General features: G+C 38.3%; 1 protein-coding gene across 3 annotated transcripts; it reads left to right on the top strand.

The window, feature by feature from the left end:
- The first annotated feature begins 13,436 nt into the window (after nt 1–13,436).
- Nucleotides 13,437–55,053, top strand: TCP11X2 (t-complex 11 family, X-linked 2). Of its 3 annotated transcripts, none has more exons than XM_004781768.2 (10): nt 13,437–13,509; nt 13,972–14,109; nt 38,450–38,582; nt 41,443–41,563; nt 42,527–42,747; nt 43,690–43,826; nt 51,465–51,682; nt 51,779–51,960; nt 52,767–52,930; nt 54,626–55,053. In XM_004781768.2, exons 2-10 carry the CDS (start codon nt 13,983–13,985, stop codon nt 54,856–54,858), a joined length of 1,536 nt encoding a protein of 511 aa, XP_004781825.1. In that variant the 5' UTR covers nt 13,437–13,509; nt 13,972–13,982; the 3' UTR covers nt 54,859–55,053. The 3 variants fall into 3 exon arrangements, with proteins under 3 accessions (XP_004781825.1, XP_012906074.1, XP_044941279.1); XM_013050620.2 differs by having other exon boundaries at nt 51,761–51,960; XM_045085344.1 differs by lacking the exon at nt 13,972–14,109 and having other exon boundaries at nt 51,761–51,960.
- The last annotated feature ends 17,036 nt before the right edge of the window (nt 55,054–72,089 follow it).

Raw genomic sequence — 72,089 nt, 5'->3', positions numbered from 1 at the left:
TGGTGATCACGGCTTTGTGGTAAAGCTTCAAGTCAGGTAACGTGATGCCCCCAGTTTTATTTTTGTTTTTCAACATTTCCTTAGTGATTCGGGGTCTTCTCTGATTCCATAAAAATTTTTGGATTATTTGCTCCAGCTCTTTGAAAAATACTGGTGGAATTTTGATCGGAATGGCATTAAAAGTATAGATTGCTCTAGGCAGTATACATATTTTAACAATGTTTATTCTTCTGATCCAAGAGCATAGAATAGTCTTGCATCTTTTTGTGTCTTCTTCAGTTTCTTTCATGAGTGTTCTGTAGTTCCTCAAGTACAGTTCCTTTACCTCTTTGGTTAGATTTATTCCCAGGTATCTTATGGATCTTGGTGCTATAGTAAATAGAATCGATTCTCTAATTTCCCTTTCTGCATTTTCATTGTTAGTGTATAAGAAAGCCACAGATTTCTGTACATTGACTTTGTATCCTGCCACGTTGCTGAATTGCTGTATGAGCTCTAGTAGTTTGGGGCTGGAGTCTTTTGGGTTTTCCCATTTAAAGAATCATGTCATCTGTGAAGAGAGAGAGTTTGACTTCTTCATTGCCAATTTGGATACCATTTATTTCTCTTTGTTGTCTGATTGCTGTTGCTAGGACTTCTAATACTATGTTGAACAAGAGTGGTGAGAGTGGGCATCCTTGTAGTGTTCCTGATCTCAACGGCAAGGGTGAAAGCTTTTTCCCATTGAGGATGATATTTGTTGTGGGTCTTTCATAGATAGATTTGATGAAGTTCAGGAATGTTCCCTCTATCCCTATACTTTGAAGCATTTTAATCAGGAACGGATGCTGGATTTTGTCATATGCTTTTTTCTGCATCAATTGAGAGGACCATGTGGCTCTTCTCTCTTCTCTTATTAATCTGTTCTATCACATTGACAGATTTGTGATTGTTGAACTATCCTTGTAGCCCAGGGACGAATCTCACCGGGTCCTGGTGGATAATCTTTTTTAATGTGCTGGTGGGTCCGTTTGCTAGGATCCTGTTGAGAATCTTAGCATCCAAATTCATCAGTGATATTGGTCTGAAATTCTCCTTTTTGGTAGGGTCTTTGCCTGGTTTGGAGATCAGGGTAATGCTGGCTTCATAGAAATAGTCTGGAAGTTTTCCTTCTGCTTCAATTTTTTGAAACAGCTTCAGGAGAATAGGTGTTATTTCTTCTTTGAAAGTTTGGTAGAATTCCCCAGGGAACCTGTCAGGTCCTGGGCTCTTGTATTTTTGGAGGTTTTTGATCACTGCTTCAATCTCGTTACCAGATATTGGTCTATTCAGGTTGTTAATTTCTTCATGGTTCAATTTTGGGCGTTCATAGTTTTCCAGGAATGCATCCATTGCATCAAGGTTGCTAAGCTTACTAGCATATAACTGTTGATAATAACTTCTGATGATTGTTTCTACTTCCTTGGTGTTAGTTGTGATCTCTCCCTTTTCATTCATAATTTTATGAATTTGGGATTTCTCTCTTTTCTTTTGAATTAGTGTGGCCAATGGCTTATCGATCTTATTGATTCTTTTACAAAACCAATTTCTAGTTTCATTGATACATTCTACTGTATCTCTGGTTTCTACCTAATCGATCTCAGCTCTAATCTTGATGATTTCCCTTCTTATGTGTGGAGTTGGTTTGATTTGTTGTTGATTCTCCAGTTCTTTAAGGTGTAGAGACAGCTGGTGTGTTCTGGATTTTTCAATTTTTTTGAGGTAGGTTGGATGGCTATGTATTTCCCCCTTAGGACAGCCTTTGCTGTATCCCATAGGTTTTGGACCGAAGTGTCTTCATTCTCATTTGTTTCCATGAATTGTTTCAGTTCTTCTTTGACCTCCTGGTTGATCCAAGCATTTTTAAGCAAGGTGACCTTTAGCTTCCAGGTGTTTGAGTTCCTTCTGAACTTTTCCTTGTGATTAAGCTCCAGTTTTGAAGCACTGTGATCTGAGAATATGCAGGGAATGATCTCAGTATTTTGGTATCAGTTGAGTCCTGATTTGTGACCCAGTATGTGGTCTATTCTTGAGAAGGTTCCATGTGCACTTGAGAAGAATAAGTATTCTGTGGTTTTAGGGTGGAATGTTCTGTATCTATCTATGAGGTCCATCTGGTCCAATGTGTCATTCAATGCTCTTGTTTCTTTATTGATTTTCTGCTTCGATGATCTGTCTTTTTCTGAGAGGCATGTTAAGATCTCCTATTATTAATGTATTCATATCAATATGACTCTTTATCTTGATTCATAGTTTTCTTATATAATTGGCTGCTCCCATATTAGGGGCATAGATATTTACAATTGTTAGATCATCTTGGTGGATTGTCCCTTTATGAATTATGTAGTGACCTTCTATATCTCTGACTACAGTCTTTAGTTTAAAATCTAATTTATATGATATGAGAATCACTATCCTGGCCTCCTTTTGAGGCCCATTGGCATGAAAGATGCTTCTCCATCCCTTCACTTTAAGTCTGGGTGTATCTTTAGGTTCAAAATGGGTCTCTTGTAGACAACATATGGATGGGTCCTGTCACAGTCAGTGGTGACTCTTATTAGTTTAGCAATGCCTGGTTTGAACAACATCATTTAAATTGGAGTGTAATCTATAAGGGTGTTAAGGAAAGAGAGTGCAGTAAACTGCCAAGGTCGTGGTAGGTTAAGTCCTGGTTTGTTATATCTTCTGTTTAATAGGTGCCATATGGACTACCAATTTTTAAGAAATTGTCCTTTTGAATAATAATAAAAATAATAATAATAATTAAGTCTTCACCTTTACTATTTCACTGAATATTTTGTTCTTGCCAGTAATATGAAATGGTGAGGAAACATCTCTAAATAGCCAGGAAAGAGTAGTGACATAACTATGTGGTAACTAATTGGAGGCAAAAATAATGATTGATGAGGTCACCAATTCCTCTGGTGTATAACTATGTATTCTTCATATGGAAACAACATTCAGGTTTCTGCAGCAATGTTTAAATGTAGAGAACTGTATGTGGGTCATCAAATAATAGCTGTTTTATTCCAACATGAAATCTTTTCCCACTCTCTGCTTTCCACCTTCCCCCCACAGTATATTGGATGCAGTTATGAAACATGGAATGGATTTGTATATGTTTTATACAGCTATTTCAATATAGAATTGCACACAGGAAGTGTTGAACTTGTTAGCTACTGCTTGAACAAACTTTTTCAGTGATTGCACAAGAAAACACCTTTGTGGGAAGATTGGCTTGAGTTTTTTGCTTTTATACCTCTGAGATAATCATAAAGCCTTTGAAGAAAAGATCAGGCTATGGAAAGGCTTGTTGTAAATGTGGGATCACCTCAGACTGTCTGGGTAGCCATGCATTGAAGACAACATCACCACACAGAGAATATGACAGAGGCAGTGTTCAAGTGCTTGGGTTTTGGACTCAGACCAACTAGGATTTGAATCCATGATTTTCCATGTATTAGCGGTTTTTTTAATAAATGCAAATGTATTTTTTATTATAATTTTTTATTTTTTATAAACATATATTTTTATCCCCAGGGGTACAGGTCTGTGAATCACCAGGTTTACACACTTCACATCAATCACCAAAGAACATACCCTCCCCAATGTCCATAATCCCACCCCCTTCTCCCAAACCCCCTCCCCCCAGCAACCCTCAGTTTGTTTTGTGAGATCAAGAGTCACTTATGGTTTGTCTCCCTCCCAATCCCATCTTGTTTCATTTATTCTTCTCCTACCCACTTAAGCCCCCATGTTGCATCACCACTTCCTCATATCAGGGAGATCATATGATAGTTGTCTTTCTCTGCTTGACTTATTTCGCTAAGCATGATACGCTCTAGTTCCATCCATGTTGTCGCAAATGGCAAGATTTCATTTCTTTTGATGGCTGCATATTATTCCATTGTGTATATACCACATCTTCTGGATCCATTCATCTGTTGATGGACATCTAGGTTCTTTCCATACTTTGGCTATTGTGGACATTGCTGCTATAAACATTCAGGTGCACGTGCCCCTTTGGATCACTACGTTTGTATCTTTAGGGTAAATACCCAAAAGTGCAATTGCTGGATCATAGGGCAGTTCTATTTTCAACATTTTGAGGAACCTCCATGCTGTTTTCCAGAGTGGCTGCACCAGCTTTCATTCCCATCAACAGTGTAGGAGGGTTCCCCTTTCTCCGCATCCTCGCCAGCATCTGTCATTTCCTGACTTGTTTATTTTAGCCATTCTGACTGGTGTGAGGTGATATCGCATTGTGGTTTTGATTTGTATTTCCCTGATGCCGAGTGATATGGAGCACTTTTTCATGTGTCTGTTGGCCATCTGGATGTCTTCTTTGCAGAAATGTCTGTTCATGTCCTCTGCCCATTTCTTGATTGGATTATTTGTTCTTTGGGTGTTGAGTTTGCTAAGTTCTTTATAGATTCTGGACACTAGCCCTTTATCTGATATGTCGTTTGCAAATATCTTCTCCCATTCTGTCAGTTGTCTTTTGATTTTGTTAACTGTTTCCTTTGCTGTGCAAAAGCTTTTGATCTTGATGAAATCCCAATAGTTCATTTTTGCCCTTAGTTCCCTTGCCTTTGGCATTGTTCCTAGGAAGATGTTGCTGCGGCTGAGGTCGAAGAGGTTGCTGCCTGTGTTCTCCTCAAGGATTTTGATGGATTCCTTTCGCACATTGAAGTCCTTCATCCATTTTGAGTCTATTTTTGTGTGTGGTGTAAGGAAATGGTCCAATTTCATTTTTCTGCATGTGGCTGTCCAATTTTCCCAGCACCATTTATTGAAGAGGCTGTCTTTTTTCCATTGGACATTCTTTCCTGCTTTGTCGGAGATTAGTTGACCATAGAGTTGAGGGTCTATTTCTGGGCTCTCTATTCTGTTCCATTGATCTATGTGTCTGTTTTTGTGCCAGTACCATGCTGTCTTGATGATGACAGCTTTGTAATAGAGCTTGAAGTCCGGAATTGTGGTGCCACCAACTTTGGCTTTCTTTTTCAATATCCCTTTGGCTATTCGAGGTCTTTTCTGGTTCCATATAAATTTTAGAATTATTTGTTCCATTTCTTTGAAAAAGTTGGATGGTACTTTGATAGGAATTGCATTAAATGTGTAGATTGCTTTAGGTAGCATGGACATTTTCACAATATTTATTCTTCCAATTCAGGAGCATGGAACATTTTTCCATTTCTTTGTGTCTTCCTCAATTTCTTTCATGAGTACTTTATAGTTTTCTGAGTATAGATTCTGTGTCTCTTTGGTGAGGTTTATTCCTAGGTATCTTATGGTTTTGGGTGCAATTGTAAATGGGATTGACTCCTTAATTTCTCTTTCTTCTGTCTTGCTGTTGGTGTAGAGAAATGCAACTGATTTCTGTGCATTGATTTTATATCCTGACACTTTACTGATTTCCTGTATAAGTTCTAGCAGTTTTCGAGTGGAGTCTTTTGGGTTTTCCACATATAGTATCATATCATCTGAGAAGAGTGATAATTTGACTTCTTCATGCTGATTTGGATGCCTTTAATTTCCTTTTGTTGTCTGATTGCTGAGGCTAGGACCTCTAGTACTATGTTGAATAGCAGTGGTGATAATGGACATCCCTGCCGTGTTCCTGACCTTAGCGGAAAAGCTTTCAGTTTTTCTCCATTGAGAATGATATTTGCGGTGGGTTTTTCATAGATGGCTTTGATGATTTTGAGGTATGTGCCCTCTATCTCTACACTGTGAAAAGTTTTGATCAGGAAGGGATGCTGTACTTTGTCAAATGCTTTTACACATCCTAACCTACACGTAAAGGATCTGGAGAAGGAACAAGAAAGAAACCCTAAGCCCAGCAGGAGAAGAGAAATCATAAAGATCAGAGCAGAAATCAATGAAATAGAAACCAAAAAAACAATAGAACAAATCAGCGAAACTAGGAGCTGGTTCTTTGAAAGAATTAATAAAATTGATAAACCCCTGGCCCGACTTATCAAAAAGAAAAGAGAAAGGACTCAAATAAATAAAATCATGAATGAAAGAAGAGAGATCACAACTAACACCAAAGAAATACAAACTATTATAAGAACATACTATGAGCAACTCTACGGCAATAAATTTGACAATCTGGAAGAAATGGATGCATTCCTAGAAACATATAAACTACCACAACTGAACCAGGAAGAAATAGAAAGCCTGAACAGACCCATAACCAGTAAGGAGATTGAAACAGTCATTAAAAATCTCCAAACAAACAAAAGCCCAGGGCCAGACGGCTTCCTGGGGGAATTCTACCAAACATTTAAAGAAGAACTAATTCCTATTCTCCTAAAACTGTTCCAAAAATTAGAAATGGAAGGAAAACTTCCAAACTCATTTTATGAGGCTAGCATCACCTTGATCCCAAAACCAGATAAGGATCCCATCAAAAAAGAGAGCTATAGACCAATATCCTTGATGAACACAGATGCGAAAATACTCTACAAAATACTAGCCAATAGGATTCAACAGTACATTAAAAAGATTATTCACCACGACCAAGTGGGATTTATTCCAGGGCTGCAAGGTTGGTTCAACATCCACAAATCAGTCAATGTGATACAACACATCAATAAAAGAAAGAACAAGAACCATATGATACTCTCAATAGATGCTGAAAAAGCATGTATTAGCAGTTTTATCTTTGGACAGGTTACTTAGTTTCTCTTTGTCTTCTACCTCATTTAAAATGAGGCTAAAAAGAGTCTATTCCACAAAGGCTTATTGGGATAATTAAGTTGAGTTACGTGGACAATTGAGGAAACACATGTTCCCATTCTCATGGGCTTAACATAGGGACAGGCAGCTTTGTAGAGAGATAGGAAAGAAAAGTGCATTCCAAAGGAAAAGGCTTTATAATACAGGTCTGGGAGAAGATTCTTGTAGAGCAGTAATGCAGTGAAGCCCAGAAACCATATGTAGAGTTAGTTATATCTCTACATTATCTTGGTACTGTAGATAGCAGTCTGTTCAAAGTTCCTTTAATGAAAACCACAGGAAGCTTCTAGCAATCTGGTTATTCCTTGTCTTCTATGCCAGATAAGAAGACTATCCAATCACATTTAATGTGGTGTGGTTTATTGGCAGGCTTTGTTGCACTGCATCTTATCTAGTTAGATGTTGAGTTTACTCGATACATCACTTGAATACAAGGCCTATAAGTAGATCCTACCCTGTCGCCAGCCACTGTTCCACTTTTCCAAGGTACTGAAAACGTTTTTCCACAATACCTGAACTTCCTGTTAAAATTTCTATGCATAACAATAGGGGATCTAATGAAAATGCCTCTAAAACCCTGGAGTAGAAGAAAAATATATGCTATTGAGACAGATATATCCTAAGATCACTATTTTATAAAAGGCCAGATATATAATGAACTTTTTCCTTAATGGTATTTTTTGGTGTATCCCAGAAAAGGCTCCTCAGTTGGCTCATTACAAAAGCTTTTGATTGTTGTCTTCAAGGGGGCCAATAGCTGTCCAGGGTCCAAAGAGCTGAAGTACAGGGAACTGGCCAACTACATTGTGTCTGAGTGCAGATAGTCCACCACCAAGAACAGTAGCTGCACATAAGCTGTACTCAGAAGGATCTGAGCATCAGAAACTAAAGCTATTTTTAGTCACCTAAAGTTTTCATAATAAGAACTGTAGCCCAGTATCATTTTTTTAAAGAGGTTTTATTTATGTATTTGGCAGAGAGAGGGAGAGCACAAGCAGGGGGAGTGGAAGGCAGAGGAAAAGGGAGAAGCAGACTCTCTGCTGAGCAGAGATCCTGATTTGGGCTCTATCCCAGGATCTGGGATCATGACCTGAATGGAAGGCAGACGATTAACCAACTGAGCCACCCAGGTGCCCCCCAGTAAAGTTTTATCTATTTCATTTTTTGAACTTGTGATGGTCTGTTGATTTTTAAAAATATCTTTTTTTACATGAACTAAGTATTATCAAATTTAATGTATCTGTAGTACAATTTGCTCAAAAGGAAATAATGAGTTTGTCCCATAATTGATTTGTGAAATAATAAGTTAATAATTGAACAGTTCTGAGACCTCTCTAGTTTAGCTTTTTGAAGGATCTGAAAGGTGTAAACTATTTACATAATAAATGTACTTACCTTTTTAAATCTCATTCTCCACAAGGTGGGAAATTTCATAGATATATTACATATAATATGGCTAGGGATTTAGTGCAAAGAAGACATAGGAATTTCTATTAGGACAGATATGTAAAAATTTTCAAGTACATAAAAATTGTGCATTTCCTCATATTTTTCATGTAAATTTTTAATTTATGTTTATATGATGTAATTGGTATTTTATGGTGATTTTTAAAAGAATTAACAAAACACTGGAAAATCAGAGGGAGAGATAAAGCATGAGAGGCTGTGGACTCTGAGAAACATACTGAGGGTTTTGGAAGGGAGATGGTGGGTGGTTGGGTGAGCCTGGTGGTGGGTATTAAGGAGGGCATGGCACGTATTGCATAGAGCACTGGGTGTGGTGCATAAACAATCAATCTTGGAGCACTGAAAAAACAAAATTAACTAAAAAAGAGAAGAATTGACAAAAACATTTTTTAAATCTAGCTTTAATAATTAATAAAATAAATATTGGCAGATATAACCCATATAAAGGCTGTTTTTTATTCTCTTTACTTTTTTTAAAGAATCCAGAGAAAAGCCAAGCTTTCCTCCAACCAGGTTTATTGAACATAACAAAATTCTGTGTACAAAGTGACCTGGATCTTCTGCTTCAAAACATGATCCTTTCTTACTAATAAATAATCCCTTATTTTACACCTCAAGGAACTAGAAAAAGGAAAAACTGAACCCAAAGTTAGTAGAGGGAAGGAAAATAACAGATAAGAGCATAAATAAATGAAATAGACAATAGAAAAACAATAGAGAGGCGCCTAGGTGCCTTAGTCATTTAAACATCCGATTCGATGTTTTGGTTCAGGTCAAAATCTCATGGTTGTGAGATTTAGCTCTGTATCACACTTGCAGCCTGCTTAAGATTCTCTTTCTCTGCTCCTCTGCCACTCACTCTCTGTCTAAAAATGTAAATAAAATAGAGTAGTATATAAAAAGAAAAACAATAGAAAAGATCACTAAAACTAAGAGCTGAATTTTTGAAAAGATAAATAAAATTGACAAATATTTAGCTAGACTTAGAAAAAAGAAGACTCATATAAAATCAGCAACAAAAGATGAGACTATAAAATTAGTATTGCAGAAATCCAAAGGATTTTATGAATAATTATATGTCAACAAATTGTATAATCTAGAAATTGAAAAATTCCTAGAAACCTAAAACCTACCAAGACTGAATCATAAAGAAAAAGAAAATCTGAAAAGGTCAATAATGAATAAAGTGATTGAATCAGTAATCAAAATTCTATCCCTGAAACTAATAATGAAGTATATATTAACTAAGTTTAATTTAAATAAATAATTTTTTAAAGATTTTATTTATTTATTTGACAGACAGAGACTACAAGTAGGCAGAGAGGCAGGCAGAGAGAGAGGAGGAAGCAGGCTTTCCGAGGAGCAGAGAGCCCAATGCGGGGCTCAATCCCAGTATGCTGAGATCATGAACTGAGCCGAAGGCAGAGGCTTTAACCCACTAAGCCACCCAGGCGCCCCTTAAATAAAGAATTTTAAAAAATCTCCCAACCAAATTGAGCCTGGGTGGCTCAGTCATTAAGCATCTGCCTTTGGCTCGGGTCATGGTCCCAGGGTCCTGGGATCGAGCCCCACACTGGGTCTCCCTGCTCAGAGGGAAGCCTGCTTCTCTCCCTCTCCCACTCCCCCTGCTTGTGTTTCCTCTCTCGCTGTGTCTCTCTGTCAAATAAATAAATAAAATATTTTAAAAAAATCTCCCAACCAAGAAAAACCCAGAACCAGCTTGCTTTACAGATAACTCTACAAAACAATTAGAGAAAAATTAATGCCAATCTTTCTCAAATTCTTCCAAAAAATTGAAGAAATATAGAATTATTTTACAAGGTCAACATTACCCTGATATTGAAGATATGGAAGGACACGACAGTAAAAGAAAATTACAGCCCAATATTTGTGATAAGTCTAGATGCAAAAATCCTCAACAAAATAGTCGCAAATCAAATTCAACAGCACTTTAAAAGTATAATACAACATGATAAAGTAGGATTTATCTCCCCATGTCCTCCATGCTATTTGTTATGTTCCACAAATAAGTGAAACCATATGATAATTGACTCTCTCTGCTTGACTTATTTCACTCAGATAGAGATAGAGAGAAGGGAGTTGGGGGAAATTGGAAGGGGAGGTGAACCATGAGAGACTATGGACTCTGAAAAACAATCTGAGGGTTTTGAAGTGGCGGGGGGTGGGAGGTCGGGGTACCAGGTTGTGGGTATTATAGAGGGCACGGATTGCATGGAGCACTGGGTGTGGTGCAAAAATAATGAGTACTGTTATGCTGAAAATAAAAAAATAAATTTAAAAATAAATAAAGTAGGATTTATCCCTGTAATGCAAGCATGGGTCAAAATATACAAAAATCAATATGTGATATACTGTATTAACAAAATGAAGGAATAAAAACCACAATCATCTCAGTAAATGCAGAAAAAGACAAAATTAAAATATTTTCAAGATAAAAATTCTCAGCAAATTAGGTATAGAAGGATTGAACCTCAACATAATAAAGCCACATCTGACACATCCCCAGCTAATATCATACTCAACAGTGAAAAGCTAAGTATTTTTCATCTAGGACAAAGAACAAGACAAGGTTACCCACTCTTATTATTGTACTGGAGCCTCCAGCTAATGCACCAGGAGAAGGAAATAGAGTATATAAATTGGGAATGAAGACATAAAACTGTCTTTGTTTGCAGTTAACATGATATTCTATGTAGGAAATCTGAAAGAGTCAATAAATTCCTGCAATTTATAAGTGATTATAGCAAGGCTATAGGATAACGTTAATATACAAAAGTGAATTCCTTTCTTATATACCAGAAATAAAGAAGTGAAATTTGAAATTAAAAATTAAAAAAATTAAAATAGCAGAGCCATTTGGGATGACAATTTGGCAGTTTCTTGCCATATGATCCAGGAGTCACCCTCCATGGTATTTACCCAAAATTAATGCTACACAAAAAGCTGCACAAAAATATTTCTAGAAACTTTATTCATAAAGCCAAGACTTGAAAGCAACCATGATGTCCTTCAGTAGATGAATGGATAAATAAACTGTAATGTACCTGGACAAGGGAATATTATTCAGAGCTAAAAAGTAATGAGCTATCCAGGTATGAAAAGAAATAGAGAAAACTTAAATGCCTATTATTAAGTGAATGAAAGCACTCTGAGAAGATAACTTACTGGGTAATTCCAACTATATGATCTTCTGGAAAAGGCAAAACTATTAAAAGATCAATGGCTGTCTGGGGCTAGGCAGAAGGGGAAAATACATGGGCAGAGCACAAAAAATTTTTAGGGTTGTAAAACTATTCTGTATGATATTATACTGGCAGATACATGTTGTACATTTGTCCAGAAACAGTGTACAACACTAAGACTAAACCCTAATGTAAACTGTGGACTCTGGGTGATAATGTACCAGTGTAGGTTTATCAGTTGTAACAAATCTAGCACTCTTTTGGGGAATGTTGATAATGTGGGAAGCTATGCATATGTGGGGCCCAGGCCATATGGAAAATTACTGTACTTTCTGCTTAGTTTTGCTGTGAACCTGGAACTTCTCTATAAAATATAGCCTATTTAGAAAAGAAAGTTCAACTTATATGATTTTAATACTAATAGAATTTCAGGCATCATTAGGGGGAGTCTTTTAAAACAATGCATTTTTGTGAGGAAGTGAATTGGTGTCATTATAGGTCTTCTTTTTCTTAGAAACAAACCAAGTAGAAATCTGAATTTTAAGAAGAGAAATCAAGTTGATTTCTGATTTTTTTGGCCAAGATCCCTCATATCCTTTTGGACCTGGAGAGTGGAGTGGAGTTTCCCTCAGCCAGAAAGCGCCCTTCTACAACTTCCTTTCTCAAAATCCACATGCTGTGCAAGATATCCCCACTTCACTATAGGCACTAACAAGCCAAGGATTTGGATGAGAATTTGGCCCAATTATAGTCTTGTTTTATGGAAAAAAGGTTAATGGATTAAAAATTAAGTCAGAGGCACCTGGATGGCTCAGTGGGTTAAAGCCTCTGCCTTCGGCTCAGGTCATGATCCCAGGGTCCTGGGATCGAGGCCCACATCGGGCTCTCTGCTCAGCGGGGAGCCTGCTTCCCTTCCTCTCTCTCTGCCTGCCTCTCTGCCTACTTGTGATCTCTGTCAAATAAATAAATAAATTAATTAATTAAAAATTAAGTCAGGATTAAAGAGTGGGATGGAATACTGTAATGTATACATATCTTTTAAAAGATATATGTATTTTTCCAAAATTTAGAAAGGGGTCAATTCAGGTGTCTGCATATCACTTTGGCAACTGGCCAGTAGAATGAAAGAATAAACTATGAGTAAAGAGTGAGCAACATGAGTGCTCTTAGAATTATCTGTTCCAGCATCTTCAGGTCCTAGGCTGATCTCCAAGGCTTATAATTTAATTGTAATGGAAAACTGTCAGAAATTCAGTTAGAAACACAAAACCAAAACCTAGGCTCTGTCTTAAACATATGGTTTTGACCCTTTACCACAGAGCTTTTATGATTAGCCCTTTAAAACAATTCTTTGTTTCCATATTTGTAAAATAAGAGTTTAACAGCTTATACATGTCTACTTCATATTGTATAGACTTAAAGAAAAAAAAATCAGAATGAAATTCTGGAATTCTGCAACCCTGTTGATTCTTCATTTCTAAGGCCACGTGAACAGCATGAGGTAAAACAAACAAAAACTGACGATCCTTTTCCTATCTAAAAGGTTGTTTAATGTTTTATTTCCTGGGGGAATGAGGTTAATAGTTTGGGACAGTACCTTACCTATGGGGAAGGAACAGGACTTAAGAGAATTAATTTCAAGCCCTTCTGGGACTTCAAGCCTAGGAAGAAGGATATGAGTCTGAAGCCTCCACATGAGGAATCTCTGGTTCTTATCTCCATCATTGATGGTGCTTCCCTGTTTGCCTTTCCTGCTGTCTTGGTTCCCATGGTACCCTGGGCAAAAAACCCACATTGCTAAGGGAGACTGGCCACCCTTTGTTTTTAGGTTTTGGACTCTTTCACTTGGCGTCATTGGCAGGGGTGTGCTTCAGGTAGGTCTCATCATTTTCATGGTTCCACCCAGTCCCTTCCTGCTTGATCTCCCCTCCTGCCCTGTCCGTCATGGTATGCTCCAGGACTATATTGAAGGGGCGAAAGGGCTTCAATAGCAGATGCAGCTTCAGGGCAGCGGGTCAAGGACTGGCAGGAGGTGAAGGACCAGGGTCTGGGTCCAAGAGGGGTCTCTTGCTGCGTGAGTCTGGATTCCACTCTCTTCATAGTCAAAGCGGGTCTGGGTGAAGTTAAGGAGGAAGGGGGAAATTCCTGGATTAATTAAAGACAGCCAGAGTTGAAGAAGTTTCCTCTCTTAACTACACCATTACTGGGCAGTGTTCTCTCACAAGTCATTGTCCATCTCTGGGCCTTAATTTCCTCTTCTGCTTGCCCTACCCCTAACTTCTTTAATTTAAGGAAAAGCAGTCACACTATTTTCAAGTTTGCCTTCTCCCAGGGTTGTTTGAGAACATTAGCTATTGCAGTAAGAGGCTCTTGAGGCCCTCGAGGCCCTTGTTCCTGACCTCCTTAACTGGGAGCAGTAGGTTCTGTCATCAAGGCACACAATGGCAGCTGAAGTCCTCTCCTCCCGCTCATCCCTGGGTCAGAGCCAGATATTATACTATAAAAAGCTTACCTTTTATTGTCTCCCTAATTCCAGATAACATCAAGATGCCCAAAATTGAGGAAAACATGTTCCAAAATGATCCCAGTAAGGCAGAGAGTAGGGCTCATAAGCCTAAAACACCAGGGCAGAGCCAGGAAAACAAGAGCTTCTGTTTAGATGACCACTCTGCTGGTAGGTCTAGAATTCTATCAACACATCCTGGGGTAGTGCTTAATAATAGTTACATTGAAGGAATAGACTGCCTGTGGCTTAAGGGTCTTTAAGGAGCATGAAAATCTCCTGCAACCTTGCATTTTTTCCTTTCTCATTCTTCGACTACTCCTCTTTTGGATTATTATTTGTGTTGTCTTTTTTTCCCCTTTCAATATTTACATAGAGGACCAAGGACCCTTACTGGCAAGTAAAATTAAAAGACATTTTGGCTATAAAGCAGCCAACAAAGCATCATAACTTGTGCTTGCCAAGACTTGGAGTGTTTGAGTGAGTTCAAACATTGGAAATAGATTGCATATTTATTTATTTATAAAATCAAGAATAATTAACATGCAGTGTTATATTAATTTATATTAGGTGAACATATTAGTTTATATTATATTAGGTGTATATGTTAATTATATTAGATGTAGAACACAGTGATTCAAAAATTTTATTACTCCGTGCATGATCATTGCACTCTTATTCCCCTTCACCTATTTCACTCATCCCCCATACATGCCCACTCTCTGACAACCACCAGTTTTTTCTGTATATTTAAGAGATTTTTTAAAAATTTAAGTCCAGTATGGTTAACATCTAGTGTTATATTAGTTCCAGATGTACAATGTACTGATCCACCAATTCTATACATTAGTCAGTGCTCATTATTGTAAGCATACTGTTAGTCTTTCTCACCTATTTCACCCATCCCCCCATCCATCTCCTTTCTGGTAAACATCAGTTTGTTCTCTATAGTTAAGAGTTTGTTTCAAAGAAAAAGAGTCTGTTTCATGGTTTCTCTCTTTTTTACTTTGTTCTTGTTTGGTTCCTTAAATTTATATATAAGTGAAATCATATGATATTTGTCTTTCCCTAACTAATTTCACTTAGCATTATACCCTCTAGATCCATTCATGTTGTTGCAAATGGAAAGATTTCATTTTTTTATGACTAATATTCCATTGTGAATATATACCACATCTTTGTCCATTCCTTTATGTATGGACACTTGCATTGCTTCCATAATTTGACTATTGTAAATAAGGCTGCAATAAACTTAGGGATGCATATATCTTTTTCAATTAATGCTTTAATATTCTTTGGGTGAATATAACGTAGTGGAACTACTGGGTAATATGGAAATTCTATTTTTAATTTTTTTGATTATTTATTTATTTTTTCAATTGTGGTAAAATTCACATAACATAATATTTATCATTGCAACCATTTTCTCCAGATTTTTTAAGGTATAATGAGCACATAAAATTACATATATTTAAAGTGTACAATTTGATGATTTAATATACATATGCATTATAAAATGATGACTGCAATAAAATTAATGAACACATCACCTCACAACCACCTGAATTTTTTTGGTAATATTTTATTTATTTATTTGAGAGAGAGACAGTGAGAGAGATCAAGAGCGAGAAGAAGTTCAGAGGGAGAAGCTGACTCCTGTGGATCTGGGATCCCGATGTGAGACTTAATCCCTGGACCCCAGGATCATGACCTGAGCTGAAGGCAGTCGTCCAACCAACTCAGCCACCCAGGCACCCATCTGAATTTTTTTTGATAAGCAAGCTTAAGATCTGTTCCCTTAGCAAGTTTCAAATAGAGCTATTCTATGACCCAACAATTGCACTACTGGGTATTTACTCTAAAGGTAAAAATGTAGTGATCCGAAGGGTCATGTGCACCCGAATGTTTATAGCAGCAATGTCCACAATAGCGAAACTATGGAATGAACCTAGATGTCCATCAACAGATGAATGAATACAGAAGAGGTGGCATATATAAATACTATGTGGCCATCAGAAGAAATTAAATCTTGCCATTTGCAACGACATGGATGGAACTAGAGGGTATTATGCTGAGCGAAATAAGTCAATTAGAGAAAGACAATTATCATATGATCTCCCTCATATGAGGAATTTGAGAGGCAACATGGGGGTTTGTGGCATAGAGAAGGAAAAAATGAAAGAAGATGGGTTCAGAGGGAGACAAACTATAAGAGACTCAATCTCACAAAACAAACTGAGGGTTGCCGGGGGTAGAGGGGTAGGGAGAGGGTGGTTGGGTTACAGACATTGGGGAGGGTTATGTGCTATGGCGAGTGCTGTGAAGTGTGTAAACTCCTGGGGCTAAAAATATATTATATCTTAATAAAAAATTAAAAATTAAAAAAATTTAAATGGAAACAGGGCCTAAATAGATATTTTTCCAAATGATCATGGAAATGCAAATCAAATCCACAATGAAAAGTTATTATGTCATAGTTAGAGTTGCTAATATAAAAAATAAAAAAAGACTATATAAACAAGCATTGTCAAGGTTGTGGAGAAAATGGAACCCTTGTACAATGGTAGAAACATAAATTGATACAGCCTCTTTTTTTTTTTTTTTTAAAGAATGAAAGTAAAACTACCATGTGATGCAGCAATCCCACTTTGGGGCATATATCCAAAGGGAATGAAAACAGGATCTCAGAGATATCTGCACCCCATGTTCATTACAGTAGCCAAGACAATGAAACAACTTAAGTGTTGCATGGGTGAAGAAAATGTGGGTCATGGACATGAAAAGTCCAGCATAAAGAATATACTCAATGATATTGTAATAACAGGGTATAGTGACAGATGGTGATTACACTAGTTGAGTAATACTGAGTAGTGTGTATAATTGTCAAATTAATGTGTTGTACACATGAAACTAATATAATATTGTATATCCATTATACTTTAATGATAAAGCAAATGTGAATATTATTTGGTCATGAAAAAGAAGGAGATTCTGCTATTTGTGTCAACATGGATGAAACTGGAGGACATTATATTAAGTGAAAAAAGCCAGAAGGAGAAAGACAAATACTGTGTGCTATCATCTACACATGGACTTTTAAAAAATGAAGAAGTGAATTCACAGAAACAAATAGTGGATGATGGTTACCAGTGGCTGGGAGGTGAGGCAAATGGGGAGATAGTGGTCAAAGGGTAAGAACCTTCAGTTACAAGATGAATAGGTTATGAGGATCTAATGTACAGCATGGCGACTGTAGTTATAATACTGTATAGTGCCCTTGAAACTTGCTAAGGGAACAGATCTATTTTTAATTTTTTGAGGAAGCTCCATATTGTCTTTCATAGTTGCTGCTCCACTGTGCACAGTTTGCATTCCCACCAACAGTACACAAGTGTTCTTTTTTGTCTACATCCTTGCCAACACTTGCTATTTCTTGTGTTTTTTATTTTAGTCATTCTCATAGGTGTGAAGTGATACTCATTGTAGTTTTGATCTGCATTTCCCTGATAATAAGTGATGTTGAGTATTTTTTCATGTGTTTGTTGGCCATCTGGATGTCTTCTTTAGAGAAATGTCTATTCATATCATCTTCCCATTATTTAATTGGATTATTCCTTTTGGGGGGTGTTGAGTTGTAAAAGTTCTTTATATATCTTGGATACTAATCCTTATTAGGTATATCATTTGCAAATATTTTCTCCAATTAGATGAGTTATTTTTTTATTGATGATTTCCTTCACTGTACTAAAGCTTTTTATTTTGGTACAGTCCCAAGAGTTTAAATTTGTGTTTGTTTGCCTAGCCAAAGGAGACATATCAAAAAAAAGTTTCTATACCGGATGTCAAAGAGATTACTACCTATGATTTCGTTAGGAACTTTAGGACTCACTTTTAGATCTTCTATTTATTTTGAGTTTATTTTTGTGTGTGATGTAAGAAAGTGGTCCAGTATAATTCTTTTGCATGTGGCTGTCCAGTTTTCACAGCAACATTTGTTGAAAAGATGGTCTTTTCCCATTGCATATTCTTGCATTCATGTCATAGATTAATTGACCATAAAAGTATAGATTTATTTCTGGGCTTTCTATTCTGTCCCATTGATTTGTGTGTTTATATTTGTTCCAGGACCATACTGCTTGGAGGACTATAGTTTTTTAGTATATCTTGAAACATGGGATTGTGGTACCTCCACATTTGTTCTTGTTTTATAAGACTGCTTTAGCAATTGGGGGTATTTTATGGTTCCATACACATTTTAGGATTATTTGATCTAGTACTATGAAAAAATTTAATGGTATTTTGATAGACGTTGAACGTTTGTGTAGCTTGCTTTGGAAATACAAACATGTTAAAAGTATTTTTTCTTCCAACCCATGAACATGATGTGACTTTCCATGTGTTTCTGTCATCTTCAATTTCTTTCTTCAATGTTGTATAGTTTTCAAAGTAGAGGTCTTTAAGTTCCTCTTTTAAGTTTATTCTTACCATTTTATTCTTTTGGTGCAATTATAAATGGGATAGTTTTCTAATTTATTTCTGCTACTCCATTAGTAGGGTATGGAAATGCAACAGATTTCTGTATATTGATTTTGTATCCTGAAATGTTACTAAGGTTCTAGTAATTTTTTGATGGAGTCTTTAGAGTTTTATAAAATGTAGTACCAATACCATGTTGATTAAAGTAGTGAGAGTGGACATCCATGTCTTGTCCCTGATCTTAGGGGGAAAGTTCTGAGTTTTTCACAATTGAGTATGATGTGGTCCTTTATTGTGTTAAGATACGTTCTCACCGAAACTACTTTTTTGAGAGTTTAATCATGTGTGGATGTCATGTATTCTCAAATGCTTTTTCTGCATCCATTAGAAGGTGACATGATGTTTTAAATTTAAAATTAGTTAAGGGAAGCAAGATGTAAGAAGAATAGGACACCTCGTTTCATCTGCTTCCCTGAATTTAGCTAGATAACCATCAAGTCATTCTGAACACCTATGAAGTCAAGCTGAGATGCAAGAAAAGAGTTTCTGAAATTCCACAAATAGAAAAGCGGCCACTTTTTGCAAGGTGGGAGGTGTGTAGAAGGGACTCTAAGAGGCAGTATATCAGAAGATAAACAGCAGGGGGAGGAGCCTCCATAAGACAGCTACCCAAAAGTGATATCGCCCAAGAGCACAAAGTCAGAACTTTTAGAAGTCTGCTCCAGTAAGAGACAGCCCTGCCTAAAAGGTGCTCAGGTGGTGAACCAGGGCACAATCCTAGGCGGGACAGTGTGGCCTTAGGATCCCTGGGGTCATAGAAAGAAGGGGGGTGGTGCCTGAGCTGAAAGAGTTCCCAAGCACTGGAGTGGGGAAACTGGCTGTGGTCAGCAAGCCCAGGAGTGGGCTCTCAGCTCAGTTTGCCATAAACCTCAAACCTCGGACTATGGGGTGACCGCTCTTCATGCAAGGACCCTGCAAAGGGCAAAAATGTGGCAACCCTTCACATTGCCCCAGGAGGAGCAGTGGGGGTGCACACATGATCTGGCAACTGCTCTCCATGCAGAAGCCCTGCAAGAAGCAGGCCTACAGTGACCCTCCCCGCTCCGCAGAGAGGGTTGGCACCAGTGCACACACTCTAAGAGTCTGCAGAGTTTTTGCACATGAAAGTGAAGGCTGCTTTTCCCTGAGGGTTTACTGAAAAGAGGGGGCCATGATCTCTCAGTTCCAGGGCTGGAGATTGGGGCGTGGGCAATTTTATTTTCATCCTCTGAAGTGGCAGGGAACAAAAGCCACATAGAACAACCTGAAGCAGCTTACATTGAGCCTGGCCTCCTGGCAAGGTGTGATGCAATTCCACCCAGCAAAAGACACCTGAAGATCAACACAGCAGGCCCATCCCCCAGAAGACCAGCTGGAATGTCAGGGGAATACCAAGTTTACCAAGCACATGGAACTGCAAAATTCCAGTGCTAGGGGAAAATAGTATATAGAATTCAAGTATTTTTTTCACTATGATTTGTTTATCTTTCAGTTTTAAATGTCCTTTTCTTTTTTTTCCTTTTCAACTAGTTTCTTGTTTTATTAACTCTTTGTTCTCAAGTCTATTTTTAATTCCATTTTTACATTTACTTTATAGATATAGTCTTCATTTTGGCTTCCTTTCACTGTATTCAATTTTATTTTTGTATATATAAGTTTTGCTTTCTTTATACTTGTGGGATTTATTGTCTTCTAACAAACAAGCAAAAATACACCCAGGACCAAGTGGATCACCCTGTTTTGTCCACCTGGGAGACTGTATTCTCTCCTCCCTGCTTTTTCTTCTTCTTCTTCTTCTCTTTTTTGGTTTCTGACCTTTTCAGATTCTTCTAGTGTGTATTTTGCTTAGGTCGTGGTTGATATTTTTTATTTTATTCCCTCATTCATCCATTCTTCTCTGGGAAAAATCACTAGAAGGAGGAATTCACAACAAAGGGGAAAAAAAAACATATGCAATACCCTCTACCACAGATCTAATCGATATGGACATAAGTAAAAGGTCAGAGTTGGAATTCAGGATGATGACTATAAAACTACTAGCTAGGCTGAACAAAAGGATAAAAGACACTATAGAATGTCCTAGCAAAGAAAGAAAAACTAATCAGGCTGAAATTAGGAATGCTTTAACTGAGATAGTCTAACACGGATGCCCTAACAGCTAGGGTAAATGAGGCAGAAGAGTCAGTGACATGGAGGACAATATGATGGAACGAAAGAAAGCTGAAGAAGAGAAAGCAAAACAACTAATGGGCCATGAGGGGAGGCTTCGAGAAATCACTGATACCATAAAGCAAAACAATATTAGAATTATTGGGGTCCTAGAGGAAGAAGAAAGAGAGAGCGGGACAGAAGGTATATTTGAGCAAATCACAGCTGAGAACTTCCCTAATCTGGGAAAGGAAATAGGCCCTCAAGTCCTGGAGGGTAGAGAGAACCCCCCCACCAAAAAATCAGTAAAAAAATAGATCAACACCTCAATAGTGAAGCTTGCAAATTTCAGAGATAACAAGAAGCTTGCAAATTTCAGAGATAACAAGAAAATACTGAAAGCAGCTCAAGACAAGAACTCCTTAATGTACAATGGTAGAAACATGAGACTGGCAGCGGACTTATCCACAGACCTGGCAGGCCAGAAAGGGCTGGTGTGTGATATATTCAGGGTAACAAATGAGAAAAACATGCAGCCAAGAATACATGATCCAGCAAGGATGTCAATCAAAATGGAAGGAAAGATAAAGAGCTTCCAGGACAAACAGAAACTAAAGGATCTTGTGACCACTAAATAAGCCCTGGAAGAGATAGTAAAGGTAACTCTTTGAGTGGAAGGAAAGAACAAAAGTAAACATGAGTCCAGGGCTGGATGGCTTCTGAGAGGAATTCTACCATTTAAAGAACTAATACCCATTCTTCTGAAGCTGTTTCAAAAAAAATAGAAGTGGAAAGAAAAGTTCCAAACTCTTTCTATGAGGCCATCATTACCATGATCTCAAAACCAGGCAAAGACCCAATCAAAAAGGAGAATTACAGACCAATATCCCTGGTGAACATGGGTGCCAAAATTCTCACCAAGATACTAGCCCATAAGATCCAAGAGAACATTAAAAGGATTGTTCACCATGATCAAGTGGGATTTATTCCTGGGCTGCAAGGGTTGTTCAACATTCCCAAATAAATCAATGTGATAGATCACGTTAATACAATAAATAACAAGACCCATGTGATCCTCTCACCTGATGCAGAAAAAAAACATTTGATAACATATGGCATCCTTTCTTGATTAAAACTCTGCACAGTGTAAGGATAGAGGGAACATAGTTCAATATCGTGAAAGCCATCTGAGAAAAGTCCACAGTGAATATCATTCTCAATGGAGAAAAACTGAGAGCTTCTCCACTGAGGTCAGGAACATGACAGGGATACCCACTGTCACCACTGTTCTTCAACATATACTGGAAGCCTTAGCTCAGCAATCAGACAACAACAAGAAATAAAAGGCACCCAAATTGGTACAGAAGAAATCAAACTCTCACTCTTTGCAGATGACATGATACCCTATGCAGAAAACCCAAAAACCTCCACCCCAAAATTGCTAGAACTCATACAGCAATTCAGCAACATGTTGGGATACAAAATCAGTGCACAGAAATCAGTTGCATTTCCATACGTCAACAATGAGACAGAAGAAAGAGAAATTAAAGAATCAATCCCATTTACAATTGTACCAAAACCCGTAAGATACTTAGGAATAAACCTAAGCAAATAGGTATAGGGCCTGTACCCTAAAAACTACAGAAACGTTTGAAGGAAATTGAGGAAGACACAAAGAAATGGAAAAATGTTCCATGACCATGAATTGGAAGAATAAATACTGTTAAAAGTTCTATGCTACCTAGAGCAATCTACACATTCAGTGAAATCCTTATCAAAATTCCATCAACATTCTTCACAGACCTGGAACAAATAATCCTAAAACTCGTTATGGAACCAGAGAATACTCCAAATGGCCAGAGGAATGTTGAAAAACGAATCCAAAAATGGTGGAATCACCATTTTGGACTTCAAGCCATATTACATATCTGTTATCTTCATGGCAGTATGGTAATGGCTCAAAAGCAGTCACATAGGTTGATGGAACAGAGTAAAGAACTCAGAAATGGACACTCAACTTGATGGTCACTAATCTTTGACAAAGCAAGAAAGAGTAGCTATGGAAAAATGATAGTCTCTTCAATAAATGTTGCTGGGAAATTGGATAGCTATATGTAGAAGAATGAAACTGGACCATTTTTTTGACACCATATACAAAGACAAGCTCAAAAACAATTAAAGTACTATATGTGAGACAGGAATCCATTAAAATTCTGAAGGAGATCACAGGCAACAACCTCTTCAAATACAACTGCATCAACTTCTTGCTAGACACATATCCAAAGGTAAAGGAAGCAAAAGCATAAATGAATTTTTGGGACTTCATCAAGATATGTTCTGCAGAGCAGAGGAAACAGTCAATAAAACTAATAGGCAAATTTTAGAATGGGAGAAGATATTTGCAAATGACATATCAGAAAGAGGGCTAGCATACAAGAACTACAAGGAATTTATCAAACTCAATATCTAGAAAATAAAAACTAATCCAGTTAAGAAATGAGCAGAAAGGGGGGGAGGAGTCAAGATGGCGGAGAAGTAGCAGGCTGAGACTACTTCCGCTAGCAGGAGATCAGCTAGATAGCTTATCTAAAGATTGCAAACACCTGCAAATCCATTGGCAGATCGAAGAGAAGAAGAACAGCAATTCTAGAAACAGAAAAACAACCACTTTCTGAAAGGTAGGACTGGCGGAGACGTGAATCCAAAGCGATGGGAAGATACACCCTGGGGGGAGGGGCCGGCTCCTCGGCAAGCAGCGGAGCAACGGAGCACAAAATCAGGACATTTAAAAGTCTGTTCTGCTGAGGGGCATCGCTCTAGAGGCTAAACCGGGGCGAAGCCAACATGGAGTCAGCGTGGCCTCAGGTCCCGCAGGGTGACAGAAGGATCGGGGGTGTTTGAGTGTCGCAGAGTTTGCAGGTACTGGAACAGGAAAGCTGGCTCAGAGACAGAGCCGACAGTAAGCTCACAGCTGGGGGTTACCTTGAACCAGTCACAGGCTCGGTGAGCTCGGAGCACGGCCGGAGGTCAGGCAGACAGGAGTTACTGGGTGCTGTTCTCTGAGGGCAGACTGAGGAGTGGGGCCCCGGGCTCTCCACTCCTCCGGGCTGGAGACCAGGAGGCCGCCATTTGTATTCCCGTCTTCCGGATCTCTACGGAAAGCGCTCAGGGAACAAAAGCTCCTGAAAGCAAAGCCGAGAGGATTACTCAGCCCGGCCCCCGGTAAGGGCGGTGCACATCCGCCTGGGGCAAAGACACTTGAGAATAACTACACCAGGCCCCTCCACCAGAAGAACAACAAGAAATCCAGCCAAGACCAAGTTCACCTACCAAGGAGTGCGTTTTCAATACCAAGGAGAACAGCAGAATTCCAGAGGAGGAGAAAGCAAAGCATGGAACTCATGGCTTTGTCCCTGTGATTTTTTAGTATTGCAGTTAATTTAATTTTTTTCGTTTTCATTTATTTTCTCTGCTTCTGCTAATTTTTTTTTAACTTTTACCCTTTTCTTTTTTAACGTTTTAAAACTAGTTTAATATATATATATTTTCTTTTTTATACTTTTCTTTATTCGTTTTCTTTTTAAAATTCTTTTCATTTTTTAAAATTTTTTTTCTTTCTTTCATTTTGATAACCTCTTTTTATCCCCTGTATCCCCCCTCACGATTTGGGATCTCTTCTGATTTGGTTAAAGCATATTTTCCTGGGGTTGTTGCCACCCTTTTAGTATTTTACTTGCTCCTTCATATACTCTTATCTGGACAAAATGACAAGGCAGAAAAATTCACCACAAAAAAAAGAACAAGAGGAAGTACCAAAGGCTAGGGACCTAATCAATACAGACATTGGTAATATGTCAGATCTAGAGTTCAGAATGACAATTCTCAAGGTTCTAGACAGGCTTGAAAAAGGCATGGAAGATATTAGAGAAACTCTCTCAGGAGATATAAAAGCCCTTTCTGGAGAAATAAAAGAAATAAAATCTAACCAAGTTGAAATAAAAAAAGCTATTAATGAGGTGCAATAAAAAATGGAGGCTCTCACTGCTAGGATAAATGAGGCAAAAGAAATAATTAGCGATATAGAAGACCAAATGACAGAGAATAAAGAAGCTGAGCAAAAGAGGGACAAAGAGCTACTAGACCACGAGGGGAGAATTCGAGAGATAAGTGACACCATAAGATGAAACAACATTAGAATAATGGGGATTCCAGAAGAAGAAGAAAGAGAGAGGGGAGCAGAAGGTATACTGGAGAGAATTATTGGGGAGAATTTCCCCAATATGGCAAAGGGAACGAGCATCAAAATTCAGGAGGTTCAGAGAACGCCCCTCAAAATCAATAAGAATAGGCCCGCACCCCTTCACCTAATAATAAAATTTACAAATCTTAGTGACAAAGAGAAAATCCTGAAAGCAGCCCGGGAAAAGAAGTCTGTAACATACAATGGTAAAAATATTAGATTGGCAGCTGACTTATCCACAGAGACCTGGCAGGCCAGAAAGAGCTGGCATGATATTTTCAGAGCACTCAACGAGAAAAACATGCAGCCAAGAATACTATATCCAGCTAGGCTATCATTGAAAATAGAAGGAGAGAATAAAAGCTTCCAGGACAAACAGAAACTGAAAGAATTTGCAAACACCAAACCAGCTCTACAGGAAATATTGAAAGGGGTCCTGTAAGCAAAGAGAGAGCTTACAAGTGGTAGATCAGAAAGGAACAGAGACCAAATACAGTAATAGTCACCTTACAGGCAATACAATGGCACTAGATTCATATCTCTCAATAGTTACCCTGAATGTTAATGGGCTAAATGCCCCAATCAAAAGATACAGGGTATCAGAATGGATAAAAAAAAAAACATCTATATGTTGCCTCCAAGAAACTCATTTTAAGCCCGAAGACACCTCCAGATTTAAAGTGAGGGGGTGGAAAAGAATTTACCATGCTAATGGACATCAGAAAAATCAGGAGTGGCAATCCTTATATCAGATCAATTAGATTTGAAGCCAAAGACTATAATAAGAGATGAGGAAGGACACTATATCATACTCAAAGGGTCTGTCCAACAAGAAGATCTAACAATTTTAAATATCTATGCCCCCAACGTGGGAGCAGCCAACTATATAAACCAATTAATAACAAAATGAAAGAAACACATCAATAATAATACCATAATAGTAGGGGACTTTAACATTCCCCTCACTGAAATGGACAGATCATCCAAGCAAAAGATCAACAAGGAAATAAAGGCCTTAAAGGACACACTGGACCAGATGGACATCACATTTTTATTCAGAACATTTCATCCCAAAGCAACAGAATACACATTCTTCTCTAGTGCTCATGGAACATTCTCCAGAATAGATCATATCCTCGGTCTTAAATCAGTACTCAACCAGTATCAAAAGATTGGACTCTATCACTGCATATTTTCAGACCACAATTCTCTGAAACTAGAACTCAACCACAAGAGGAAGTTTGGAAAGAACCCAAATACATGGAGACTAAACAGCATCCTTCTAAAGAATGAATGGGTCAACCGGGAAATTAAAGAAGAATTGAAGAAAAATCATGGAAACAAATGATAATGAAAACACAATGGTTCCAAATCTGTGGGACACAACAAAGGCAGTCCTGAGAGGAAAATATATAGTGGTACAAGCCTTTCTCAAGAAACAAGAAAGGTCTTAGGTACACAACCTAACCCTACACCTAAAGGAGCTGGAGAAAGAACAATAAAGAAACCCTAAGCCCAGCAGGAGCAGAGAAATAAAGATCAGAGCAGAAATCAATGAAATTGAAACAAACAAACAAACCAACAAAAAAAAAACCCCAATAGAACAAACCAACGAAACTAGGAGCTGGTTCTTTGAAAGAATTAATAAAATTGATTAACACTTGGCCAGACTTATCATAAAGAAAAGAGAAAGGACCCAAATAAATGAAATAATGAATGAAAGAGGAGAGATCACAACTAACACCAAAGAAATACAAACTAATATAAGAACATACCATGAGCAAGTCTACGCCAACAAATTTGACAATCTGGAAGAAATGGATACATTCCTAGAAACATATAAACTACCACAACTGAACCAGGAAGAAATAGAAAGCCTGAACAGACTCATAACCAGTAAGGAGATTGAAACAGTCATTAAAAATCTCCAAACAAACAAAAGCCCAGGGCCAGACAGCTTTCCGGAGGAATTCTACCAAACATTTAAAGAAGAACTAATTCCTATTCTCCTGAAACTGTTCCAAAAAACAGAAATGGAAGGAAAACGCATTTTATGAGGCCAGCATCACCTTGATCCCAAAACCAGACAAGGATACCATCAAAAAAGACAGCTATAGACCAATATCCTTGATGAACACAGATATGAAAATTCTCACCAAAATACTAGCCAATAGGATTCAACAGTACATTAATTTGATTATTCACCACGACCACGCAGGATGTATTCAAGGGCTGCAAGGTTGGTTCAACATCCGCAAATCAATTAATGTGATAGAACACATCAATAAAAGAAAGAACAAGAACCATATGATATCTCAATAGATGCTGAAAAAGCATTTGACAAAGTACAGCATCCCTTCCTGATCAAAACTCTTCAAAGTGTAGGGATAGAGGGCACATACCTCAATATCATTAAAGCCATCTATGAAAAACCCACCGCAAATATCATTCTCAAGGGAGGAAAACTGAAAGCTTTTCTGCTAAGTTCAGGAACATGGCAGGGATGTCCATTATCACCACTGCTATTCAACATAGTACTGGAGGTCCTAGCCTCAGCAATCAGACAACAAAAGGAAATTAAGGGCATCCAAATCGGCAAAGAAGAAGTCAAATTATCACTCTTCACAGATGATATGATACTATATGTGGAAAACCCAAAAAACTCCACTCCAAAACTGCTAGAACTTGTACAGGAATTCAGTAAAGTGTCAGGGTATAAAATCAATGCACAGAAATCAGTTGCATTTCTCTACACCAACAATTAGACAGAAGAAAGAGAAATTAAGGAGTCAATCCCATTTACAATTGCACCCAAAACCATAAGATACCTAGGAATAAACCTAACCAAAGAGGCTAAGAATCTATACTCAGAAAACTATAAAGTACTCATGAAAGAAATTGAGGAAGACTCAAAGAAATGGAAAAATGTTCCATGCTCCTGGATTGGAAGAATAAATATTGTGAAAATGTCCATGCTACCTAAAGCAATATACACATTTAATGCAATTCCTATCAAAGTACCATCCATTTTCTTCAAAGAAATGGAACAAATAATTCTAAAATTGATATGGAACCAGAAAAGACTTCGAATAGCAGAAGGGATATTGAAAAAGAAAGCAAAAGTTGGTAGCATCACAATTCTGGACTTCAAGCTCTATTACAAAGCTGTCATCATCAAGACAGCATGGTACTGGCACAAAAACAGACACATAGATCAATGGAACAGAATAGAGAGCCCAGAAATAGACCCTCAACTCTATGGTCAACTAATCTTCGACAAAGCAGGAAAGAATGTCCAATGGAAAAAAGACAGCCTCTTCAATAAATGGTGCTGGGAAAACTGGACAGCCACATGCAGAAAAATGAATTTGGATCATTTCTTTACACCACACACAAAAATAGACTCAAAATGGATGAAGGACCTCAATGTGTGAAAGGAATCCATCAAAATCCTCGAGGAGAACACAGGCAGCAACCTCTTCGACCTCAGCTGCAGCAACATCTTCCTAGGAACATCGCCAAAGGCAAGGGAACTAAGGGCAAAAATGAAGTATTGGGATTTCATCAAGATCAAAAGCTTTTGCACAGCAAGGAAACAGTTAACAAAATCAAAAGACGACTGACAGAATGGAAGAAGATATTTGCAAACAACACATCAGATAAAGGGCTAGTGTCCAAAATCTATAAAGAATTTAGCAAACTCAACACCCAAAGAACAAATAATCCAATCAAGAAATGGGCAGAGGACATGAACAGACATTTCTGCAAAGAAGACTTCCAGATGGCCAACAGACACATAAAAACGTGTTCGATATCACTCAGCATCAGGGAAATACAAATCAAAACCACAATGAGATATCACCTCACACCAGTCAGAATGGCTGAAATCAACAAGTCAGGAAATGACAGATGCTGGCGAGGATGCGGAGAAAGGGGAACTCTCCTACACTGTTGGTGGGAATGCAAGCTGGTGTAACCACTCTGGAAAATAGCATGGAGGTTCCTCAAATTTTCGAAAATAGAACTACCCTATGACCCAGCAATTGCACTACTGGGTATTTACCCTAAGGATACAAACGTGGTGATTCAAAGGGGCATGTGCACCCGAATGTTTATAGCAGCAATGTTCACTATAGCCAAACTATGGAAAGAACCTAGATGTCCACCAACAGATGAATGGAAGAATAAGATGTGGTATGTATACACAATGGAATACTATGCAGCCATCAAAAGAAATGAAATCTTGCCATTTGCAACAACATGGATGGAACTAGAGCGTATCATGCTTGGTGAAATAAGTCCAGCGAAGAAAGACAACTATCATATGATCTCCCTGATATGAGGAAGTGGTGATGCAACATGGGGGCTTAAGTGGGTAGAAGAATAAATGAAACAAGATGGGATTGGGAGGGAGACAAACCATAAGTGACTCTTAATCTCACAAAACAAACTGAGGGTTGCTGAGGGAGGGAGGTTGGGAGAAGGGGGGGTGGGGTTATGGACATTGGGGAGGGTATGTGCTTTGGTGAGTGCTGTGAAGTGTGTAAACCTGCGATTCACAGACCTGTACCCCTGGGGTATATGTTTATATGTTTATAAAAAATAAAAAATTTAAAAAAAAGAAATGAGCAGAAACAAGAACACACATTTTCCTAAGAAAACAAAGAAATGACCAAGAGACACATGAAAGAATGCTCCACATCGCTTGACATCAGGGAAATACAAATGAAAACCGTTATGAGATACCACCTCACAGCAGTCAGCATGACTATAATTGACAAGGAAACAACAAATCTTGTTGAGAATGTGGAGAAAGGGTGGGAATGTGTTGGTGGGAATAAAAGCTGATATAGCCACTCTGGAAAACAGTATGGCGGTTTCTTGGGATGTTAAAAATAGAGGTACCCTATAACTGAGCAGTATTGACCTCAAATATACAAATGTAGTGATCTTAAGGGGCACATGCACCCCAATGTTCATAGCATCCATGTCCACAAGAGCCAAACTATGGAAAGAGCCAAGATGTCCATCAATAGAATAGATAAATAAGATGTGGTGTGTATATATATATACAATAATATTATTCAATCATCTGAAAGGATGAACTCTTATCATTTACATCAATATGGTAGAAACTGGAGGGTAATACACTGAACAAAACACTTCAGTCAGATAAAAACAATTATATGGTTTCACTTATATGTGGAATGTAAGAAACGTGCAGAGGATCATAGAGGAATGCAGGGAAAACTGAATGGGAAGTCATCAGAGACTGAGACAAACCATAAGGGACTTTCGAGTCGACTCTAAGAAACAAATTGAGGGTTGCTGGAGGGGAGGTGCATAGGGGGATGGGGTTTTGGGTGATGGGCATTAAGAAGGCACATGATGTGATGAGCATTGGTTGTTACACACAGCTGATGAGTTATTGAACACTACATCTGAAACCAAGTATGTTTGCTATTTGAATTTAAATAACAAAGCAATTCATTTATAAAAATAAGCAGTAAATGGCATAAGTAGACCATCTCTTTGTCATGAGTTTTACAATTCTTTTTTTTTTTCTTTGAGAGAGAGAAAGAGATTGAGTAGGGGGAACAAAGGGAGAGGGAGAGAGAAAATCTTAAGCAAACCCTATGCTCAGTGTGGAGCCATATGCAGGACTCTATCTCACGACACTGATACAATGATCTGAGCTGAAATCAGGAATCATACACTTAACAACTGAGCCAACGAGATGCCCCAGGTTTGCAGTTTTTTTTTTAATATAGATTCCTTTTCTTCTTTTTAAATTTATTTTTTATTTAATTTCAGCATAACAGTATTCATTATTTTTTCACCACACCCAGTGCTCCATGCCTCTGCGCCCTCTATGATACCCACAACCTGGTACCCCAACCTCCCACCCACCTGCCAATTCAAACCCCTCAGATTGTTTTTCAGAGTCCATAGTCTCTCATAGATTTTTAAAAATTTTTTATTTCTTTTCACTGTAACAGTATTCATTGTTTTTGCACCACCCCCAGTGTTCCATGCAATCTGTGCCCTCCCTATAACTCACCACCTGGTTCCCCCAACCTCCCACCCCCCACCACTTCAAAACTCTCAGGTTGTTTTTCAGAGGCCATAGTCTCTCATGGTTCACCTTCCCTTCCAATTTCCCTCAACTCCATTCTCCTCTCCATCTCCCCACGTCCTCCATTTTATTTGTAATGTTCCACAAAATAAGTAAAATCATATGATAATTGACTCTCTCTGCTTGACTTATTTCACTCAGCATAATCTCTTTGAGTCCTGTCCATGTAGCTACAAAAGTTGGGTATTCATCCTTTCTGATGGAGGCATAATACTCCATAGTATATATGGACCACATCTTCCTTATCCATTCATCCGTTGAAGGGCATCTTGGTTCTCTCCACAGTTTGGCAACCATGGCCATTGCTGCTATAAACATTGGGGTACAGATGGCCCTTCTTTTCACTACATCTGTATCTTTGGGGTAAATATACAGGAGTGCCATTGCAGGGTCAGAGCGAAGCTCTATTTTTAATTTCTTGAAAAATCTCCACACTGTTCTCCAAAGTGGCTGCACCAACTTGCATTCCCACCAACAGTGTAAGAGGGATCCCCTTTCTCCACATCCTCTCCAACACATGTTGTTTCCTGTCTTGCTAATTTTGGCCATTCTAACTGGTGTAAGGTGATATCTCAATATGGTTTTAATTTGAATCTCCCTGATGGCTAGTGATGATGAACATTTTTTCATGTGTCTGATAGCCATTTGTGTGACTTCATTGGAGAAGTGCCTGTTCCTATCTTCTGCCCATTTGTTGATATGATTATCTATTTTTTGTGTGTTGAGTTTGAGGAGTTCATTATAGATCCTGGTATCAACCTTTTGTCTGTACTGTCATTTGCAAATATATTCTCCCATTCCGTGGGTTGCCTCTGTTTTTTTTTTTTTTTAACTGTTTCCTTTGCTGTACAGAATCTTTTGATCTTGAGGAAGTCACAAAAGTTCATTTTCACTTTTGTTTCCTTTGCATTTGGAGACATATCTTGAAAGAAGTTGATGTGGCTGATATCAAGGAGGTTATTGCCTATGTTCTCCTCTAGGATTCTGATGGATTCCTGTCTCACGTTGAGGTCTTTTATCCATTTTGAGTTTATCAGTGTGTATGGCGTAAGAGTATGGTCGAGTTTCATTCTTCTACATATAGCTGCCCAGTTTTCCTAGCACCATTTATTGAAGAGACTGTCTTTTTAAAATTTTTCCTGTTTTGTAAAAGATTATTTGCCCATAGAGTTGAGGGTCCATATCTGGGCTCTCTACTCTGTTCCACTGGTCTGTGTGTCTGTTTTTATTCCAGTACCATGCTGTATTGGTGATCACGGCTTTGTAGTAAAGCTTGAAATCAGGTAACATGATGCCCCCAGTTTTATTTTTGTTTTTCAACATTTCCTTAGCGATTCAGGGTCTCCTCTGGTTCCATACAAATTTTAGGAGTATTTGCTCCAGCTCTTTGAAAAATACTGGTGGAATTTTGATAGGAATGGCATTAAAATTATAGATTGCTCTAGGCAGTATAGACATTTTAACAATGTTTATTCTTCTGATCCAAGAGCATAGAATGGTCTTGCATCTTTTGGTGTCTTCTTCAGTTTCTTTCATGCGTGTTCTGTAGTTCCTCGAGTACAGTTCTTTTACCTCTTTGGTTAGGTTTATTCCCAGGTATCTTATTGTTCTTGGTGCTATAGTAAATGGAATCGATTCTCTAATCTCCCTTTCTGTATTTTCGTTGTTAGTGTATAAGAAAGCCACTGATTTCTGTACGTTGTCTTTGTATCCTGCCACATTACTGAATTGCTGTATGAGTTCTAGTAGTTTGGGGGTGGAGTCTTTTGGATTTTTCATATAAAGAATCATGTTATCTGCGAAGAGAGAGTTTGACTTCTTCATTGCCAATTTGGATACCATTTATTTCTCTTTGTTGTCTTATTGCTGTTGCTAGGACTTCTAATACTATGTTGAACAAGAGTGGTGAGAGTGAGCATCCTTGTCGTGTTCCTGATCTCAACGGCAAGGCTGCAAGCTTTTTCCCATTGAGGATGATATTTGCTGTGGGTCTTTCATAGATAGATTTGATGAAGTTCAGGAATGTTCCCTCTATCCCTATACTTTGAAGCATTTTAATCAGGAACGGATGCTGGATTTTGTCAAATGCTTTCTCTGCATCAATTGACAGGACCATGTGGTTCGTCTACCTTCTCTTATTAATCTGTTCTATCACATTGACAGATTTGCGCATGTTGAACCATCCTTGTAGCCCAGGGATGAATCTCACCGGGTCCTGGTGGATAATCTTTTTAATGTGCTGGTGGGTCCTGTTTGCTAGGATCTTGTTGAGAATCTTAGCATCCATATTCATCAGTGATATTGATCTGAAATTCTCCTTTCTGGTAGTGTTTTTGGGGATTAGGGTAATGCTGGCTTCATAGAAAGAGTGTGGAAGTTTTCCTTCTGCTTCAATTTTTTGAAATAGCCTCAGGAGAATAAGTGTTATTTCTTCTTTGACAGTTTGGTAGAATTCCCCAGGGAATCCCTCAGGTCCTGGGCTCTTGTTTTTTGGGAGGTTTTTGATCACTGCTTTAATCTCGTTACTAGATATCAGTCCATTCAGTTTGTCAATTTCTTCCTGGTTCAATTTTGGGAGTTTATAATAGTTTGTAGGAATGCATCCATTTCATCTAGGTTGCTTAGCTTATTGGCATATAACTGTTGATAATAACTTCTAATGATTGTTTCTACTTCCTTGGTGTTAGCTGTGATCTCTCCCTTTTCATTCATAATTTTATTAATTTGGGCTTTCTCTCTTTACTTTTGGATTAATGTGGCCAATGGTTTATCTATCTTATTGATTCTTTCAGAAAATCATCTTCTAGTTTCATTGACACGTTCTACTGTATCTCTGGTTTCTACCTCATTGATCTCAGCTCTAATCTTGATGATTTCCCTTCTAACGTGTAGAATTGGTTTGATTTGTTGTCGATTCTCCAGTTCTTTAAGGTGTAGAGACAGCTGGTGTGTTCTGGATTTTTCAATTTTTTTGAGGGAGCCTTGGATGGCTATGTATTTCCCCCTTGGGATTCGCTTTGCTGTATCCCATAGGTTTTGGAATGAAGTGTCTTCATTCTCATTGGTTTCCATGAATTATTTCAGTTCTTCTTTGATCTCCTGGTTGATCCAGGCATTCTTAAGCAAGGTGACCTTTAGCTTCCAGGTGTTTGAGTTCCTTCTGAACTTTTCCTTGTGATTAAGCTCCAGTTTCAAAGCATTGTGATCTGGTAATATGCAGGGAATAATCTCAGTGTTTTGGTATAGGTTGAGTCCTGATTTGTGACCCAGTATGTGGTCTATTCTGGAGAAGGTTCCATGTGCGCTTGAGAATGAGTATTCTGTGGTTTTAGGGTGGAATGTTCTGTATCTATCTATGAGTTCCATCTGGTCCAATGTGTCATTCAATGCTCTTGTTTCTTTATTGATTTTCTGCTTCGATGATCTGTCTATTTCTGAGAGGGTCATGTTAAGATCTCCTACTATTAATGTATTCATATCAATATGACTCTTTATCTTGATTAACAGTTTTCTTATGTAATTGGCTGCTCCCATAGTGGGGGCATAGATATTTACAATTGCTAGATCATCTTGGTGGATAGTCCCTTTAAGAATTATGTAGTGTCCTTCTATATCTCTGACTACAGTCTTTAGTTTAAAATCTAATTTATCTGATTTGAGAATTGCTACCCCAGTCTTCTTTTGAGGCCCATTGGCATGAAAGATGCTTTTCCATCCCTTCAGTTTCAGTCTGGGTGTATCTGTAGGTTCAAAACGGGTCTCCAAAACAACATATGGATGGGTCTTGTCATTTTATGGAATCTGCAACCTTGTGTCATTTGATGGGTGCATTTAGGCCATTCACTCTGAGAGTCATTATTGATAGATACATTTTTATTGACATCGTGTTCCCTTTGAAGTCTTTCTTTCTGTAGATTTTCTCTATATTTCTGTTCAATGCTATTCTTAGGATTTTTCCTCTTTTATAGAACCCCCCCTTAATATTTCCTGCAGTGTCGGCTTTGTGATTCCATAGTCTTTTAAGCCTTGCCATTCTAGGAAACTCTTGATTTCCCCATCCATTTTGAATGTCAGTCTTGCAGGATAAAGTATTCTAGGCTGCATGTTCTTTCCGTTAGTGCCCTGAATATATCTTTCCAGCCCTTCCTGGCTTGCCAGGTCTCTGTAGACATGTCTGAGGTTATTCTGATGGGCTTTCCTCTGTACATAAGGACCTTCTTTGTCCTACCTTCTTTCAAGAGTGTCTGCCTACAATTATAATTCTTCATTCTTACTATTATGTGTCTCAGGGACTTTCGAGAATCTATAATCTTGGGGGGAAACCATTCTGCCTCTAGTACATGAATGCTGGTTCCATTCGTGAGATTGGGAAAATTTTCATGGACAACTTGTTCCACTATGTCTTCTAGACTTCTTTCTTCCTCCTCCCCTTCAGGGATTCCAATAATTCTGACGTTGGAACGTTTCATGGCATCATTTATCTCCTTGATTCTGTTTTCATGGCTTCTAAGCTGTTTGTTCCAGGATTCCTCCTGATCCTTTCTCTCTATCTGTTTGGCCTCCAGATCACTAATTTGATCTTCTGTCTCAGTTACACTAGCTTTTAGAGAATTTAGATTAGATTGGAACTCACTGAGAGCTTTTTGAACATCATTCCTGCTGGCTTTCAGTTCTGCCCTAACTTTGTGAACATCATACCTGTTGGATTTCAGTTCAGCCTTAATCAATTCCATTTGGTCATCCATGGCTTTCTCCAACCTAGCTATTGCCTAGATAATTGTTAGCCTGAATTCCTTTTCCAACATATTGTCTATGTCGACATCCATTAGCTTTGTTGCAGAAGGCCCATCCTCTGTATTTTTCTTCTGTTGGGCATTCTTCCTCCTTGTCATTTTTGTGAGAGATGACTGAACGGATGTAGCTGGATATATTGACCGTGGTGCAGTCAAACTGCACCCTGGAACACTTCTGAGCTATCACGATTCCCCACCCAAACGAGAGAAAAAAAAAAGAAAAAGAAAGAAAGAGAGAGAGAGAGAGGGACAGGAAAGAAAGGGAAGATAAAAGAGAAGGTTCAGCCCAAATGGGCCCCAAGGTAAGATTTAGGAAGTATACAAACAAAGACAAACAAAAAGACTGATAAAAGTATATGACAAGAGAGAAAAATTATATATATATATATATATGCAAATAAAGGAAGAACCTCGTCAAAAAGAACCCCAAGTATAACATTTTTATACTATCAGGACAAACACAAAAACACAGAAACACTGGCAGAAGAAAAAGGTGGGAGAGTGGTAATAAATTCTTAGTGTGGGTGAGGGGGGTTATTTTGATTCTTCCTGGATGTATCTTGATATCTTTTTGAAGGCCTCAACTTTCCTAAGATAAAGGGGGGTTAAAAATTGGTTTACCTATAGGGGTAGCATTGATTGAGGAAAGGGAGTTACCTTGAAGTTTACGTCCATATGAATATTAGAAAATAAAAATAAAAAGGAATAAACTAGACTAAACTAAACTAAAATTTAAAAAAAAATTTAAAAATAGAGAAGGAAAAGAAGAACACAGGTGTATGTATAAAAAAATTCAGGTTAGAAGGTTATTATGGAATTTGATGTACTGGACATCTCACTGTGATGGTTAATAGGTTAAAAAATTATCTATATAAAAAAATGAACCAGAATATTGGGAATGAGTTAAAAATAAAAGTTGTATCTATGAAGTAGTGGTGCTTGTTCTCTTTTCATCTTTTATTTATTTTTCTTTCCTGTTTGATTTTCTGGGGGAGGGGCCTGCCACGTGGGTTTTCAGTCAATGATATTTCTGGAGTTAAGTCCTCTCACCCCCGAGGGGGTGGGCTCTGAGGAAACCAGTTTTTTCAGGCCTTTGCTGTCTGGAGGTTTTTATGTTTGTTCATTTGTTTTCTCTCACCTTGACAGCTTTTGATAGTTTTTCGAGGTTTAGAGGAAAGCAAACTGCACCCTAACTTCCCTCTCAGAGAGAAGCCTCATTCTGCTCCCCTGTGGGTGCTGCAGAGCCCATATAAATTCCCCCTTGGCTGCTGACAGAACAGGTTCTGAGTCGCAGTCCCTGGGGACACAGGATCTCCTGCTTTTACCCAAAATCCCCGCAGTGGCGGCTGTCTGGGCAGCTCCAGACCACCAGAGAGGTTCCAAACAGCAATCACACACTGAGATTTTTCCCCTGGCCCAGGCTGGGAGTGCCTGGTCTTTTGGGGTCTAAGACCCCCAGGCTTAGGCGCACCTCTCTTAAGGTAGGTTGTGGGGCATGCATGTCTCAGGCTCTGATAGTATGGCGCGGGTTTAAGAGCACCGGGCTGGGCTTCACACACCTCTCTCAGGGAAGAGTGTGGGGTGTGTGCATCTCAGGCTCTGATAGTACGGTGCTGCGTTCTGCAGGCTGGCAAGGGTCCCAGCCCTTCATGGGAGCCAGACCCCACTTGTTCTTGGGTGCGCTGGTGGCTCAGGGACCAAGACTTTGCTTCTCTGCTGCACTCTCTGGCTCAGTGCCAGGGGAGGGGAGGCTGTCCTGGGTCCGGGGACTTAAGCCCCTGTCGCTAGCTGCCCCAATTCGCACAATTTTCCCCCACAATCCTTTGCTCTTTTTGAGTACTTTCAGCCAGTTTCCAAGTTAATGCTGGTTCCCAGAAGCAGGGCACTCTCGGATTGGGGTATTACTTTCCAATCGGTCGCCTCTGGTGGCTCCTTCCCCCTTTTGTTTATCTTCGGATATCAGTCCAACATTCCCACTCCGCTTTACCTGCCCACTTGCATCTTCTGCCCCTGTAGAGATCCAGATATGTATAATTCTGATCTCAGCCTGATTTCATGGGTGATCGGAGTTCTTTGGTAGGTAATCAGCTCACTTTAGGGTACAGGTTGAGATGGCGCCTCCTCCTACTTCCCAGCCATCTTGTCTCCCCACTTTATTTATTTATTTATTTATTTTTTTGAAAATTTCTTTTAGTGCAGCTTTTAGAAAATTGTGTATTTATTTATTTTATCTAGGTTCCATGCCCAGTATGGGGCCCAATATAGGGCTTGAACTCACACCCCTGAGATCAAGACCTAAGCTGAGATCAAGAGTCAGATGCTTAACTGACTAAACCACCCTGGTGCCCCTAGACAATTACTTATTTTATAAACCATAATTTACCAGTGTTTCTTTGCTGTTTTTTACTTACTATTTTAACATTTCAAGCAAAGGGTTCTGAAATCAGTTTCTCTTTTTGCTTTTCATAAACTTGTTCATGCTTGACTTCTCTGAGAATTCCAATGTTATTGAAAGGCAAAAGTTCAGAAAACCTCAAATACTAGAATGATTGAGTGAATCTATGTAAGATCTGCTCTATGGATCTAAACTTAGGGGCCTTACTTCACTGAGAGAATCTATAAAAAATAGAAATTTTACTTGTAATGGATCTCTGTTAATGACTGCTGTACTCTTTCCAGAGAGCAGACCTGAAGTACTTTCTGTCACAGATCTGATAGAGACAGTTAATGAAGTTTCTAAACTTAGCATTGCTCATGAAATAATGGTAAACCAAGATTTCTGTATGGAAGAGAGTATTTTACCTCCCAACAGGTATGGACTCTTCTATTTTTTTTTTTTTATTTTACTCCTCCTGTGATAAGTATATAACACAAATGACTCTTGATCAGGATTGAAGCGTTTTTATTAATACAGTTAATTTTGACTATGTCTTAAATGGTACCAACAAATAAAACAGAGGAGTGTAATTACCAGTGTAATTATTAGTTTCATGTCAAAGCAGAAAAAAATATATTTAAACAGGAATTAAACCAAAGATGATGTTGTCAGAATGTTTATTTTGGTATCCCAGTTAATAATGAAATATAGAGTTAATTTTGATCTTTTTAGACAGCCTTGGAAGAAATAGCTCACGAAAGTTATTCTTTTGTCTGCAGATCAAAGAGGTACTGGTGAAAAGAGTACCTTTCTAATAGTGGTATTGCCAACTCTTCATGAGAAAAAATTTCAGAGAACATTTCTGCCTTATAAGTAGCTTAATAAAAATTCTGGGAATTAAGATCAGAACTACATTGATAAAGAATGCCTGTCTAAAATCAGGCTTTATTCTGGTTCTTATTAATTACATTCATGTTGCAAGACATAAATAAAATTTTATGAATTAAATACTTCTTTTTAAAAATATTTTATTTATTTGACAGACAGAGCTCACAAGTAGACAGAGAGGTAGGCATAGAGAGAGGGGGTGGGGAAGCAGGCTACCCGCTGAGCAGAGAGCCCAATGTGGGGCCAATCCCAGGACACTGAGATCATGACCAAGCTGAAGGCAGAAGCCCTAACCCACTGAGCCACCCAGGCACCCCTGAATTAAATACTTCTAATAGCTTGTTAATAGTTAAATGGGTAAATTAATTTGTTGTGCCCTAATTGTATAGCATTTCTAATTTCCCACTTTAGGGGTTCTATTTCTAAAACACTTTGCTCTGTGTTTCTTTTGATCTTCACATTTCTTAGTTTTCCCTTACCTGTTGTTAATAGGTACTCATGCTGGGCACAGCTTTTCCAAAAGAGGTTTCCATCAAAAGACCAATATCCTAGCATATTCCTCACCTTTACCATCTCTGAAACTCGAGTTAATTTTTTTCCTTCTGGTTAGGGTGCAGAGAAAGTGAAACTAGGAGAGTGAAGATCTGTTAAAGTGGCTGGGGGTTGTGGTGGTGATAAGGGGTGGGTAGATGAAGCAGAAGGAATAATACTATTCAGAGCTTGATTTTTAATTGTTCTGTTATTAACAGCCTTATTCTAGTGTAACAATGCAAAAAGTATAACAAAAACAAAGTTGAAATAGAATATGGGTTTATCTATTTCATATATAGATATTGACTATTGGTTTTACCTTTGGTCTTATAAAATAACACTAATTATAGTTATAGATTCTAAGGAAAATTTTATTGTCAGATATTTGTACAACAAACTGAGTACCAACTAGGTGAAAAGAACAATCCTTAATGCTGGGAACATACAGGTGACTAGGATGCTAGCTTTACCACAAGAGACTTCTGTATCAGAGATAGTCAAACAGTAGATAGCTACTGTGCAATAAGTTCTCTGGCATCTAGTATATGGAATTCTGTGTGTTCAGCTGCCCAAGAAGTGCCAAGAAAGACTTTCCTCATAAGGTAACACTTTAGTTTTGGAGTATGTATGGGTGATTTTCAGGTGGTCTGGGGTGTGTGTGGGGGGATAGGTGAGGAAGGATTCTCCCAGAACTGGAACTGTCATGTCACAGGCATAGAATAGTGAAAGACATTATATATTCATTTTAAGTAGGTTGTTATTGTTGGAGCAGTGTGTTAGAAGAAGGAAGGCAATAAGGTAGAAGTGACAGAAGAAGATCCTAAAGGGTCTTAGAGACCATGCATCCTGCTGGTGATAGGGAGCCCAGAGAGGACGTCAAATGAGCATGCCAACATAACCAGATGTATATCTTAGAAAAATAATTGATTTTAGCAAGAATATGTGGCATTGCATAAGACTTTGTTGGGGAAGGAAGACCATTTAACAGGCTACTGCAATAGTTCAGGTAGGAAATGACAATAGATAGAGGTATTTTGGAAGCAAAATCTCTGGAATTTGGTGACCAAGTAGATAAAATGTTTCAGGAGAAAGCAGTTAGAAGGACTCCAGTACACAGCAATTATGTATGTATTATCTCACAAATGGGATTGGTGTGTTGGGAGATGAACTTTGACTTTTTTTGACATTTATCTTTGTAATTGTTTGTAAAAGTTTTAACAGGATCATGTACATTTTTGTATTTTTTGAGGGAAAAGGATTAAGCTTTCTGGTTCCAAACAAGGAACAGGTTTGAATGGAGATGATAAGGGGTAATCAAGGAGGAATTTTTTTTCTTAGATTTCAAAATGGAAAGAAAAAGAACAACTAGTTGAACCTATAAGTCTATGGATATAGAAACTAAGGCACACAGCACTTTACCAATGAAAGTTAACCATTCTCTCCAAAGGTAACCAGTATTCTGATTATTAACACCACAGATTATTTTGCTTGTTTTGAGGTTTTGTATATGGGAGTGTATAATATAAATTCTTTTTTTGTCTGGGAAAAAAGAAACTAAGGCACACACTTATGTTCGATGCAAAAGCAGGGCTAGAACTCAAGGGCTTAACTCCCTACCTAGTTCATGGTTCTTCCTACTGCAGGATGAGAGCTTCTCTGGAACCTTGAGATACCCTCCTGAGAGGATTTGGCTAACATCTTTGCATTTGACACTAAATTTAGTTTATTCATTCAAGAGCTAACTATAGTTCTTGGCTTGGCAATTCAGTGATCTTTCATGATACTAAATGCTATTTGGGATTTAAGAAATTATTATCCTGATTATGATCAGTTCTCTGGGTAAAGAGCAATTTGCTCATTTAAACGTTTTTTACAGTTTGGAAGGCAGGTTCATGGAGACAATGTACAATGCTTTTTGGGACCATCTGAAGGAGCAACTATTGAGTACTCCCCCTGACTTCACCTGTGCTCTTGAACTTTTAAAAGAAGTTAAGGAGGTGAGTAACAACCCTCTCATTTGTGGATGTTAAGTTCCTGAACATACCAAATCTTTGGATTGTTGATGATTACCAATATCTTAAGTTGTGTAATGCCTCCCTGAACATGGTCCATTACTTAGACCATCTAGAGAAGCTTTTTTTCTTTGCATGATATGAAGCTCAAAAGGTGGTATGTTGCTATAATGGCACAGTATGTCATTCAGTTAAAAAGATTTTCACTAATCACTAACTATGTTTTGTTTTTAAGAAGCACATAAGTGAGTAAAGGATCCCTTGCCCACAAGGGCTTTTGAGCCAAAAGGCTTATACTTTTGAGTCAAAAGGCTATTTCCAGTGACCTTTAATGGTTCCTTTACTTATTTTAATCTTTGATCTTTGAAGTAAAAATAACCTAAAAATGTCTTTATTCCTTATTAAGAGTGCTTCAATCACCTTGTGGTGGTGTGTATTTTATATATTTTATATCCTGCACTTATTTTTATCACACTTATTTTTATTCATATTTTAATATCCTTATGATCAGAATATTATATAGCACTGTTGTTATTACTGATACCAGTGAAGCCTTGAACTATAATTGGCCCCCAAACAGAAAGAGATAGTAGTCTTTTTTAAAAAGATTTTATTTATTTATTTGACAGAGAGAGAGATCACAAGCCGGCAGAGAGGCAGGCAGAGAGAGGGAGAGGGAAGCAGGCTCCCCGCTGAGCAAAGAGCCTGATGTGGAACTCAATCCCAGGACCCTGAGATCATGACTTGAGCCAAAGGCAGAGGCCCAACTCACTGAGCCACCCAGGTGCCCCAGAAATAAATAATATTTTTCTATAAGAAATTTAGAGACCTATTTTCAAGACTTCCAAAAGACATAGACTAGGATGTCTTTGTTTCAAGAAGGTTTTTTATTGGAGAGTTATTAGCTTTCTAAACAATTTGGCTCCATTGATTTTCTTCTATGGACAGATCTTGTTATCACTGCTATTACCACACCAGAACCGCTTAAGAAATGAGATTGAAGATGCTCTGGACATGGATCTCCTTAAGCAGGAAGCAGAACATGGGGCCCTGGATGTCCCTCATCTCTCTAACTACATTCTCAATTTGATGACCCTCCTATGTGCACCAGTCCGCGATGAAGCTGTGCAGAAACTAGAAAGCATGACAGATCCTGTGCAGTTATTAAAGTGAGAAACAAAATATACTGTCCCGGAAATCTGCCTTAAACAACTATGTCAGAAAGCTCCCTCCCTGATACTGTGTTATAGCTCCTGCCTTGTTTAGCTTTTCTATACTGAAGAACTGACTAATACCTTTTTTAAAAGATTTTATTTATTTGACACAGAGAGATCACAAGTAGGCAGGGAGGCAGGCAGAGAGAGGGAGAATCAGGCTCCCTGCTGAGCAGAGAGCCCGATGCGGAACTCAATCCTAGGACCCTGAGATCATGACCTGAGCCGAAGGCAGAGGCTTAACCCACTGAGCCACCCAGGCACCCCTGACTAATACCTTTTATTTTGCTCCCTAGACTATTGGCTTTTATTTTCCAAGGACAGACTCTCAAGGCCTTTTTGGTGATCTTCAGATCATTTGTACCTTTTTTAAGAAGTGATGCTAAGAGAGAGTTCTTTCTTCCAGAGATTTCAAATAGCCTTTTCCCAAATGTTTTCTTATGTATCTTAACTTAAAGCCCATGAGGGGACATCAATGAAGATTATCCTTGTTTCACAGCTGGGAGAATCAAGACCCAGAAAGGTAAATAGTATGTCCAATTAGATAGAAATTTAATTATCATCATTCCAACTCCTTACAGTTGGTTTTTAGGACTTTGGTCATTTTCCTTCCACTGAATACTCATTCTGAGAAGATAGTGGCAATATTGGAAAGAGTTCTACACTGCTAACTAAAAGGACAGAAGACATATTTGTCCTTACCCCTGACAACAATGCACTCTGTGGCCATTGTCCCCTAACCACAGTGTTCTTATTTGTAAATTGAAGTTGGATTATTGTTTTTAAGGTCCATTTTAATTCTAAAATGCTGGGATTTTAGGAAATCTTGCTTGAGTTCTATCTCTCCACAATAGATTTCCTTTCATAGTGTAAATATTTTATTTCTCCTTATGACAGGGGTATCTTCCATGTTCTGGGCCTGATGAAAATGGACATGGTGAACTATACTATCCAGAGCCTTCGACCCTACCTGCAGGAACATTCTGTCCAGTATGAACAAGCTAAATTTCAGGAACTCCTTGATAAGCAGCCTGGTATGTTTAAAATTTAAGTGTGGTAGAGGGAGATTTCACCTTGGGTTTGCCTTCTTACAATGATAAAATATATTTTTTAATTTTCCTTTATTATGTTATGCTAGTCACCATACAGTATATCATTAGTTTTTTTTTAATTTTTAATTTTTTCAATGTAAGAGTATTCATAATTTTTGCACCACATGCAAATCCGTGCCCTCTCCAATACCCACCACCTGGATCCCCCAACCTCCCACCCCCCGCCCCTTCAAAACCCTCAGATTGTTTTTCAGAGACCATAGTATCTCATGGTTTACCTCCCCTTCCAATTTCTCTCAACTCCCTTCTCCTCTCCATCTCCCCTTGTCCTCCATGCTATTTGTTATGCTCCACAAATAAGTGAAACCATATGATCATTGACTTTCTCTGCTTGACTTATTTCACTCAGCATAATCTCTTCCAATCCTGTCCATGTTGCTACAAAAGCTGGGTATTCATCCTTTCTGATGGAGGCACACTACTCCATAGTGTATATGGACCACATCTTCCTTATCCATTCGTCCGTTGAAGGGCATCTTGGTTCTTTCCATAGTTTGGCAACCGTGGCCATTGCTGCTATAAACATTGGGATACAGAAGGCCATACACATGTACCATTAGTTTTTGTTTTCACTACTTATGTACCATTTCACTACATATGTACCATTAGTTTTTGATGTAGTGTTCCATGATTCATGGTTTGTGTATAACACCCAGTGCTCCATACAATATGTGCCATCCTTAATACCCATAACCAGGCTAAACAATCCTCCCATACCCTTTAAAACCATCAGTTTGTTTCCTGGAGTCTATAGTCTTTCATGGCTCATCTCCCCCTCTGATTCACCCCCTCATCATTTTTCCCTTCCTTCTCCTAATGTCCACCATGCTATTCCTTATGTTCCACAAATAAGTGAAATCATATGATAATTGACTTTCCCTGCTTGACTTATTTCACTTAGCATAATCTCCTCCAGTTCCGTCCATGTTGATGCAAAAGTTGGGTATTCATCCGTTCTGATGGCTAAGTAATATTCCATGTGTATATGGGCCTTTCCTTTATCCATTTGTCTGTTGAAGCACATCTCAGCTCTTTCCACAGTTTGGCTATTGTGGACATTGCCGCTATGAACACTGGGGTGCATGTGGCCCTTATTTCCACTGCATCTGTATCTTTGGGGTAAATGCCCAGTAGTGCAATTGCTGGGTCATAGGGTAGCTCTAATGTAAACTTTTTGAGGAACCTCCACACTGTTTTCGGAAGTGTCTGTATCAACTTGCATTCCCACCAACAGTGTAAGAGTGTTCCCCTTTCTCCACAACAGCTCCAACATTTGTTTTTTCTTGCCTTGTTAATTTTTGTCATTCTAACTGGTGTAAGGTAGTATCTTAGTGTTGTTTTGATTTGAATTTCCCTAATGGCTAATGATGATGAACACTTTTTCATGTGTCTGTTAGATATTTCTATGTCTTCTTTGCAGAAATGTCTGCTCAAGTCTTCTTTCCATTTTTTGAATTGATTATTTGTTTTTTGGGTGTTGAATTTGAGAAGTTCTTTATAGATCTTGGATATCAGCCCTTTGTCTGTAGTATCACTTGCAAATATCTTCTCCCATTCTGCTGGTTGCCTCTTTGTTTTGTTGTGCAGAAGCTTTTCATCTTGATAAAGCCCCAAACGTTTATTTTCACTTTTGTTTCCTTTGCCTCTGGAGACCTGTCTTGAAAGAAGTTTCTGTGGCTGGTGTTGAGGAGGTTCCTGCCTATGTTCTCCTCTAGGATTTTGAAGGATTCCTGTTTCACACTGCAGTTTTTTAGCCATTTTGAGTTTATCTTTGTATACAGTATAAGGGAATGGTCGAGTTTCATTCTACTGTATATAGTTGTCCTATTTTCCCAGCACCATTTATGCAAGAAACTGTCTTTTTTCCATTGGATATTTTTTTTACTGCTTTGTCAAAGATTGTTTGACCATAGAGTTGAGGGTCCATATCTGAGCTCTCCATTCTGTTCCACTGGTCTATGTGTCAGTTTTTGTGCCAGTACCACACTGTCTTGGTGATCACAGCTTTGTAATATAGCTTGAAATCAGGCAATGTGATACCTCCTGGTTTTTTTTTTTTTTTTCATTTCCAACATTTCCTTAGTGATTGGGGTCTTTTCCAGTTCCATATAACTTTAGGATTATTTGTTCCAGCACTTTGAAAAATGTCAATGATACTTTGATTGGGATGGCATTTAAAGTGCAGATTGCTCTGGGAAGCATAAACATTTTAACAATGTTTATCCTTCCAATCCATGAGCATGAAATGTTTTTCCATCTTTTGTGTCTTCTTCAATTTCTTTCATGAGTGTTTTGTAGTTCCTTGAGTATAGATTCTTTATCTCTTTGGTTGGGTTTATTCTAAGGTATCTTATGGGTCTTGGAGCTATTGTAAATGGAATAGATTCTCTAATTTCCCTTTCTATAGGTACATTGTTTGTGTATAAGAAAGCAACTGACTTCTGTGCATTTATTTTGTATCCTCCCACATTACTGAGTTGCTGTATGAGTTCTAGTAATTTGGGGATGGAGCCTTTTGGGTTTTCCACATAAAGTATCATGTCATCTGCAAAGAGAGAGAGTTTGACTTCTTCTTTGCCAATTTGAATACATTTTATTTCTTTCTCTTGTCTGATTGTTGTTGCTAGGACTTCTAGTACTATGTTGAATAATAGTGATGAAAGTGGGCATACCTGTTGTGTTCCTAATCCCAATGGAAAGGCTCACAGCTTTTCCCCACTGAGATTGATATTCACTGTTGGTTTTCCATAGATGGATTTTATGAAGTTGGGGAATGTTGCCTCTATCCCTATACCCTGAAGAGCTTAATTACAAAAAGATGCTGCATTTTGTCAAATGCTTTGTCTGCAACAATTGAGAGGACCATGTGGTTCTTCTCTCTTCTCTTACTTATGTGTTCCATCACATTGATTGTTTTGCCAATGTCAAACCATCCTTGCATCCCAGGGATAAATGCCACCTGGTTGTGGTGGATAATCCTTTTAGTGTGCTGTTGGATCCTATTAGCTAGGATCTTGTTGAGAATCTTGGCATCCATATTCATCAGGGATATTGGTCTGAAATTCTCCTCTTTGATAGGGTCTTTGCCTGATTTGGGGATGGACGTAAAGCTGGCCTCATAGAAAGAGTCTGGAAGTTTTCCTTCCATTTCCATTTTTTGAAACAGCTTCAGGAGAAGAGGTATTATTTTTTCTTTGAATGTTTGGTAGAGTTCTTCAGGGACTCCAACAGGCCCTGGACTCTTGTTTTTTGGGAGGTGTTTGATCACTGCTTCAATATCATCACTAGTTATTGATCTATTCAGGTTTTCCATTTTTTCCCATTTCAGTCTTCATAGTTTATAAGTTTCTCAGAATGCATCAATTTCTTCCAGGTTGGTTAATTTATTGTCGTATAGCTATTAATAATAATTTCTGATAATTGTACTTATTTCCTTCATATTAGTTGTGATCTCTCCCTTTTCATTGATAATTTTATTAATTTGGGTCCTTTCTCTTTTATTTTGGATAAGCCTGGCCAGTGGTTTATTGATCTTATTAATTCTTTCAAAGAACAAGGTTCTAGTTCCATTAATGAGTCCTACTGTTATTTCTGGTTTCTAATTCATTGATCTCTGCTTTAACCTTAATTATTTCCATTCTTGTCTGTGGATTAGGTTTAATTTGTTGTTGATTCTCCAGATCTTTAAGATGTAAAGATAGCTTATGCATTTGGGATTTTTCTTTTTTTTCTTGAATGAAGCTTCAATGGCTATGTATTTCCCCCTTAGGACTGCCTTTGCCATATACCATATATTTTGGATTGATGCGTCTTTGTTCTCATTGGTTTCCATGAATTGTTTAAGTTTGCCTTTGATTTCCTGGTTGACCCAAAATTCTTCAGCACAATGGTTCTTCAGATTCCAAGTATTTGAATTCCTTCCAAACTTCTTCTTGTGGTTGAGTTCCAGTTTCAAAACATTGTAGTCTGAGAATATGCAGGGAATAATCTCAACCTTTTGGTATTGGTCGAGCCCTGATTTGTGATCCAGTATGCAGTCTATTCTGAATAACGTTCCATGCATGCTTGAGAAGAATGAGTATTCTGTTGTTTTAGGCTGGAATGTTCTGTATATATCTATGAGGTCCACTGGGTCCAGTGTGTCATTCAAAGCTCTTGTTTCTTTTTTTATTTTCTGCTTAGAATACCTGTGTATTGCTGAGAGTGGAGTGTTGAGGTCTCCTACTGTTAATGTGTTCTTATCAATTGGTCTCTTTATTTTGGTTAACAGCTGGCTTATGTAGTTGGTTGCTTCATGTTGGGGGAATAGATATTTCCAATTCTTAGTTCTTCTTGTTGGGTAGACCCTTTAAGAACTATGTAGTGTCCTTCTGTATCACTAATTAGTCTTTAGCTTAAAATCTAATTTGTCTGATATGAGAATCGCTACTCCAGCTTTCTTTTGAAGTCTGTTGGTATGAAAGATGGTTATCCATCCCTTCACTTTCAGCCTGGGTGCATCTTTAGGTTCAAAATGAGTCTCTTGTAGACAGCATGTGGATGGATCCTGTCTTTTTATCCAACTCTAACCCTGTGTCATTTTATGGGAACGTTTAGGCCATTCATGTTGAGAGTGATTATTAAAAGATATGATTTTATTGTCATCATGTTGCCTGTGCAGTCCTTTTCTCTATAGATTGTATTTGTTTATTTCTGTTCTATATCACTATTGGTATCTTTCTCCTTTTATAGAACCCCCTTAATATTTCTTGCAGGGCTGTCTTAGTGGTCACATATTATTTCAGTCTCTGCTTGTCCTGGGAACTCCTTATCTCCCCATCCCTTCTGAATGACAGCCTTGCTGGATAAAGAATTCTTGGCTCCATATTCTTCTCATTTAGTATCCTGGATATGTCTTGCCAGGCCTTTCTGGTTTACTAGGTCTCTGAAGACAGGTCTGACATTATTCTGACATTCCTCCCTCTGTACGTAAGGAATCTTTCCCCCCTAACTGCCCTTAAAATGGTTTCCTTAGTTCTAAGATTTGTGAGTTTTACTATTACATACCTGGATGTCAATCTTATCTCCTTGATCTTAGGTGTGTTCTCTCTGCCTCTAGGACACAAATGCTTGTTTCATTCCCCAGATTAGGGAGGTTTTCAGCTATGATTTGCTCAAATATATCTTCTAGTCTTCTCCCTTTCTCCACACCCTCAGGGATCCCAATAATTCCAACATTGGAATGCTTCATGACATCATTTATTTCTCTAATTCTGTTTTCATGGATTTTGAACTGTTTGCTCCAGGCCTCCTCCTGCTTCTTTTCTATCAGTTTGTCTTCCAGATCACTAATTCATTCTTCTGCCTCATTTACCCTGACTGCTAGAGTATCTAGATTAGATTGTATCTCATTGATAGCATTTTTAAGTTCTGCCAGATCCACTCTCATTACTGCCCTTAGCAAATCTATGTTACCATTAATAGTTTTCTCCAGACTGACTATTGCCTTCATAACTGCTACCCTGAAGTCTGTTTCTGACATCTTGCTTAGATCCATATCCATTAAATCTGTAGGAGAGACCATTGTCTCTGGGTCTTTTCTTTGTTGGGAGTTCCTCCTCCTAGTCATTCTGTTGAGTTGTATTTGAGGGGTATACAACCAAAAATATCAACCACAATCCAGGCAAGGTGCACCCTGGGAAGGTTTGGAGCAATTGGAAGTCACCACCAAAAAGAAAAGAAAAGCCAAGAAGAGACCTAAGAGTAAGCTTTATAAAGTACAAGATCAAAACAAAAAGACTGACAAAACAAACAAGCAAAAAACAAAACAAAACAAAGAAACCCAAAATAAAAATGGGGGTTGACAGGAAGGTGGCTATAATCCCTGATGTGGGCCAAGAAGGGTATTTCAATTCTTCCTGGGTGAATTTTGTTCTCTTTGTTAGAGAACTGTACTTCTCAGAGATACAGGGAAACTAAAACTGATATGTGTATGTGTGCATGTATATGTGTATGCATATATATATATATAGAGAGAGAGAGAGAGAGAGAGAGTAGGAAAAAGGAGTACATTGAAGCTAATGTCTGTATATATATAAAAAGAAAAAAAGTACATGTATGAAAAAGTTCAAGTTAAAAAGTTACTATGGAATATGTTATATTAAACATCTAGTTGAAAGGATAAATAGGTTAAAAAAACATGAAACATGAGAAAGAATTAAAAAAGAGAGAAAAGTTGTATTTAAGGAATAGACAGGCTGTGAGGCAAAACAATGAGGTTAATATACTGTTTTCCCTTAGTGTTGGTGCTTTACAGTTTTATGAGGACCCTGTGGTTGTTGTCCTCTTGCTCTTTCAGCTTGTCTCCTGGGGGGAGGGGGCTGCCACATTGCTTTTCAGTTAACCCTGCTTTGGCTGAGTTGCCCTGCCCCTTACCAAGGGGCTGGGCTCCATGGAAAACAGTTTTCCAGGCTTTTGTTCTCTGGAAGCTTTTGTCCTCTGGTGGCTTTTCTCACCTTTGCCTTTTCAGAGGGTCAGAGCAAAATAAACTGTCCAAACCTGGACCAGTGACTCAGAGGGAAGCCACAGTCTGCTCCTCCCTGAATCCTTCAGAACACACAGACACCCCTCTGCAAATGCCATTGAATACTGCAGCCTCCCACAGGTGATGTGCCCATAGCGACCCTCTCAGTGGTCAACGAAGGCCCCAGCTTATCTCTATACCCCAGTGCCACCAAAACTGGGAGAGATCCCAGTGAAGTCAACCCGTGCCCCAGCCATTGCCATTCCTGGAACCATGGGCTCCAGTCCAAGCCAGGTCCTCTTGGTGGTAGCAGCAGGAGCTGCCAGTCCCAGAGACTGCTGACTCAAGTCTGCACCAGCTGGCAGGTGGCTGCTGCAATGGATCCTTGGGCTGTGGGCTTAGGTCTGTGCCTGGAGCTACCTGGTCCCAATGTCTGCTCCTTAAGCCCCCTTGTTCTTTTTGAGTGCTGTTATCAGTCCCTTCCCATCTCACAACCACGGGTCTCCAAGCTATCACTGGTCCCCAAGTGCAGGGTGCTTTTGCACTGTGGTATTACTTTCCAGTGGCTAGCTTCTTTGGTCCCCTGCGCCTTCCTATTTAACTTATCTTGCTACCTTTTTTTCCCTATGTTTTTCTTTTACTTTCACCCCACCTCTCCCTGTCTATGGTTACATTGACAGATTCCATTCCTCTCCCCAGTAGTTTAGAAAGCCTACTCTTCCACAAGCTACAAGGATTAACACTAATTTTAACACATCCTTTAACTTTACCAACATCTAAGTAGTATCTGTAACCTTCCTTTCCCCTACTCCCCACATATTCTGTTCACAGTCCATCCTTCTGGGTAGAGATGTGGCATTTTAATTTCATTTTCCTTTTTTACTCTTGCTGTGGGAGGAAGGTAATATATATTGTGAATAAAAGTTTCTTTTTTTGAGTAAGAGGTAGTGAAAAATATTTCTCTAAGACAGAAGATCCTACAAAATAATATTTATTGACCAAGAGTATATCTTAAAACCATAGATTTTAGCCCTTAAATATTCTCTTTTGTGTCATAGGTCTCCTTGATTGCACCACGAAATGGCTAACCAAAGCAGCAACAGACCTCACTACATCATCTCCAAGTTCTCTTGGCTCTCCCAGCTCCTCCAGTTTGGATCATTCACCTCCAAATTGGGCAACTAACAACTCAGAAATCCCCAATCCCACAATGGTGCTATACCAGGGTTACCTAAATCTTCTTCTCTGGGATCCTGACAATGATGATTTCCCTGAGGTAAGGATGTGTGTTAGAGCATTGCTTTTTTTGTTTTGTATTTAATGTCTCTACTAGAGCCCTCCTCTCTTGACCTAGTCTTCCCTCTTTCAAAAGACTCTCCTGATGGATAGAATACGGCTACAGGAGATGGAGTCCCAGCTGCACCAGTTAACCATCCTGGCCTCAGTCTTGCTAGTAGCCAGAAGTTTCTCTGGTAATGTTTTATTCAGCTCACCTGAATTTGTGAATAAACTGAAATGCATAACCAAGGCCCTGACAAAAGAATTTAACTCCAGGTAATCTTCATAGACAGATATTTTTTTAGAGTTGAAAATAATATATGGTTTTTGGGACATAGGCAGATAATGTAATTATTGGTTATTTGTCATCACAAAAAGGACCCTGGGAACCACCTGCAATTATTGTTGGTGCCTTTTGATAAGTCATATTGAGGCTTGGGATAGAGAAAAATAAATTCTCAAGAGGAGAGAGTGGAGGCTAGTTTACTACACAGCATTCATTATCATGTTTTCTAAAAATGAGTCATTACATATTTGAATGGGTGACACTGGGTTTGCGTATGTATACCCAGAAGTTTATCAATTGATCATTAATATTGATTTATCATCACTGCATGTAGGGTACTACAACCAAAATAAAAAGAGAAATCAGAAGTTTAGGTCTCTTAACTTATTTATAATTTAACTGATGAAATAAGAAAAACACAACTATGGAAAATCCACCAAGAAAATCTCATGGATTGCATGGAGCACTGGGTGTGGAGAAAAAAATAATGAATACTGTTATGCTGAAAATAAATAAATTAATTAAAAAAATATTTAAGGAACTAATGTATACTGAGTGGGTTCAATCATAGACCGGAACCATTTTCCAATTTATCTTGTTTCTTTTTGAAATCTAAAATAGTGCTATATTTGTGAATTTGTTGTCACCTTGAGAGTAACAATGAAGGTTTTTAATCTGTACATGGGTTCTTACTGTCTACTAGTGGTGGGGGCTTAGAGTGGACCAACCTTCTGTTAGGGGCTCTCTGGGCTTTGACCCTATGCCAGGGTTATTCTGCTTTATGTCCATTATCTAGGCCTCAAGAGACTATGGTGAGTGTGAGTGAACAACTGTCCTGGGAAATCCAGCAAGGACTCAAAGACATGGACCTTACTGCCCTGAGCAGTGAAAACACATCATCTCTTAAAGGCCAACTCCAGAATATTGCCAAGAAAGAGAACTGTGTTCGTAACATCATTGGTAAGGGTCCCATAGTAGTGATAGGGAGGGGTGTCAAGAATGTTTAGGATGAGGAGGTAGACTTAACCTTGGAAGCCAGTTACTGACAAGCATGATTATTGGGAAAGTCTTTGGGCTTTAGTTTTCTCATCTATAATATACAGGATTGAAATGGATCTCTTTCAGTTTGAAGAGTGAATGTATGGGTTTAAGGTGGACCTGCAGCTAAGATATGTACTTTGCAGGTGTGAAATACTGTCCGCCCAACCCTACCAAGTCATCCCTGGTCATTTTCTAGCTATAGTCCAAGATATATGATGGAAAACAATTTGCTTTAAAAGTTATTGTGTGGGCTTCTACTCCCCTCCAAGGAACTGATACTGACTTAGGTTGTAGGACATATTCCATGCTGTAAAGGAAGCAGTGAACTTGGTGAGCTTTCTTCTAACTTTTGCATCTTAACAGTCTGATTTGGATGTGAGGGCACTGGTTGCAATGTATGCCTTTTTTTCCCCACATATATTTTATTTATTGAGGTATATTTCATACGTGTCTTTTTTAAAAAATTGTTAATTTCAGGGGTAGAATTTAATGATTCATCAGTTGCATGTAACACTCAGTGCTCATTACATCAAGTGCCCTCTATAATGCCCATCACCCACTTACTCCATTCCCTCACCCACCTCCCCTTCAGCAACACTCAGCTTGTTCCCTATCATTGAGTCTCTTATGGTTTGCCTCCCTGTTTTTATGTTTTTTTTTTTTCTACGAAATACAGTATTTATTTAGAATGAGTAAAGAAATCACATCAGAATATAACCAAGAAGGATTACAAATATAACACAATGCAAAAGAAAAGCATATTTAAAAAATTAATTCCTTGAAACACTTCTGTAATACGTTTTCTAAATTATTTGGTAGCATAATCTTATGAAAGTTTTTGATTATTTTCTCTTATAGAGTAAATAGAAAGTTAATTTCAATCTTCCTTAAAGGAAGTTTCATGGATTTTTATTTTTCTAGCATTGCCAAATACATTCTTGACTGAATAAAAAGTGTAGTGTGATTAGGCTATAAGGAGAAAAAAATCTTTTTTTTTTCCAGTTTAGTGGTATGCATATTTTATTTTATTTTTTTATTTTGTTTTTTTTAAATTAAATTTATTTATTTTCAGCATAATAGTATTCATTATTTTTCACCACACCCAGTGCTCCATGCAAACCGTGCCCTCTATAATACCCACCACCCGGTACCCCAACCTCCTACCCCCCCACCACTTCAAACCCCTTAGATTGTTTTTCAGAGTTCATAGTTTCTCATGGTTCATCTCCCCTTCCAATTTCTCTCAACTCCCTTCTCCTCTCCATCTCCCTATGTCCTCCATGTTATTTGTAATGTATGCTCTTTTAACATCAGGTACAATATCTGAGATCCTCTTGTTAGGTCAGTGCATACCAGGAGCTCACTTAAAACCACACAATCTTATAAACATCCAGAAATTTGCTAGCTGAATATCTTTTGATCATGCATTGGTTTTGTGAGCTTGATAGCAACCCCTTCTCCAAAATGAAGCAAACAAATCTTATTTATACAGTATATCCAAATGAATGGGTAGGTCAGTGAATATCTTAGTTAACTTTCATGAGCAGAGAGCACAAGAGCATTGTGAATGTCTCCTGAAACCTCTTTGATCTCCCCCCTTTTCCTTGCTCACAGATCAGCGAATCCGTTTGTTTCTCAAATGTTGTTTGGTTCGTGGCATGCAGGAGTCTCTGCGAGACTTCCCTGGAGGCCTTAGTCTCATTGAAGGAGAACTGGCTGAACTAGGCTGGAAGTTTTTCAATTTGATGCATCACAATCAACAGGTATTTAGCCCCTACTATGCTGGAATCCTAAGAAATATCATCTCTCCAGCCCAGGCACAAGAAACAGAAATGGAGTCTGTCTGATAATGCTGTACCCAAGCTATGGCAACAGGGACCCAGGAGAGAGGGCTAAGCATGTTCCTGGGATGACATCACCTGTGGCGAGGAGAGCAGCTAGACCTCTTCCTCACTACATCCAGGACACAGAGATGAAGGGTTCAAGAAAGTAACACCGACTGGTTCAACCTCCTTTATTAATAAACTTCCAAGCTGCAAGAAAACATCATTTCCTTTTGTGCTGCAACTGAATCTAGATTCTGTATTCTTATATTCTAATTATCTGATAAGGCAGCAGACCCTCAGTTTTCCTTTTACTGACTGATAATTCTTCAGTATGCTGATGGTTGAGCAATCATCAGGGCACCAGGTGCTGACATTATTTTCCATAATAGAAAATAATTTCCTTGAGGGCTATGAAAACTCTTTGTGGACTGGAATTATCTAGAGTATGAATATATAGGCTCAGAAAATCAGAAATTTACTGAGCTACAGAACAAGAGAAGGCATAGAACCCCATTTCCAGTTCAAATTTCCCTATCATTTTAAATGATGTAGCAATAGTAAGAGCCCCCATTTCCTGTACTGGAGTGTGGCATGAAGCAGTATGAAAACTGAGGACTAGATGTAAGTTGATATTGTCTGCTAACAAGCATTCAGTTGAGGACAGTTCTCAGCCTCTACAGGACTTATGTATCTCAACTGATCCTGAGGGTGAGGTTTGGAGTCTCCTATAGTAACACCAAATCTAAGCATTTGGTCAGTGACTGACTTGCCTCAGGTTCATCTCTGGAACTTCTCTACAGCTTATTTTATTTCTTATTTCCACATCTCTAGGCTTAGGACACCCCATTATTCTTGACAGAGGTGGTGTGGGTATTCAAGTGTGGAAGCAGTCACCACACTTCTCATTTGCAGCCTGGAACTCTAACTACAAGGCTATGATTATCATCTCAGCTGGAATCACACATGACAATTGTTCTAGGTCCACAAGGACATGGGCTTGTTTTCTGAGATTATAGAGATTCATCCTATCATTCTTAGGCCAACTGCAACAGACCAACAGCAATCTAGGAGATTAAGGAAAAAATTCACTTTGGATTTTGACTTGTTTGGAATGGACAGGGAAAAATAAAAATTTACTTATGGGACATTATAACTGGTAATAAAAAATGCCCTCACTGTTTCATGGGATGGAAAGAACTGAGGATAATTTACTTAACTCAAAAAAACAGAACAGATGGAATGTGAGTTCCTTTAGTCCCTAGGCAATTTCTCCAGAGGTGGATTCCAGATGGGTAATACAGCTAGGTTAATGGAGTGATATTTTTACTTTGGATGGATATAGGAAACAGAGGAGCTGAGGAATGGATTATTCAGGAATTCTAATCTTGCGACTCAGTCTCAGAAAAGTGACAAATGCTGGTGAGTGTGGTATATGTAATGCCAGGTAGTGAACTTTGTCTAGTTGGATTTTCAAATTTGATTTACCAATATTTATACAATTTAAAAAAATCTTAATTTGGGGGCACCTGGGTGGCTCAGTTGGTTTAGCATCTGACTTTGGCTCAGGTCATGATCTCAGGGTCCTGGGATCCACTCTCCCAACCCATGTGTTATGCTCCCTGCTCAACAAGGTGTCTGCTTGTCCCTCCTCCCTCCTCTCCCCTTGCTCAAGCTCTCATAAATAAATAAAATATTTTAAAAAATCTTTATCTTGGAAACCTGATTATCTTAGAAAAATGTTCTCTGAAAGGATCTTTATAGAGATGGGTAGGTACTTGGTGGATATAGACATTAGACTGAAATGAAGCTTTGTTTTATGCTTTCTAATTCCAATTCCAGAAAACTAATTTTTTAGAGGTTCTGTTTTCGATGTACACATGGAGGAGAAAGGAACCTTAATACTAAACAAGATAAGATATTTCCATTCAATCCTTCTCACTGTTTATATATATATATATATATATACATATATATAAATATATGTAGTAGTACATGCACATTCTTAAAAAAAGACATGGTGAAAAGTCAATTTCTCTCCCACCCCTGTGTCTCATTCCTCCTAGCTAAAGGAAATCAAGACTTCTTGTGTCTTCTTCCAGAAAAATTCTATGCAAATGCAAGTACATATTATAATAACATGTAACATTTATGAGCACCTAAGTGCCAGGGGCTCTTCTGACCTCTCTACATACACAGTTTATTCCTTTACAGTTTGTCTCCAGCTTATTTTTCTAGTACTCGTGCAGTGTAACACAAGAGATTCTAATTAGGAGTTAGAACTTGTTTTGTTTTTGTTTGTTTGTTTGTCTGCTCTGACTGAATGAATAAGAGAAAATCTTTTAAATTTTCTGGGCTTTTGCTTTTGCTTCATCTATAAAGTTGTGTATTGGACTAAATCAGTGATTGTATTATTTAATCCTACATGGTCATTAAAAAAATTAAAAAAAATATTTCCAGAAGGCCATGAATAAAATAAAAAGTAGGCACCTTGAATAGAAGCAGAGCTGGAAAAAAAAGTAGTTTTGAGGATTGTTTGAAAACCACTGCACTAGATGATCTCTAAAGGTTCTGATATTATTTTTTGTGGCTGCTAACAAATTACCACAAACTCAGACATTCTTTCCTGCTTTGTCAAAGATTTTTTTTTAATATAATTTTTTATTTTTTATAAACATATATTTTTATCCCCAGGGGTACAGGTCTGTGAATCACCAGGTTTACACACTTCACAGCACTCACCAAAACACATACCCTCCCCAATGTCCATAATACCACCCCCTTCTCCCAAACCCCCTCCCCCCAGCAACCCTCAGTTTATTTTGTGAGATTAAGAGTCACTATTTGATCATAGAGTTGAGGGTCCATTTTTGGAGTCTCTTCTGTTCCACTGATCTATGTGTTTTTGTGCCAATATCACACTGTCTTGATAATCACAGCTTTGTAATATGGCTCTAAGTCTGGCATCGTGATGTCCCCAGCTTTGGTTTTCTTTTTCAACATTCCCCTGGCGATTTGGGGCTTTTCTGTTTCCATAAAAATTTTAGGATTGTTTGTTCCAGCTCTGTGAAAAATGTGGATGATATTTTTATAAGAATGGTACTGAAAGTGTAGATTTCTCCAGACGTTTTCACAGTGTTTATTCTTCCAATCCATGCACATGAATTATTTTTCCATCAATTTGTGTCTTTCTCAATTTCTTTTGTAAGTGAAAAAGGGAAAAGCTCTCAGTTTTCCTCATTTAGAATGATATTAACTGTGGGCTTTTCATAGATAGATTTTATGATACTGAGGTATGTTTCTTTTATCCCTAAACTTTGAAGAGTTTTAATCAAGAAAGGTTGCTGTATTTTGTCAAATGTTTTTTTTTTTTAATGCATCAATAGAGAGGATCTTGTTTCTTGTCTCTTCTTTTGTTAATGTAATCCATCACATTGATTTGTCAATGTTGAACCACCCTGGCATCCCATGAATAAATCCCACCTGGTCATGGTGAATAATCCTTTTAATGTACTGTTGGATCCTATTGGCTATGATCTTGTTGAGTATTTTGGCATCCATGTTCATCAGGGATATTAGTCTGTAATTCTCCTTTTTGATGGGATATCTGGTTTTAAGATTAGGGAAATGCTGGCCTCATAGAACAAGTTGGAAGTTTTCCTTCCATTTCTATTTTTTTAAACAGTTTCAGTAGAATAAGTATTATTTCTTCTTTAAATGTTTCATAGAATTTCCATGGGAAGCCGTCTGGCTCTGGACTCCTGTTTTTTTGGGAGGTTTTTGATTACTGCTTCAATTTATTTGCGGGTTATTGGTTTGTTCAGATTATCTATTTCTTCCTGTTTCAGTCTTGGTAGTTTATAAGTTTCCAGGAATGCATCTATTTCTTCCTGATTGCCTAGTTTGTTGGCATGTAACTGCTGGTAATAAGTTCTAATAATTGTCTTTATTTCTTTGGTATTATTTGTATTTACTTGGTATTGGTTGTGATCTCTACCCTTTCATTCGTGATTTTACTAATTTGGGTCCTATCTCTTTTCTTTTGGGTAAGTCTGGCTAGTGGTTTATCAATATTAATTTCTTTCAAAGAACAAATTTCTAGTTTCATTGCTCTGTTTACTGTTTTTTGGTTTCTATTTTATTGACTTCCAATCTGATCTTTAATTCTCTTCTCCTTCTTGGTTTAGGCTTTATTTGTTGTTCTTTCTCCAGGTCCTTCAGATGTATGGTTAGCTTGTGCATTTGGGATTTTTCTAATTTTCTGAGCAAGGCTATGTACTTCCCTCTTAGGACCACTTTTTCAGTATCCCATAGGTTTTGAATCAATGTGTTTTCATTTTCATTGGTTTGCATGAATTGTTTGAATTCTTTAATTTCCTGATTGACCCTTTCTTCCTTCAGCAGAATGCTCTTTAACCTCCAAGAGTTTGTGTTTTTTCCAAATTTCTTCTTGTGATTGAGTTCCAATTTCAAAACATTGTGGTCTGAAAATAAGCAGGGGATAATCTCAGTATTTTGGTATTAGTTGAGACCTCATTTATGACCCAGTATGTGATCTATTCCAGAGAAAGTTTCATGTGTATTTTGTTGCTTTAAGATGGAATTCTTTGCATGTATCTAGGAAGTCCATCTGGTCCAATATATCCTTCAAAGCTCTTGTTTCTTTATTGATCATCTGCTTAGATAATCTGTCTGTTGCTGTGAGTGGAGTGTTGAAGTCTCTTACTCTTTATTATTATCAATATGTTACTCTATCTTGGTCATTAATTGGTTTTATATAATTGGTCGCTCTGGTATTGGGAGCATAGAAATTTATAATTGTTAGATCTTCTTGCTGGAAAGACCCTTTAAGTATGACATAGTGTCCCTCTACATCTCTTACTCAGTCTTTTGTTTAATATCTAGTTTATTTGATATTAGAATTTCTACCCCAGCTTTCTTTTTGAGGTACATTAGCATAGTAAATGGTTCTCCATCCCCTCACTTTTAGTCTGGAGGCATGTTTAGGTTCAAAATGAGTTTCTTGTAGCCAGCATGTTGTTTGGTCCTGCTTTTTTATCCAATCTGAAACCCTGTGTCTTTTGATGGGAGCATTCAACCCACTTACTTTCAGAGTAACTATTGAAAGAAATGAATTTAGTACCATTGTATTACCTATACTGTCTCTGTTACTTTCTGGTCTATATTACTCTTGGGGTTTCTCCTCACTTACAGTATCCCCCTTAATATTTCTGGCAGGGCTGGCTTGGTGGTCATATATTCCTTTAGTTTCTGTCTGTGCTGGAAGATCTTTATCTTTCCATCCATTCTTAATGAAAGCCTACCTGGATAAAGAATTATTGGCTGCATGTTCTTCTCATTTAGTATCCTGAATATGGCTTGCCAGCCTTTCTGGCTCGCCAGGTTTCTGTGGATGTGTCTGATGTTCTTTTGATGTACCTTCCTCTATATGTAAAGAACCTCCTTTCCCTTCCAACTCTCAGGATAATTTCTCTGGATATAAGGTTTTCAAGCTTCACTATTATATGTTGGGGTGTTGATTTATTTTTATTGATTTTGGGAGGGCTTCTCTGCCTCTAGGACATGAATGCTTGTTTCCTTCCCAAGTTTCTGGAAGGTCTCAGCTATAATTTGCTCAAATATATCTTCAAACCTCTTTTCTCTTTCCATCCCCATCAGGGTTCAAAATAATTCTAACATTGGAACATTTCATGGCATCATTAAGCTCTCCAAGCCTTTTATCATGGGTTACTAGCTGCCTGTCTCTGTTTTTCTCAAGTTCCATCCTTTCTATCAGCTTATTTTCTAGATCACTTATTCTCTCTTCTGACTCATTGCCTAGCTATTAGAGTATCCCATTGAGGCCAGATCTCATTCATAGCATTTTTACATTTGTCCTGCTTAGATCTTATTTCTGCTCTTTGAGATTCTATATTGTCACTTATGCTTTCTTGAAATCTAGCCATTAACTTTACGATTGCTATCCTGAATTCTATCTCTGACATTTTACTTTTATCTATATCAATTAGCTCTGTGGCAGAGAACACTTTCTTTTGTTTGTTTTTGTGTGAGTTCCTCACTGTCATTTTGCCCAAAGAACAATGGTGGGAGAATGAACAGAATCCAAAATATCAACCACAACCCAAGCAAAATGCACCTTAGCAAAATCTGGAGTGGTCAGAAGCCATCACAGAAAAACAAAGCCAAAATGATACACAAGAAGAAAATTTTAGAAAGGGGGGAGGGGAAGAAGGACTGTAATCTTGCAGTGTGGACAAAGCAGGGTGTTCCACTTGTTCCTCAGTGAATTTGGGTCTCTGTTTTATAATACTCTACATCTCAAAATTGCAAGAAAACTGGATAGATGCATAGATAGATAGATAGATAGATAAAATTAATAGAGTGAAAAAAGACTAAAACAACACATATATATATATATATAAATGCAGATATGAAAAAAATACAACTTAAAAAGTGAAATACGTTAGTATATTAATCATCTAGTTGAAAGGAGAAAATGGTAAATAGAAAAAAAAGAGAAAAAGTGTAGGAAAAAGAAAAAAAAGGAGAATTTTATCAGAAAAACAAATGGTTGTGAGGCAACATCTGGAGCTCAATATATTATTTTCCCCTGACTTTGGAATTGTATAGTCTTATGGGGTCCATAGGTTGTCATGTATCTGTTCTTCCAGACTGTCTTCTGCGGGAGGGGTATGCAATGCTGCTTCTCAAGTATCCCTGCCTGAGTGGAGTTGTCCCACCCCCTGTCAGAGGGATGGTCTCAGTGAAAACTGGTCCTCTGTGTGGCTTTTGTTTCCTGGACACTTTCTGCACCTCTTCAGAGGATCAGAGAAAAAATGGCAGCACCCAAACCTCTGGCCCAGAGCAGAAAGATTACAGTGTTCCCTTGTTAAATAAACCTTCAGGACAAATAGTCTCCACTTCTATATATGCTGCTAACTGCATCCTCCCATGGTACACACCCACTGCAACCCTCTCAGAGGTAGTCCCAGGGGCCCATGAGTGCCACTGTCCTTTGTGATTCTAAAACTGTGAGTGGTCCTGGGCTCCTGCATGCACCCAAAGCTCATGGATCATGTGTGGGTGCTGTCCTAATATCCTTTCTAGGCCACTACTGCTCTGCAAGCTTTTGCCCATTTGTGGGAACAGGTTCTAGTTTTTTTCAAGCTGCTCAAAAAAAGAGGAATTACCGACTAGCCTGGCTCATGGTTTATGGCAACCTGAGCTGAGAGTCCCCTCCTGGGCTTGCTTACCATAACCTGCTCCCAGGCTCCACTGCTCAGGAACTATACTGGTTCAGGTACTCCTGTTTGATCTGTGACTCCTCAGTTCCCAATACCACAATGCCATACCTAGACTTCTGCCTTTTCATTTCCAGAACCCCTTTCAGAGAGGGATGTCTGTTGCTAGAGTAGATTTCTAAGGATTCCGATTTTGTGCTCCAGTGTTATATTATTTTCCAAGAGCCAGCTTATGGAGGCTCCCTCCTTTTGTTTATCTTCTGACATCTCCCCACAGATTCATGACTCCACATGTCCTACCTTCCAAAAAGCAGTTGCTTTTCTGGTTGTAGAGATCCAGATATATATTCTTACATCTCAGGCTGATTTCATGGATGTTCAAAATGGCTTGATAGATACCCAGCTAAATTCAGGGGACCAGTTGAAATGGGTTCCCCTACTCCTCCACAATCTTGGCTTCCTCCTAGAGCTGCATTCTTGGATTCCTTGAACTATGACCCATCTTTCCATCATCAAAATCAGGCACATAGCATCTTGCTTCAGTCATCACACTGTTTTTTTTTTCCTTCTGCATCAAATCTCCCTCTCCTTTTCTGTTAATACAGACACTTGTTATTACATTTAGATCCCACCAGAATAATCTCTGCATCTGAATATCCTTAACTTATTTACATCTGCAAAGTCCCTTTGCTATGTAAGACATTTACAAGTTCCAGGGACTGAGACATGGATATCCTTAGAGACTATTATTCAACTTATGATATTCTGTCTTCTGACATTTATAGATATAAAATTTATATCTATCCTACATGCAAAGTACATTCAGCTCACCCCAATATCCCCCAAAGTCCCAACACATTACATTTCGATAAAAGTCCCAAATCTCAAATGTAAATCATTTAATCAGGGATGTGAGAAACTGGGTATGAGCCTCCCTGGGGAAAAATTTCTATCAGTGCATTGGTGAATTAAAGTGGTAGAATAGGAATAAGATAATAATTAATAGACATTCCCATTCCAAATGGGAGAAAATGAACAGAGGCATTCCCTACAAGCAATTTTGATATCCAACCAGGCAAACTCCATTAGGCTTGAAGGCCTAGGAATAACTCTGTGGCTGAAGGCTCTGGCCTCTTTCCCCTTTATATCCAAAGCTCTGTCCTTAAGGTCATTCTTCCATTTTTCTTGAAGGAGAGTTCATGTTTGAAGCTGAGTATTTTTATCAGTCTCTATCCTGCTTGCAGAATTTGGAAGTCCAACAGACTTCCTTCATTTGATCTTTTTTTCTATCCCACTCAGATCAAGCTATGAATTTACTTTGTATAAGTCAGGGATTCATTGCATTTGACCAGAGAATCTTTCACAAATCTTTCCTGGATAAACTTGTTTCTGACAGGATTCTGCTGAAATGGTTAATTGGTTCCATGAGTCACTTGTTTAATATCCTTAAAGAGACCTCTGTATGAATAAATATTCTGGTATTTTCATCCTTTAAAAGCTCTAGCAAAAGGTTGTCCAGCTATACCCATGGCTTTGACTTTACAGCATGCTTTCCTCATAGTGAACCTCTTAGTCTTATTTTACTATATTATTAATGTTTAAAAGATTTTATTTATTTATTTATTTATTTATTTATTTGAGAGAGTGCATAGCTGGGTGGGGGAGGGGCAGAAGGAGAGGGAGAAGCATGCTTTCCACTGAGAAGGGAGCCCAATAGAAGGCTCAATGTTGGGCTCATTTTGGAGATTAATGTGGGGTTCAATGCAGAGCTCGGTCCCAGGACACTGAGATCAGGACTTGAGCCAAAGGCAGATGCTTAACCAGCTGACCCACTCAGGCACCCATGAATATCTTAGTTTTGACATCATTTACAATTTGAATAGGCTGAGAATTTCCCAAATCATTAATACTAGGGTTTTTATGTTTAACATTCTTCAATTTCTGTCTTCCTTCTTTTTTACTATAAGCAGCAAGAAGAAAACAGGCTACGCCTTTAACATTTTACTTGGAATTCTCCTCAGATCATCAAGTTCTTCCCTTACAAGTTCTGCTTTCTACCCAAATGTAAGACAAAATAAGTTGAGCTATCTGCCAATTTACAAGATTACCCTTTTCTCCAGTTTTCAAAAACATGTTCTCTATTGCTTTCTGAACTCTTATCAACAGTGCCCTTTGATATTTTTATTTCTACCAAAAATTTATGATAATTTAACTATTCTCTAAAATGATGTAGTCTTTCACTGCTGTGCAAGTCACTCCCTTCTGCTATATTTTTTACTAAGATATACTTCATATAACACAAAACTCCCTGTTTTAAAATTCATAGGTTTTTAGTTTTTATGTTGTATAATCATCACCACAATTTAATTCAAGAATACTTCCATCATCTTAAAAAGAAATGGCTTGTAACTACAAGCCAGTCCCAATTTCCTATTGCCCCCATTCCTAGTAACTAATCTACATTTCCAGTTGCTCCTTGGTAAGCCATGTTCCTTATGGCCTTATGGTGGCTTAGCCCTGAGATGGTCTAGGCAGGGGAATGGACCAAAGCACTATGGTTGGCAACTATCTACTTTATGCTGGAGTGATGGCTATCTTCCCAAGGTGAGTACCTCAGCAGTAGAATAAGTAGGTAGGAGGGCAATTTCTCTGAGAAACATGCTGTCTGAAAGTGTGAGAAGACTCTCTTCACATACAACCTCACCTCAAAACCCAAAAATCAGAGACAAAGAGGTAATAGAAGGTCTTGGTAACTCGGTCTACCTATTGCCAATTTCTTCATGTGAATTTGAATCTTCAGCACTGGTTTGAGAGATTTTGTTTTGACTTCCCAGTTGAAGAGATGACCATTGCCTTGGACTTCTGGGAACTTCAGGGATAGCTGATAGACCATCTTAAATGCCTGTCTTAAAGTCAGGATGACCTCACAAGTTGGATATGGAGGAAAGCATAACAACCCAAAATCTGGAATTTAGAAGCTACTTATCTTTCTCAGTGTCTATCCTGAATCCATTATCCTACAAAGAGTGCAGGCACAAGCATCATCTAGATGAGAAATTACACTGACAACATGAGCTACAATTACATGATCTATAACTAAATTACCTCATTTAATCTTTAAAATAACACCACAAGATTGGTAATATTACATCCCTTTTTACAGATGGGGATTTAGGCACAGAGTGAAGTTAAATTGCATAAGATCATATGACTAGTGAGTGAAGGAACCCAGAATCAGAGGCATTCTGTTACCAAAGCCTGTACTCCTAACCTAACTAACACAAGACAAGAGGAAAGGTTTGGGAGGTTTGGGACATGCACATAAAAAATTTATTGTCTCATATTTCTGGAGGTGAGGTATCTGAAATCAAGGTGTTGGCAGAGTTCATTCCTTCTGGGGGCTTTGAGGGAAGAATCTTTTCCAGACCTCTGTTTTTGTTTTGTTTTGTTTTGTTTTGTTTTTTGGCTTATAGATGGCTCTCCTCTCCTTTTGTCTCTTCATGCCATCTTCGCTGTATGCATATCTGTATAAATTTATCCCTTTTATAAGGACACTAATCATATTTGACAGGTATCCATCTTACTCCCTCTATGACTTCATCTTAACTAACTATACATGCAATAGTTATATTTCCAAATAAGGTCACATTCTGAGGAACTGGGGGTTAAGACTTCAACATGTAAATTTTGAGAGGGACACAATTCAACACTAAATAGAAGACATTCTTGTTTGTGGGCTTTGTCATTATTTCTCTTCCAATTTTCTAAGTTGTATGAGCATGTACTCTCTCTTCAGAGAGGTCAGTGGCATCCACAAATAAGCTGAAGGAGAAGTTTGAGGACAGAAAACCTATTGCCAGGAAAGGCATAGGTGTCTTCAAGAGGAAAATGGAAGGGCATTTCAGAAAAACTATCAGATGGGAAGTTTGGTAAATAGGGGCAACATATTGATAAAGAGGAAGTCTGGGAAAGATGAAGGCCTTGAAAGACCTAGGAGATACTTTTCTAGAAGCTGGAAAACCTTCTGCCACTAGAACATTAGGAGTTCCTTCCACCCTCTGTACTAAAAAGTGGCAGCACTTTTTATGAACTGGATTGTGTTCTCCTCAAATTTATATGCTCAAGCTTTAACAGCCAGTATCTGAAAATGTGACTGTATTTGAAGATAGGACTTTTAAAAAGGTAATTAGGTTAATATCAGCCTTTAAGGATGTGCCTTAATCCATTTTGACTGGTATCCTTAAATGAAGAGGAGATTAGGACATAAAGAGGAGACACCAGGGATGTATATGTATAAGCAAAGAAGGATGACCATGTGAAGAGGCAACAAAAGGCATCCAAAAAAATAAATTTCTGTATTTTAGTCACCTAGTTTGTGGCATTCTGTTATGACGGATCTGGCAAAATAATCTAGCACCAAATAGAGAGGAAATGGATTGGATGATAGCTAAGGCTCATTCATGCATTGAGCAATTACTAAATGCTTACCAGGCTGTCAATTTCTTCCTTATTCAGTCCCCCTCCCACATCACCTCTGTCAATCATCTGTTTATTCTCTGTATTTAAGGGCCTGTCTTCTTTTGTTTGCTTTATTTTTTAATTGAATTTTATTTTCTCAGTGTTCCAAGATTCATTGTTTATGCACCACACCCAGTTCTCCATGCAATACCTGGCCTCCTTATTACCCACCACAAGGCTCACCCATCACCCCACCCACTCCCCTCCAAAACCCTGTTTGTTTCTCAGAGTCAACAGTCTCTCATGGTTCATCTTCCCCTCCAATTTCCCCCAAATCACTTCTCCTCTCCTTCTCCCAACGTCCTCCGTGTTATTCCTTATGCTCCACAAGCAAGTGAAATCTTATGATAATTGACTCTTTCTGCTTGACTTATTTCACTCAGTATGATCTCCTCCAGTACCGTCCATATCGACACAAAAGTTGGATATTCATACTTTCTGTTGGAGGCATAATATTCCATTGTATATATGGACCACATCTTCTTTGTTCATTTGTCTGATGAAGGGCATCTTGGCTCTTTCCAGAATTTGGCGACTGTGGCCATTGCTGCTATGAACATTGGGGTACAGATGACCCTTCTTTTTACTGCATCTGTATCTTTGGGGCAAATACCCAGTAGTGCAATTGTGGGGTCATAAGGTAGCTCCATTTTTGATTTCTTAAGGAATCTCCACACTGCTTTCCAATATGGCTGCACCAACTTGCATTCCTACCAACAATATAAGAGGGATCCCCTTTCTCCACATCCTCTCCAACACATGTTGTTTACTGTCTTGTTAATTTTGGCCACTCTAACTGGTGTAAGGTGGTATCTCAATGTGGTTTTGATTTGCATCTTCCTGACAGCTAATGATGATGAACATTTTTTCATATGTCTGTTAGCCATCTGTATGTCATCTTTGGAGAAGTATCTTTTCACATCTTCTGTCCATTTTTTGGACGTGATTATCTGTTTTTTGAGTGTTGATTTTGAGGAGTTCTCTTTTTAAGATTTTATTTATCTATTTGACACAGAGAAATCACAAGTAGGCAGAGAGGCAGGCAGAGAGAATGGGGGAAGCAGGGTCCCCGCTGAGCAGAGTCCAATGTGGGGCTTGATCCCGGGACCGTGAGATCATGACTTGAGCTAAAAGCAGAGGTTTAACCCACTGAGCCACCCAGGTGCCCTGAGGAGTTCTTTATACATCTTGGATATCAGCCCTTGGTCTGTAGTGTCATTTGTGAATATCTTCTCCCATTCCGTGGGTCACCTCTTTGTTTTGTTTACCACTTCCTTTGTTATGCAGAAGCTTTTGATCTTGATGAAGTCCCAAAAGTTCATTTTTGCTTTTGTTTCTTTTGCCTTTGGAGACATCTTTCGTGCCAACGGGCCTCAAAAGAAAGCTGGGGTAGCAATTCTCATATCAGATAGATTATAAACTAAAGACTGCAGTAAGAGATACAGAAGGACACTATCATTCTTAAAGGGTCTATCCATCAAGAAGATCTAACAACTGTAAATATTTATGCCCCCAATATGGGAGCAGCCAACTACATAAGCCAACTGTTAATCAAAATAAAGAGTAATATTGATATGAATACATTAATAGTAGGGGACCTTAACATGCCACTCTCAGTAATAGATCATCCAAGCAGAAAATCAATAAAGAAACAAGAGCTTTGAATTACACATTGGACCAGATGGACCTCACAAATATATATAGAGCATTCCACCCTAAAACAACAGAATGCTCATTCTTCTTGAGCACTAATGAAACTTTCTCCAGAATAGACCACATACTGGGTCACAAATCAGTGTTCAACAAATACCAAAAGAGTGAGATAATTCCCTGCATATTCTCAGAACACAATGCTTTGAAACTGGAACTCAACCACAAGAAGAAGTTTGGAAGGAATTCAAACACTTGGAAGCTAAAGATCACCCTGCTTAAGAATTTTGGATAAAAAAAAAGGAATGTTTGGATCAATCAGGAAATCAAAGAAGAACTTAAAAAAATCATGGAAACCAATGAGAATGAAGACATATCAGTCCACAACCTACGGGATATGGCAAAGGCGGTCCTAAAGGAGAAATACATAGACATCCAAGCCTCAGTCAAAAAGAAAAAAAATTGAAAAATCAAGATTACACTAGCTCTCTTTACACATTAAAGAACTGGATAATCAACAACAAATTAAGACAATCCCATGAAAAACAAGTGAAATAATCAAGATTAGGGCAGAGATCAATGAGTTACAAACTAGAGATACAGTAGAACACATCAACAGAACTAGAAGCTGGTTCTTTGAAACAATAAGGTCGAAAAACCACTCACCAAAATAACCCAAAAGAATAGAAGACCCAAATTTATAAGATTATGAATGAAAGGGAAGAGATCACAACTAACACCAAGGAAAAAGAAACAATCATAAATTATTATCAACAGTTATACGCCAGTAAATTAAGCAACCTAGAAGAAACTGATGCATTCCTGGAAACCTATAAACTTCCAAGACTGAAACAAGGAGAAACTGACAACCTGAAGAGACCAATATCTAGTAACGGATTGAAGCAGTGATCAAAAACCTCCCAAAAAACAAGAGCCTGGGACCTTATGGATTCCCTGGGGAATTCTACCAAACTTTTTTTTTTTTTAATTTCTTTTCAGTGTAACAGTATTCATTGTTTTTGCACCACAAACAGTGCTCCATGCAGTCTGTGCCAAACTTTCAAAGAAGAAATAACACCTATTCTCCTGAAACTGTTTAAAAAAAACTAAATCAGAAGGAAAACTTCCAGGCTCTTTTTATGAAGCCAGCATTACCCTGATCCCCAAACCAGGCCAAGAGCACATCAAAAAGGAGAATTTCAGACCAACAGCCCTGATGAATCTGGATGCCAAGATTCTCAACAAGGTCCTAGCTAATAGGATCCAACAGCACATTAAAAAGATTATCCACCATGACCAGGTGGGATTTATCCCTGCGATGCAAGGGTGGTTCAACATTCGTAAATCAACCAATGTGATAGAACAAATCAATACAAGAAGAGAGAAGAACCACATGGTCCTCTCAATTGACAAGCATTTGACAAGATACAGCATCCCTTCCTGATTAAAATGCTTCAAAGTACAGGGATAGAGGGAACATTTCTCCACTTCATAAAATTTATCTATGAAAAACCACAGCAAATATCATCCTCAATGGGAAAAAGATGGCAGCTTTCCCTTTGAGATCAGGAACACAACAAGGATGCCCACCCTCACCACTGTTCAACATAGTATTAAAAGTCCTAACAACAGGCAGTCAGACAACAAAGAGAAATAAAAGGTACTCAAATTGGCAATGAAGAAGTCAAACTCTCTCTTCGCAGATGACATGATACTTGATATGGAAGACCCAAAAGACTACCCCCAAACTACTAGAACTCATACAGCAATTCAGTAATGTGGCAGGATACAAAATCAATGTACAGAATCAGTTGCTTTCTCATGCACTGACAAAGAAAATATAGAAAGGGAAATTAGAGAATCAATTCCATTTACTGTAACACCAAGAACCATATGATACTTGGGAATAAACCTAGCCAAAGAGGTAAAGGATCTGTACTCAAGGAACTATGGAACACTCATGAAAGATATAGAAGAAGACAGAAAAAGATGGAAAAGCATTCCATGCTCATGGATTGGAAGAATAAATGCTAAGATGTCTGTACTGCCTAGAGCAATCTATACTTTCAATGCCATCCTGATCAAAATTCCACTGTGCTGGAACACAAAATTCAAAGTGCTGAAACAAACAATCCTAAAATTTGTATGGAACCAGAAGAGACCCTGATTTGCTAAGGAAATGTTGAAAAGGAAAAACAAAACTGGGGACATCACGTTACCTGATTTCAATCTTTACTACATAGCTGTGCTCACCAAGACAGCATGGTACTGGCACAAAAACAGACACATAGACCAGTGGAACAGAGTAGAGAGCCTGGATAAGGACCCTCAACTTTATGGTCAAATAATCTTTGACAAAGCAGGAAAAAATATACAGTGGGCAAAAGACACTCTCTTCAATGTATGGTGCTGGGAAAATTGGACAGCTATGTATAGAAGAATGAAACGTGACCATTCTCTTACACCATACACAAAGATAAACTTGAAATGGATAGAGGACCTCAACGTGAGGCAGGAATCCATCAAAATCCTAGAGGAAAACATAGGCAGTAACCAATATCAGCCACAGCACCTTCTTCAAGACATGTCTCCAAGGGCTAAGGAAACAAAAGCAAAAATGAACTTTTGGGACTTCATTAAAATCAAAAGTTTCTGTCCAGTAAAGGAAACATTCAACAAAACAAAGAGGCAACCCATGGAATGGGAGAAGATATTCACAATGATACTACAGAAAAGGGCTAATATCCAGATCTATAAAGAACTTCTCAAACTCAACACTCAAAAAAACAGATAATCATATCCAAAAAATCAGCAGAAGACGTGAACAGACACTTCTCCAAAGAAGACATATAAATGCTAACAGACACATGAAAAAATTTTCATCATCATTAGCCATCAGGGAGATGCAAATTAAAACCACATTGAGATACCAACTTACACCAGCTAGAGTGGCCAAAATTAACAAGACAGCAAACAACTCCAACCTCCAAGAAAGTGTTGGAGAGGATGTGGGGAAAGAGGAACCCTCTTACACTGTTGGTGGGAATGCAAGTTGGTGTAGCCAGTTTGGAAAGCAGTGTGGAGATTCATTAAGAAATCAGAAATAGAGCTACCTTATGGCCCCACAATTGCACTACTGGGTATTTGCCCCAAAGATACAGATGCAGTAAAAAGAAGGGAAATCTATACCCCAATGTTCATAGCAGCAATGGCTACAGTCTCCAAACTCTGTCAAGAACCAAGATGCCCTTCAACAGACGAATGGATAAAGAAGATATGATCCATATATACAAAGGAATATTATGCCTCTATAAGAAAGGATGAATACCCAACCATTGTATCAACATGGATGGGACTGGAGGAGATCATGCTGAGTGAAATAAGTCCAGCAGAGAGAGTCAATTATCATATGGTTTTGCTTACTTGTGGAGCATAAGGAATAGCACTGAGGACGTTGGGAGAAGAGGAGAAGTGAGTTGGGGGAAATTGGAGGGGAAGACGAACCATGAGAGACTGTTGACTCTGAGAAACAAACTAGGGTTTTGGAGGGGAGTGGGTGGGGTGATGGGTGAGCCTGGTCGTGGGTAAAAAGGAGGCCAGGCATTGCATGGAGAACTGGGTGTGGTGCATAAACAATGAATCTTGGAACACTGAGAAAATAAAATTAAATTTAAAAGTAATATAATAAAATTTTTAAAAATGCTGAGCAGATACCAGACAGAGCACTGGTGATAAGGCAATTCTGTGGATTTTATGGTCTATAATAACATCCTGCTGGTGCGTGAGCAGGGTCCTGAGATTCCATGGCTATTATTCTACCTTAGG

The sequence above is a fragment of the Mustela putorius genome, unplaced genomic scaffold (genome assembly GCF_011764305.1).
Source record: "Mustela putorius furo isolate JIRA1106 unplaced genomic scaffold, ASM1176430v1.1 tig00000842_pilon_pilon_pilon, whole genome shotgun sequence".
Classification (NCBI taxonomy): domain Eukaryota; kingdom Metazoa; phylum Chordata; class Mammalia; order Carnivora; family Mustelidae; genus Mustela; species Mustela putorius.
The sequence above is the reverse complement of the archived record's forward strand: the minus strand, read 5'-3'. Positions and strand labels throughout refer to the sequence as shown.

Excerpts from the sequence above, each read along its gene's own strand:
- TCP11X2 (XM_013050620.2), top strand. The coding sequence starts at position 13,983 with ATGCCCAAAATTGAGGAAAACATGTTCCAAAATGATCCCAGTAAGGCA. Across the intron at positions 42,748-43,689 it reads GATCCTGTGCAGTTATTAAA|GGGTATCTTCCATGTTCTGG; the intron begins GTGAGAAACAAA and ends TCCTTATGACAG. Across the intron at positions 52,931-54,625 it reads CTGTGTTCGTAACATCATTG|ATCAGCGAATCCGTTTGTTT; the intron begins GTAAGGGTCCCA and ends CCTTGCTCACAG.